Here is a 72,089-nt window from a genome sequence, read left to right as displayed (position 1 = left end):
ATATTATAGGACATTCTTACACAGATTGACTGAGGCCCACGGTAAGCTCAAGAAGGCTTGTGTTGTGGGTACTCAGACAACGATATATATAATATATAAATACTTATATACATAGAAAACATCCATGACTCAGGAACAAATATCTGTGCTCATCACACAAATAAATGCCCTTACCGGGATTCGAACCCAGGACCGCGGCTTAGCAGGCAGGGTCACTACGCGCTAGGCCAGACCGGTCGTCAAACGACCGAGTATCAGTTGTCAGCTGCTAAGATTCCTGACAATAAAAACCATTATACTACAAGACACGACTAGGTACCTGAATATAGTCCAAGTATAAATACCAAGTACGCAGATACTCGCCCTCTCCAATCCTTCCGCCAGCCGCAATCTTATCCGCATCTGCTTATTACTTCTTAAGGAACTGCGGAGTACTGGAAAAAATACCTTTGAGTACTTTTTGCCTTGAGTGTGCTGGGTTAGATTTCCGTTTTCGAGTCACTTGTTACTCTTGTTAGGGTGAGGATTCTTTTGCTTGTGGTAGACATTCTACATACTTACAACATGTTATTTTATTTATTTTTTATGTTGAATACGACACATCCTTAGGTTCATTAACAGAAGCTACATGGTTTATAATCATATTTAATAAAGAAATTAATTGTTGTGACATACATAACTTAGAGAACGAATGAAAGTTGGTGTTAAGTATCGCACATAACAAAATAAATAATACATAACTATACGATTTTTTTTGTGTTTTTAATGTCAGTATCAATTGATAATTAAAATATATTCATCTTTATAAAAAAAAAAAACAAACCAGAAGTTCTAAATAATATTGTTTGTTACTTATTGTCTAATTGATAGGAAATACAAGTTAGACTTTTATAACACTAACGGCATAAAGTAAAACTAATTATAAGAAAGTAATAAAATTCACGATACACTTATTCAGCCACTTTTTTAATAATTCAAAAAACAGTAATAATTGAGACAAGAGTTTCTTTGTTACTGTAATTTGAGCTACAAGCCCAAGGACGTTATAAATAATATAATATCCATTAGATAACTTAATATTAGCACTGGTAGCCTAACGGTAAGTACGTGCGACTTTCTATTGTTCAATTAGATTTCTACTATCCATACTACTATCTATATGATACTTTCGTTCCGGAGGTCGCGGGTTCGAACCCCGGCTCGCTCGCACCAATGAGTTTTTCGGAATGTATGTGCGAAATGTCATTTGATATTTGCCAGTCGCTTTTCGGTGAAGGAAAACATCGTGAGGAAACCGGACTAATTCCAATAAGGTCTAGTTTACCCTTCGGGTTGGAAGGTCAGATGGCAGTCGCTTTCGTAAAACTAGTGCCTACGCCAAATCTTGGGATTAGTTGTCGAAGCGGACCCCAGACTCCCATGAGCCGTGGCAAATGCCGGGATAACGCAAGGAGGATGATGATGAACTTAATATTAATGGATGATTATACTTCACTGCCAACATGTAAGTGTGTCCTTGACTGCACGCAGACATAACTGACATAAGCAGCTTTTAAAACAGTTGCCTCGACCGGTCCTTGAGACAACGGAGCTACCCTTATGAAAGACTTAAGTGGTCAGCCAGCCGCTTTCGCTTTCTCATTTCTTTTACCTCGTATTTTTAATAGTTACGATATTGTAATTTAGTCGTTAAGTTGTATAAAGTAAAATTTAGAATGGTGAAGTGGTATTGGCTGGAGATATGAGGATGGAAAACTAAAAATTCAGCAATTATTTGTGATTTGTCTTAAGGTTATAAGGATTTTAAATAAGAAAAAGGTTCGTGTTTGAAAATAATATTAACATTTCAGTTTAATCTTTAATAGCTATTGATATCGAGCTCTGGTTTATTTTCTATAATTACTGCTCTTGATTAGATTTTTTTTTTATTCTTTATTCTCTTTTATTTTTGCATTCACGTCACATATAAGAGGAAAACCCTGAGTCAAAATACTAGGTATTTAATCCTAAACAAAATACCGTGCAAAAACAAAAGTTGTACTAGAAGTAAATGAATACCCTGATCCTTCCTAACTTGATATAAAAGTTTAGTGTACCCTACGCTACGAGGCGCTAGAGGGCGCTACGAGTCCTTGTATAGATTACTCATCGGAGAGATATAAGTAATTTCGACCTCAGCAGCTGTAATCTGAGGTGGCCGAGCGGAAACAGGCATCTGCCGCGATTGCAGAGTACGTTGGTTCGTTTCCAGCCTCAGGCACTGGAAGCCTTGGTCACTTTTTCTTTCATATGTGTAATTTATTTCGGTTTTAACTGTTATCTCTTGTATCATGAGATAAAATCCCCTTTCCGAATAGGTCATGTGAAAAAGTATTAAGTTCTAAAAGTCATGATTAAAACAGCACGATAATTTCATGCATTATAATAAACGACACATGGGGCAAAATAATACAATACTTTTACTACACTTTGCTAAACTTATATTATTTTTAATGCAGAAACGTCTGCGAGCGATACTACATATTTTCACAACTCCAGCAAAACTCCGTGGCTCAGTTAGAGCGGCTAGACCGGCAAATCACTGGTCGCAGGTTCGAGTCCTGTCGGAGGTGAGGATTTCTTTTTTTTTTGCCAATATTTTTTTTTATTGTTTTAGGGAATTTTAGGTCAATTGTACTCAGAATCACGAGTAGGTACTTTCAATCTCACTGGGAGACAAAAAGTATCCCAGAATTTCCATATATTTTTGTTACTTTCCTCTTTTGTTACCCCATACAAAATGTACGGAAAATGGTAACAAAATAAGAAAAAATCGTATGGGACAATTTTTTTAACTACTAGAATTGAAAAGGCTAGTAATTCTGAGTAGAAATAGCATATTTTTTTTCAAAAATATCACACTTCATAAAAGTGGCAAAAAAAAAGAAAAGCTCAGGTGTGAATTTTTACATTTTTCCTTTATTTTAAAAATATGTACACTTAGCTAATTCTCTAATTTGCGTGTATAAACCAATATAAAGCTGCACTAGGTGCAGATTGACGTGAGCTGTCAGTATAAGCAAGCTGTCAATATTAGTTAGCGTAATGGAGATGCCGCGCCCGCACTCTATCGCCGGGAAGTTTCTCATTACGGTGCTATTCGTTTGGTCAAGAAACTCTTTATATCAATGGTAGCTCCATTTCTCTTCGATAGCTCGAAATAGTCGTAATCACATGAGTTGATTTAGGAGGTTGAACCATCGGTTCTACCTCAAAGATGGCAAAGGCGGCCACGAGCCTTCGGTAATTAATTGTGGCATATTATGCTTACTTGAAAATGTCAGCCCTTGCCACCGTGCCCAAATGGCCCAGTAGTAGTTCAGGCATCCATGGTTAAAACGGAGGACGGTCGTTCAATCCAGCAGGACCTCCAAGTGTCCTTGACACGTGGAGGCCTTGGTATTTTTTTTATGACATTTATTTCAGTTTATGGTCAAGAAATGTCCACAAGATCTGCCAAGAAGACAAATGCCAATTAATGCATGATTAGAGTAATAAAAAACCCTAAAAAGATGTTCGCGATTGGGGATGACGATGTGTGCGATTCGATATAAGTATAGTGACCGCACACTTACATTCATAAATGGGTTGATAAAATCCAATATCATGATGACATGTAGATAAACATTCAATGGCGTCAGAATGTAGTTTCTCGTACATGGATTTGTTATAAATTATAATTGTCTCTATTAATGGTTTCTCGAGGAAAGTAAAAGTGACCAGAGCTTGGACAAAAAAAACTATTTTAGAAAAAGGAGGAACCGAGAACAACCCTAAGTCGCGTGTCGATACCTACTTTAACTAGACGTCAAAACAGGAACTTTTTCACGCCCTGCAATGTAACGTATATTGAATCGTCTAATAATAAAGAAAGTCCAATAAAAGACCATCCAATAAGTACGGTCAACATTAATAAGGAAAATAATTTGACGGGGGCTGAGTAAAATCCTCGATGTCGATTTTTGAAAGAAGTAAAAATTAATATAAGTAAGTATGCAAAGGTAACCTAATAATTACAGTTTCGGGTTATTAATATTGTCTCACTGACGCGTTAAAAGTATGTAATCTATAGTAAAACTGCGTTTAGACCGTATTACAATATGATTAATGTGCAGTAAGTTGGTTAATAAATAAGTAAAATTAAAGACTGGATTTAAGGTTATTAAAAAATATTCGACACTCGGAAATAATTTAATCAAATCAATTTATCTACTTCATCTAACAATTCAGGAGCGATATCAAAACGTATGTACACAAAAGAGGAAAAACAAAACCATCGATAACCCGAGCGTAAACAAAACGCATCTGTCAAATTAAAAAGAAAACACATGCCAGCAATACACTTAAAACATTCGCACGCCACGTATTTGAAAAAAGAAAAAATGCTTTCTTAAAAAAATTCGTTCCCTCGCATTGAAAGCCATTCTGGATACAATGGCGGTTTTGTATAGAGGTTACGTGTGTCACAATGTATGCACTCAGTGAATTGTTTTTGTTTTCTCTCCGTTTTTCCTTTATTTCGTTTCCTCGATTATTCATGTTTGAGAGTATAATTTTACGGCGAGCTTTCTTGAGACTGCACTGAACTATGTGTTCAAGGGGCGTATAAAATAGGATGGCGGTTGGATTTTTAGCTTGGATTTTATTTTCTAGATGTCGGCGTAGAATTTTATTGTTGAAGTAAAGTCTTAGAGGAAATTTATAGTTAGAAAAGTGTTACAAAAATATAGTGCAATATGTTATGTAACTACCTGCTAAAATATTGTTTGAGATATTATTGATTTTTAGTTCTTGCTTTGTGTAAATGATTATTCTCTTGATATTTAAAATGATATCTAATTGTACAATAGAATTTAGGTTACTCGTGTTTATATTGAAAATGAATACCCATATATTATGGGACTTTACTCATGATAACTAATCAATATTCTGACTTTTTATTTTGCGCAGACAAGTCAGTTAAGTACTGATAATGACGTCATCAAGGTCCTACATATATTCTCAACTATTTGGTTTACACCAATCAGCGGTCACTGAGATCCATTTAATTAGTGAAATAAACTCATTAGCAGACTGAGGGCATCATTACATGCTAAAATTACTCATTAAGCCGTGCCGATGAGGTGTGATTGCAATCAGTCTGATTTAATGATGTTTGCAATCATGTGTCTTGTTAGATACATCCGTAATGAACGTGTGATAGTCGAGTGTGTCATTACGGGTTCTGTTGATGGCACACACGGGAATTTTTACATGTTGGCGTCACAGTTGTGACTTTTTTTCATTTATGAAATATGTGTTAGCGGCTTTCAATGGTATTAAACCCCTATCGGTAAAAAGTAACAACAGGCAAGTATGGTCGCGTGATAAACTTCCGTCTTTTTCACACACAAGTGCGAATAGGACAACCTGACGTTTTATCGTTTATCGCGCGACCATGCTATCGGTGCAGGTGTCTAAAGTTTAAGCGTTTAACGCCATGATTTCTTTATCACTTCTATAAAATCCTATTACCTACCACATTTTTCAAAGTATTGTATGAACTTTCATATTATGCGGTATGAAACATTTTATGGGATGCACAATTGCACATAGTAGTAGTAGTAGCCCTGGGACACACCTGCCCGCAGCCTATTTCAGACTTTAAAAATCATGACTGTTCCGAGTTTATACATAATATAAATTATGAAAGTACTTCGTAAAAATCTTGATCAATTTAGAATGCGTGGCCCTAACTACCGAAATGGAAGTAATTTCCTAACAGACACAGACTTAAAAATCTGAACAATATGTGTGGCACATAACATTGGTCCGAGACTATATAATCGTTTGCCCAATAATCTTAAATCTACTGAACTTACATATAATATTTTTATCAATAATCTCAAGGAATATTGATTAAATGAAGCTTTCTATTCAATAGAAGAATTGTTGAATAAAAATAATTGTATATGATTAATTGATTATTATAAAATTGTTATACCTATAGTTAGATGGACATAATTGTAATTTTTGTAAATATGTATTGACATGTAACTTTTGTTATGAAGAAATAAATTGAAATTGAAATATGTTAGGTACTTATTCAATTTTGAATTTTCTGGTGGTGTACGGCAGAATGGAATAGATATTAAAATTCCAACACTGTCATCCCTTTCATATAAATATTTATGGATGAAAACAGTACACTACTACATATTAATTTCTCCTCTTTTCTGCCAGATTGTAATAACCAAATGAACAACCTAACATGCGGACCTCCGTTCTACTACATCACATTCTAAAGCAATGCAAAATTGAATATATTTCTCAACTAGCTAATAGGTATATGGCATCCAGATAAAGGTAGCCAGCCAGCGTTCGCTGCACAGATTCAATCAGGGACCGGCCCGCTATCCCTTATACGGGGTTTTGTATGGGTATTTCGTTAGGCTTAACTTACCCTACCCTTTTGACGCGATACCCTTTCATTTTGCTTTTAAAGCCCTAACGAAAGCGCTTACCTAAAATAGCCCAATACCCTTTCAAAACCCTTATCATCGGCTCAGCCTAACGCCATAAGGGTGAGCCTTATATTGGGTTTTATTTGCTTTCCCTTATAGATCATATCGTGCGAGTTTAAATCCTGTACCTCGCTCATAAAGCACACATTACTCCGAACGAAATAACATACGATCGTTACCTATGGCGGCACTGTGTGTGATATTTGCGCGTTTCTGTTTAATGGAAACGGCTGTAGATAAAATAAGGTTCAATTTTCAATACCAAATACTTATAGTTATGATAGGCTCCTGCTTTGCTCAGGTGTAACACAGGCAAACGCTGCTTTTTAGGGTTCCGTAGTCAACTAGGAACCCTTATAGTTTCGCCATGTCTGTCTGTCCGTCCGTCCGTCCGCGGATAATCTCAGTAACCGTTAGCACTAGAAAGCTGAAATTTGGTCCCAATATGTATATCAAATCAATCACGCCAACAAAGTTCAAAAATAAAAAATGGCAAAAATGTTTTATTAGGGTACCCCCCCATGTAAAGTGGGGGCTGATTTTTTTTTTATTCCAACCACAACGTGTGATATATTGTTGGATAGGTATTTAAAAATGAATAGTGCAATTCCCGTTAAGTTTGTACATTTGGATCACGTCTCCGATTCGGATAAAAATTGGTAGGCTGATAGAGTCCAACAGTAGGCTGTAGGCAGTAGGCTGATAGAGTGTAACAACACAGGCAAACGCTGTTTTCGTCATCGGACTTGTCTTGATGAGTACTCGAGTGAGCAGTACCCGAAGTCCAGCTGATGCTGAACCCTGGCTGTACCTAGGGGAACTCGGGTTTAGTGTAACCCAGGCAAACGCTGTTTTCGTCATCGGACTTGTCTTGATGAGTACTCGAGCGAGCAGTACCCAAAGTCCAGCTGATGCTGAACTCTGGCTGCACCTATGGGAACTCGGGTTTAGTGTAACACAGGCAAACGCTGTTTTCGTCATCGGACTTGTCTTGATGAGTACTCGAGTAAGCAGTACCCGAAGTCCAGCTGATGCTGAACCCTGGCTGCATCTAGGAGAACTCGGGTTTAGTGTAACACAGGCAAACGCTGTTTTCGTCATCGGACTTGTCTTGATGAGTACTCGAGTGAGCAGTACCCAAAGTCCAGCTGATGCAGAACCCTGGCTGCACCTATGGGAACTCGGGTTTAGTGTAACACAGGCAAAAGCTGTTTTCGTCATCGGACTTGTCTTGATGAGTACTCGAGTGAGCAGTACCCGAAGTGCAGTTGATGCTGAACCCTGGCTGCACCTAGGGGAACTCGGGTTTAGTGTTACACAGGCAAACGCTGTTTTCGTCATCGGACTAGTCTTGATGAGTACTCGAGTGAGCAGTACCCGAAATCCAGCTGATGCTAAACCCTGGCTGCAGCTAGGGGAACTCGGGTTTAGTGTAACCCAGGCAAACGCTGTTTTCGTCATCGGACTTGTCTTGATGAGTACTCGAGCGAGCAGTACCAAAAGTCCAGCTGATGCTGAACTCTGGCTGCACCTATGGGAACTCGGGTTTAGTGTAACACAGGCAAACGCTGTTTTCGTCATCGGACTTGTCTTGATGAGTACTCGAGTGAGCAGTACCCGAAGTCCAGCTGATGCTGAACCCTGGCTGCATCTAGGAGAACTCGGGTTTAGTGTAACACAGGCAAATGCTGTTTTCGTCATCGGACTTGTCTTGATGAGTACTCGAGTGAGCAGTACCCGAAGTCCAGCTGATGCTGAACCCTGGCTGTACCTAGGGGAACTCGGGTTTAGTGTAACCTAGGCAAACTCTGTTTTCGTCATCGGACTTGTCTTGATGAGAACTCGAGCGAGCAGTACCCAAAGTCCAGCTGATGCTGAACTCTGGCTGCACCTATGGGAACTCGGGTTTAGTGTAATACAGGCAAACGCTGTTTTCGTCATCGGACTCGTCTTGATGAGTACTCGAGTAAGCAGTACCCGAAGTCCAGCTGATGCTGAACCCTGGCTACATCTAGGAGAACTCGGGTTTAGTGTAACACAGGCAAACGCTGTTTTCGTCATCGGACTTGTCTTGATGAGTACTCGAGTGAGCAGTACCCAAAGTCCAGCTGATGCAGAACCCTGGCTGCACCTATGGGAACTCGGGTTTAGTGTAACACAGGCAAAAGCTGTTTTCGTCATCGGACTTGTCTTGATGAGTACTCGAGTGAGCAGTACCCGAAGTGCAGTTGATGCTGAACCCTGGCTGCACCTAGGGGAACTCGGGTTTAGTGTTACACAGGCAAACGCTGTTTTCGTCATCGGACTTGTCTTGATGAGTACTCGAGTGAGCAGTACCCGAAATCCAGCTGATGCTAAACCCTGGCTGCAGCTAGGGGAACTCGGGTTTAGTGTAACCCAGGCAAATGCTGTTTTCGTCATCGGACTTGTCTTGATGAGTACTCGAGCGAGCAGTACCCAAAGTCCAGCTGATGCTGAACTCTGGCTGCACCTATGGGAACTCGGGTTTAGTGTAACACAGGCAAACGCTGTTTTCGTCATCGGACTTGTCTTGATGAGTACTCGAGTGAGCAGTACCCGAAGTCCAGCTGATGCTGAACCCTGGCTGCATCTAGGAGAACTCGGGTTTAGTGTAACACAGGCAAACGCTGTTTTCGTCATCGGACTTGTCTTGATGAGTACTCAAGTGAGCAGTACCCGAAATCCAGCTGAAGCTAAACCCTGGCTGCAGCTAGGGGAACTCGGGTTTAGTGTAACCCAGGCAAACGCTGTTTTCGTCATCGGACTTGTCTTGATGAGTACTCGAGTGAGCAGTACCCGAAGTCCAGCTGATGCTGAACCCTGGCTGCATCTAGGAGAACTCGGGTTTAGTGTAACACAGGCAAACGCTGTTTTCGTCATCGGACTTGTCTTGATGAGTACTCGAGTGAGCAGTACCCAAAGTCCAGCTGATGCAGAACCCTGGCTGCACCTATGGGAACTCGAGTTTAGTGTAACACAGGCAAACGCTGTTTTCGTCATCGGACTTGTCTTGATGAGTCCTCAAGTGAGCAGTACCCGAAGTGCAGTTGATGCTGAACCCTGGCTGCACCTAGGGGAACTCGGGTTTAGTGTTACACAGGCAAACGCTGTTTTCGTCATCGGACTTGTCTTGATGAGTACTCGAGTGAGCAGTACCCGAAATCGAGCTGATGCTAAACCCTGGCTGCAGCTAGGGGAACTCGGGCTTAGTGTAACCAAGGCAAACGCTGTTTTCGTCATCGGACTTGTCTTGATGAGTACTCGAGCAAGCAGTACCCAAAGTCCAGCTGATGCTGAACTCTGGCTGCACCTAGGGGAACTCGGGTTTAGTGTAACACAGGCAAACGCTGTTTTCGTTATCGGACTTGTCTTGATGAGGACTCAAGTGAGCAGTACCCGAAGTCCAGCTGATGCTGAACCCTGGCTGCATCTAGAGGAGCTCGGGTTTAGTGTAACACAGGCAAACGCTGTTTTCGTCATCGGACTTGTCTTGATGAGTACTCGAGTGAGCAGTACCCAAAGTCCAGCTGATGCTGAACTCTGGCTGCACCTAGTTGAACTCGGGTTTAGTGTAACACAACACAGGCAAACGCTGTTTTCGTCATCGGACTTGTCTTGAGTACTCGAGTGAGCAGTACCCAAAGTCCAGCTGATGCTGAACTCTATTTGCTCCTAGGGGAACTCGGGTTTAGTGTAACACAGGCAAACGCGGTTTTCGTCATCGGACTTGTCTTAATGAGTATTTGGGTGAGCTGTACCCAAGACAGAGCTGATGCTGAAACCTAGCTGTACCTAGGGGAACTCGGGTTTGGTGTAACATAGGCAAACGCTGTTTGCGTCATCGGACATGTCTTGACGAGGACTTGGGTGCGCAGTAGCCAAGACAGCGCTGTAGCTGAGCCCTGGCGGTATCTAGGGCAACTCTGGTTTCGGTACATTATAATATAGAAATATTTCATGCAATCTCAAGTTAGGCATAAAAACATAATATTAACTGAACAAAAATCTTACCAGAAGTGAATATTAACATCAAGTAGTTAGAACACATTTATTAATTTGCCATACATGAAACACTTTATTTGTGTCTAAAAAAATACGTATGTATATCCATTTGAATATCAAAATTAAGTACAGTCGATTTCACTAATAGTAACACAGGGAATAAAGAGAATACTGGAGTTCCAAGCGTCCATAGACTGCAGTAACTACTTACTATCAGACGCGCTGTATGCTTGATTTCCACCAGAAAAGTATTTCTGTTTCAAACGATCTCCATAGAATTCACAACAATCAACAGAAATAGTTTGACAGATTCTATGGTACTACTCAACTCAACCAAGTACCAGTCATAAAGACGAGTCTCAGATATTTCGAGATGACAAAAACAGCGGTTACCTATGTTTCACGAAACCCGAGTTCCTCTAGGAATAGCCCGAGTTCAGCATCAGCTCTACCTTGGTTACTGCTCACTCAAGTACTCATCAATACAAGTCCGATGACAAAACAGCGTTTGCATATGTTGCACGAAACCCAAGTTCCCTTAGGAATAGCCAGAGTTCAGCATCAGCTCTCTACCTTGGTTACTGCTCACTCAAGTACTCATCAATACAAATCCGATGACGAAAACAGCGTTTGACTATGTTGCACGAAACCCGAGTTCCCCTAGGAATAGCCAGGGTTCAGCATCAGCTCTGCCCTGGTTACTGCTCACTCAAGTACTCACCAAAACAAGTCCGATGATGAAAACAGCGCTTGCCTATGTTACACCAAACCCGCGTTCCCCTGGGAAAAGCCAGGGTTCAGCATCAGCTCTACCTTGGTTACTGCTCACTCAAGTACTCATCAAGACAAGTCCGATGACGAAAACAGCGTTTGCCTATGTTGCACGAAACCCGAGTTCCCTTAGGAATAGCCAGGGTTCAGCATCAGCTCTACCTTGGTTACTGCTCACACAAGTACTCATCAAGACAAGTCCGATGGCGAAAACAGCGCTTGCCTATGTTACTCCAAACCCGCGTTCCCCTGGGAAAAGCCAGGGTTCAGCATCAGCTCTACCTTGGTTACTGCTCACACAAGTACTCATCAAGACAAGTCCGATGACGAAAACAGCGCTTGCCTATGTTACTCCAAACCCGCGTTCCCCTGGGAAAAGCCAGGGTTCAGCTACAGCTCTACCTTGGTTACTGCTCACTCAAGTACTCATCAAGACAAGTCCGATGACGAAAACAGCGTTTGCCTATGTTGCACGAAACCCGAGTTCCCTTAGGAATAGCCAGGGTTCAGCATCAGCTCTACCTTGGTTACTGCTCACTCAAGTACTAATCAATACAAATCCGATGACGAAAACAGCGTTTGCCTATGTTGCACGAAACCCGAGTTCCCCTAGGAATAGCCAGGGTTCAGCATCAGCTCTGCCCTGGTTACTCCTCACTCAAGTACTTACCAAAACAAGTCCGATGACGAAAACAGCGCTTGCCTATGTTACTCCAAACCCGCGTTCCCCTAGGAATAGCCAGGGTTCAGGATCAGCTCTACCTTGGTTACTGCTCACACAAGTACTCATCAAGACAAGTCCGATGACGAAAATAGCGCTTGCCTATGTTACTCCAAACCCGCGTTCCCCTGGGAAAAGCCAGGGTTCAGCATCAGCTCTACCTTGGTTACTGCTGCTCACTCAAGTACTCATCAATACAAGTCCGATGACGAAAACAGCGTTTGCCTATGTTGCACGAAACCCGAGTTCCCCTAGAAATAGCCAGGGTTCAGCATCAGCTCTACCTTGGTTACTGCTCACTCAAGTATTCATCAAAACAAGTCCGATGACGAAAATAGCGCTTGCCTATGTTAAACCAAACCCGCGTTCCCCTGGGAAAAGCCAGGGTTCAGCATCAGCTCTATCTTAGAAACTGCTCACCCAATTAACTCATCAAGGCGAGTTGGATGACGAAAACGGCTTATTTTTATGTTGGCAATTAACGTTTTCAATGTGTAATGATAATGGTTAAGTATATTGATTTTCGGCCAACACTGTATATTTACATGCATACATACATATTTACATATTTATAATATTTATATATATATATATATTTTTTTTTAATAGCCTATATTGTTTCCCACTGCTGGGCAAAGGCCTCCCCTGTTTTCCGCCACTCGTCACGGTTCTTTGCATGCTCCCGCCAATCGCCACAAAATGAGTCCAGGTCTTTCCGCCATCTCATTTTTGGCCTACCTCGGCCTCGGGTAAATTGTGGTGCCCATTCGGTCGCTATTTTGGTCCATCTGTCTGGAGGCATCCGACATATGTGTCCTGCCCAATCCCACTTGAGCTTGGGATATATATATATATATATATATATCCACATATATAAATATTATACGTACGAACATACATACTGATCTATGGGCGACGATGATCATTTACCATCAGGCGATCCATCAGTCCCTTGTCTCCCAGTTCATTAATAGGTATTTGTTATACAAGGGGGCAAAGTTGTATTTTAACGCCGAGTGTGGAATTGAAAAACGAGCAAGTGAAAGGATTCTATAGTTGAACCACGAGCGAAGCGAGTGGTTCGAGAATAGAATCCTGAACTTGCGAGTTTTTTAACACACATACATACATACATACATACAATCACGCCTGTATCCCATATAGGGGTAGGCAGAACACGTGAAACTACTAAAGTTTTAACACACGAGAAGTAAAATACATTTGCACCCGAGTGTGACACAAAACTTTTCCCCTCACTATAGCGAGGAAACTACAACGCAAAAAATGCGTTTATCACTGCTTCCAGTAGTTCCATAGGTGGTAAATCATCTTTATTACTAGATTCACCTACTTTTAGCAATTTTAAAGCAGTTAATTTGACTTTATTCAAGGTCAAATTACTTTACCCACTAGTGGATAAAATGCGTTTTTACCCGCTGGTATTAAAGGACAAAACACATGTTTCCGAGCTAGTGAGGGGAAAAAATAATTTCTAGCCGTGTTCTACTTCTATCCAACGAAAACATGTTTCGTTGCAAAATTAAAAATGGGACGCATAGTGCGGAGTGGCAACAGCGCATTTTCCTTCCTGTTCTTACACTAGCTTAGATTCATAATCCTGTCTCTTTCACGCAAGGCTCGACTACGCTTCAACAAAAGGGAAAGCCTTATAAATAGCGCTTAAAATAAGGGTAACCCTTATTAAAGGCTTGCAAGCCGTATCGGATAGCGGTAAGCCAATGCACAGGGCTAGCTTTATTGTTTTGCTAAGTTTTTTGTAAGGGCTAGTCAAATGAATGGGCTTGCAGTTCGAAAGGGAGAGTCTCTCGATTGGGTCGTCCTTACGTTAGGGATTCCCAATGAAAGGCTTGTAGCGCGGAAGGGGTTGTCCGGTCCCTGGATTCAATTATCGAAAACAAATTACAATCGAGTTTAAACGACTCGATTCCATCGCACGAAGGGAACTCTCGGTTTCTATAATTCGATTTCAAAATCGGTGACTAATTAGAGTGATTCAGGGTTTTGTAGTTACTTAAATATTGCCTTGTGTACCTAAAAAGTTTGATAATAGTATTAAGTATATTGAAATTTTGGAAAAAATCGAAACTAAAAAAATATTTTTATTTGGAACATCTTGGTCTATGCGATGATACACATAGATACATACATCCACTTCTAAAGATCAATAATGCTGTACTTTAATTTGTGTCAATAAGCACATTTACATAAGCAAGAAATTGTTTTTGCTTCTGACTTAAAAAGTAAGTTGTCATGAAGACCCCGTCTCTTCACGTTTATAATTATGCACCTTTTTCTGACTAAGTTGTAATGGCACTTATTATGGCAAACATTTTTTCTTCACATTTATGGCAACTAAAATCTAACTGGCCAGCAAAGGTCACGGGCGTGGTTCGATTGAGAGATTATGATTGAATTCATTTGAAAATAGAATCGTGTTTCAAAATTGAAACAGCAGGTATCGCTACCCGAAGACATCTCTAAGGCCATCTGTGTTTGTCCTACATTCTAAATTTAATCAAAAATTGCGTAAGTTTTCGTACTGACACTACTGACATATTATAATAATAACAAACAATTTTGACTGAATAACCTAAACTTAAGCGTTCTTAAATAAGGCGTAATGTCCGAGGAGAAAATGTAGAAATTAAAGAGTGACATCATTATTAGTATAGTTCGTCCGGCGGTGTAAGAGCCAAAAGCCATAAAGATAAGCTAATTATTCATCTATTGTTAACCATTGTATGCCATTGTAACAAGTTTTATGGCTTTTAGCTCTTAAACCGTCGGACAGACTATATCTTCGTCCCGTTTTCTACATAATATAATATACTTATTTGATAGTGTGACGATACTGCAGTATTCCTCTATTTAATTTTAAAAAAAATTGAGCGATTTTAGGTACCTATGTGTAATATGCAACATCAACAATATTTTAATGAAAATCAATCCTCTATAATAGTAATAAGACACTGGCCGCTAATAATGTTCCAAAATTAACAACCCGTAAATTTTTGCCTCACCAAGCATTTCCGAAAACTGGCAACACAGAACGTTCCATTTTCAAATTTCAACCATCACGTGACCCGACTAGACAGGGGTCGTCGCCGCAGACGTTCGAAATTCGAAAATTTGAAATGCAAGGGTGTGACCGCGTGGAATACAATACGGCAAATTTAACAAGGTCTCTCGATACGTCATTATAACCTAGGTAGCCATATTAGATATGTAATATAAGGGGTATATTTTAATTGGTTAAGGAGGTAGTCTTTAAACTGATGATAGGTTTTGAAGTGCATGCCTGCATGCTCATTTGGGCGTTAATAATTGATTGTTAAGTATGTGTCTTTGAAATGGCTTGAGTTGAAGAGTTTAATTTGCAATTTTAAGTTCACTTGTGAATAGGTAAGAGGTTTTCTACTACAAGAAGTTGAATTTAATTATTACTTGGGACATAAATTGTAAATGTACATGTCTTTCGCAATGAAAAGTCAACAGTTGATCAACTTTAGACAGTAAAATAATTCTGTATGTTTTTAACAAAGTTAAAATGGATATATTAACGCTAATCCGTACCCCTATATTCATCATCAATTGCAAGACTGTAGCAAACTTTTTTGCAACTACCAACATCTTCGTAAGTTATGAAATAAATCAAAGCTAACAAAAACCTGTAAGCAAAAGTATTAAAATTAAACGCTACTAAACCTAAGCAAAAAAAAAATGCGCGTGACTACCAGTTAGGAAACCAACTTATTCTACAATTACTATAACCGTAATAGAAAGAGAATAAAGTTTTTAATAGCACGATTGAGTGCATAGTTAAGTTGGTAAGTGTATCATTATAATTGTATGCAGGATGATTCATTAGGGCGTCTCCACACGCTTTCAGCACATAATGAAACGCTCGCGTGCGGCGAGTGTGAGCTTTGCTAGGATAGTGTGGACATTCCATTATTTTTAGTCATTTAGATTTCGTAGTGGTAAAACTTGTAAGTTTGAAATAATACGATAGTATACAATATACCTGTATGTATTTGTATAAACGTTTCTGGCCCCGTAGCCGAATGGCATTTCTCCGACGCCAAACGAAAACGAAACGTAGTCCGGCTCTGTCGCGCCAATACGCAAGAGCGATAGGGATAGATATCTACTAGCGTTTCGTTTCGTGAGCATTTCGTGAGCGTTTGTGCCATTCGGCTACGCACCCAGATTTAGTGGCCGAGATGTGTATGTTATTTTTACCGCACAGGGAAAAAGGAAAAAAAAATATTCATTTTTTTTTCGAATAATAACAAAAACCATACAAATAATTCCGAAGACACAGGGGTAGCAGGTTTTATATTTCTAATATTTTCTAGCTACTTAAGAAAAAGTAAACAAAGATACTTAAAACAAACCATTTTTTTTAGTCATAGGCAGCAATCCAGCAGACATGACTGAGCGGAAGTACTTAGCCATCGCCGCCCATGGACAGCAACAACATCAGAGGTGTCACTTATTCGTTGACCACCTTTGAGAACCCCAGATACTTGCTTAAACAAACCACTATCATAACGCAATGGAAATACTTCAAGCTCATTTTAATATGACGACCGGTCTGGCTCAGCCGGTAGTGACCCTGCCTGCTAAGCCGCGGTCCTGGGTTCGAATCCCGGTAAGGGCATTTATTTGTGTGATGAGCACAGATATTTGTTCCTGAGTGATGGATGTTTTTTATGTATATAAGTATGTATTTATCTATTTAAGTATGTATATCGTCGCTTAGAACCCATAGTACAAGCTTTGCTTATAGTTTGGGGCTAAGTTGATCTGTGTAAGGTGTCCCCAATATAAACAAAAAAAAATCTTCTAATAAATATTATATTGTAAGGCAGGTCCCTTATATTCTTACGTGATATGACGGATGAGCCTGGCCGGTCATTCGTTTCTCTTGTACGACACTTATAGTACTCACGCTCCACACGGGAGCACACTTATTGTTGCACTCTTTATTTATTTATTCAGCCTTTAGTGGACAAAAGAAACAAAATCTTATGGATGTGTACTTTAAACATTTACTGTAGAAAAACTCATATATTTCTTACCTACTACTCACATAGTACCTAGTCTGTTTATCCATACTAATATTATAAATGAGAAAGTGTGTGTGTCTGTTTGTTTGTCCGTCTTTCACGGCCAAACGGAGTGACGAATTGACGTGATTTTTTAAGTGGAGATAGTTGAAGGGATGGAGAGTGACATAGGCTACTTTTTGTCTCTTTCTAACGCGAGCGAAGCCGCGCTCAAAAGCTAGTATGTAATAAAGAGAGGTGGCCGGCGGGAGTGCGCTATTTTCATATTAATTTGACATAATTTGACATGTCTGACGTCATAAAGACTGTATCGTTAAGTATGAAGACAACTTTGAGTAGCCAAATTTATTTGCTATTATATTTTTTTCTTATAACAAGACATGGGCTCAATAAGTCACATAATATGGTACACATTTTGTCCTAGAATTTTGACGTAAAGCATATGGTTTGGACACTATTGACTTAATTTTCCCTAGTACCAATTACGATTTCGGACAAATGCTACTAGAAAATTCACAAACTGCGTACAAGACAGCTCTCGTCTACGCCACAATTTAACCCATATCCCACAGTCGCCTTCTACGACACCCACGGGAAGAAAGAGGGTGGTGAAATTCTTAACCCGTCACCACACGGGCATATAAATTAAAACTGACACAAAATAAATTAAAACACCACAAAATAAAACTATATCATTGTTACTTAAACCGGTAGTCCACTACGTAGCCTAACAAATACACATATGACGAGCTGATTTATACGTGGCTTTACCCTAATCCCCGGCCGGTCGGTGCACAGCACGCGCATTTACCCTGTACGCGCACGCTTAGACTGCGTATGGGGGTATATTATGGGGCAGTTTGTGAGACTTCATTTATTTTAAAACTGAAGGATATCTCACGTTAAACAGATACTTCATTATTTGTATTATAACTGAAGGATATCTCACGTTAAACAGATACTTCATTATTTGTATTATAACTGAAGGATATCTCACGTTAAGCAAGACATTATCTATGACAGATGACAGGTGTAGTGATGCTTTACATAGAAAACAAAGCTCTGAAAGCTTCGGCCTGGCCTTGTCAAACAGAAATCATTTTTTATTCATTAAATTTCGATTATTTAGCTCTTGGGCTCAATTTTATTATTTTGCAATTTAACTCATCCATTTTTTAAACGTTTTTGTTAAACTAATTTTATTGATGCTCATTGTGATATTTTATGTGTGAACCGTTTGTAAATTGTATGATCCCAGTTGGTCGAAATAAAGTAATTTAATTTAATTTAAAGCGCATTCTTTTTAAGTCGCGGTTTGGCGGCAAAATTATTTAGATTGATACCGGCTCAACACACTAACAAATCAGAGGATAGAGGACTCGGTAACGCGCCTGTATTGTCCTTTGAGTTGCAGCGTATAGACCCTTATATAGGGCTTCTCTTTGACTAAATCTGTATCTAAAGTAATGTGTGCTTTTAAACGAGCCTTTTTTCATTAAGTATTCGTAGTCTACAATAGTACCTACGTTAATGACTGTATCATCCACAGGCATTTTCATCGTTTTACCTCATTATCAAAAGCAGGGGTCGCACACGGCATCACTAAAACAACAAGAACAAAAATTTGGTTAAGCGGTACACAGACCTCACCGAAACGTTTGGATTGCCCTCCAGCTACGAGTTGGCTAATGGAGGCACGAAACCAGCGATTTTTAACTTATTATTTATTATAACCTTAAAATCGTAGCCTAATATTTTAAATATTATTTGAGTAACTCATTATTTCTACCCATTTACTAAGCAAAGTAAGGCAAAGTCTTGGGCCATGAAACGCACGCTTTGAGTGTTGACGCTTGTCGCTGGCGCCCACTGCCATAGGTACATTTTTTAAGAAATAAAAGTGGTCGTCGAGCATCCTAGGGATTGAGTTGGTACTGTTTACTTTCTGAGGACACCAAAGTTTATAAAAAGATTATAATAACATATTACATTGAAAGAAAGAAAGAAAACGTTTATTTGGTGTACCTATTAAAAAGTTAAAACTAACATCTTAGGGCCAATTTCATCAACCACTTTTTATAGACACATCATCGTCACGCAGCAGACGTCTATGGAACTTCCCGCACAATAAAATTTAACTAACGCTTTAACGGTGACAGACGGTTTTATGCAACCGGCCCTTAACGCTTTATACACCAAAATGGTTGCCACAAGTTTGCCACTCAGCATAATATATGCCGATGACTATTTTAGCCATGGCGCTGGTTTTTTTTTTGGATACAGTACACCTATCTATAGATAATATTAATAAGATAATATTAATAAGGTTTCAATTACGAATAATTAAAATCTCAAAAAATAACGTTGTGTTACCTGTCTTATAACTGTTATAATGTAACCTTTACCTACTTATATTTTCTAGAAATTAGGAATATATTAGAATAATCAGCGTGATGTTTTCCGCTACTCTCGTGGCCTCACTCTAACAAGCGATACGACTGAAGCAATCCTTTTTTTCCCTCCTTTACTGGGAAATGACTTTCTGACTCTTAATCTCTCGCGATCTCATTAAAAATTCATAACTCAAAATTGCGAAAAAATGAAAAATCGCTAGACTCCGCCTAATGCGGACTTGGTTTACTGTAATAGTTTATCTTTAAATTTGTGGGCGGTATTGTGGCATACCAAGGGCTGTTCCGTACAATAGGCTAGTTTCCTATACTTAAAATAAAATATTTTTCCCCTCACTAGCTCGGAAACACGTGTTTTGTCCTTTAATACCAGCGGGTAAAAACGTATTTTATCCACTAGTGGGTAAAGTAACTTGACCTTGAATAAAGTCAAATTAACTGCTTTAAAATTGATAAAAGTAGGTGAATATAGTAATAAAGATGAATTTACCACCTATGGAACTACTGGAAGCAGTGGTAAACGCATTTTTTGCGTTGTAGTTTCCTCGCTATAGTGAGGGGAAAAGTTTTGTGTTACACACTCGGCTGGACATGTATTTTACTTCTCGTGTGTTAAAAAACTCGCAAGTCCAGGATTATATTCTCGAACCGCTCGCTTCGCTCGTGGTTCAACTATAGAATCCTTTCACTTGCTCGTTTTTCAATTCCACACTCGGCGTTAAAATACAACTTTGCCCCCTTGCATAAAAAATAACTATTATGCAGTGCACGAAATAAAGAGCCACATAATTAGAAGAAAAATATAGACAGTTACTTCATATTTAAGTAGCAGATCGTTTTAACAGTTCTGGCCCCGTAGCCGAATGGCATTTCTCCGACGCCAAACGAAAACGAAACGTAGTCCGGCTCTGTCGCGCCAATACGCAAGAGCGATAGGGATAGATATCTACTAGCGTTTCGTTTCGTGAGCGTTTGTGCCATTCGGCTACGCACCCTGGCCCCGTAGCCGAATGGCATTTCTCCGACGCCAAACGAAAGCGATACGCCGCTGGCTCTGTCGCGCCAATACGCAAGCGCGATAGAGATAGATATCTACTAGCGCTTCTTTCGTGAGCGTTTCGTGAGCGATTGTGCCATTCGGCTAGCCACCCTGATCCTGATTTGATTAATAGGCAACTAGCCTAATGTATTTTTGTTTATTAATTTAAAGGTCGAGAATTTACCGATTCGAATTTTAGTTATTCCATCTGTTAGTATCCAAAAGTGACTCAGACAGATTATTGTCATATAAGAAACCGATGAAATATATTATGTAATCCAAAGTATTGATCGGGCATCAGTATATCTCTAGATTCTCTAGATTTGGAGATAAAACTTGATTGCTCAGTAAAAATTATACAAAAAGATAATCTAATACAAGAAGGAATTGTATTATCCTAACCTTAGATTAAGTTATTGATGCTGAATGCTTTATAATAAATAAGAGTATTCCAATTCTGCTACAATTTCTAGAATAACCACTTAAATCCGCAATTCAAATCCCGTCGTTTATAATAACGGCCATTATAAATGGCCCGCACGCGCTCGATATTGCAATGTGTTGCATTATTGCAATGTAATCCGCGCACACATCACGCGCTGCGCCCACGCATGGGACTGCCACAGACATATACCGCGATAGTTCACTCAACTACGTCATAGACTAACATGGTGCTTTGAACTGCCTATATTGCAATGTGTTGCGTTATTGCAATGTAATCCGCGCGCACATCACGCGCTGCGCCCACGCATGGGCCTGCCACAGACAGGTACCAAAATAGAACACTTAAACGAGGCTTTAGCCTTATATCTACTCAGCGTCGAGCTAAGGCTACTTTGATCTGAGGCTGCGGAAGTAGGCTTCCTTCGGTCGTGTTATAATTTATCGCCACTCGTTTAGAACTTCCTCTTTTTCGCTTTTTTATCGTAATGTACAGCCAGCGGCAGAGAAAAGTAGACCCCCTTGCATACAAATTTGTTTGGCAGGGGGTCTCCTTTTCCCTGCAGCTGACTGTACTATAAGTGTAGTAGTGCAGACCTTAAGGCTCAGTTCGCTTTATATCATTTCGAGGTCATAAAATAATTGGCATATTTGAAGTTAGTGCAAATCGACTATACCTATTTTGCCTAGATGCGTTGTCTATTTGGGTATATTTCTGTGAGATGCGAAAATGCGTTTCAGAAAAGGTCCTAACGTCCATTAAGTTCCTAATTTGAATAGGCGTTTTTGTGTACAAAGTGTCGAAATAAAGGTGATGCACCAGTAAAATGCTTACGGTTTCAGATAATTTCTAAATATAGCCTCGTTTGGCTTTTCCGTTGGTCAATTCCTAACAACAAATAAAATTATGAAAATAATTTCAATTTGCGTTCGATTATCCTATTTATTTCACAAAAAAAAGAACAATTATGCTAGCTAAAGACATGAACATGATAGTAGAAGGTGCTAAAAAATGGTTCAATTTAACTAGGTAGTAGGTACCTACTAACATTAAATTAAAATCATTTTTTGACTTAAAAACACGATTTGAAATACTACTACTACTACCTAATAAAATTAAATTAAAATATTTTTTTGCATAATATTGTCTTCGGTTACCGCGATAGTTACTCATGAAATAAAACTATGGAAACGGATTAAATCGCGTATAATGAATTTAAAATGCATCCCGACGTTTCCAGTCACCCGTTGACCACGAACGCTGTAAAGAGTTCGAAACGTCGGGATGTATTTTAAATTCATTATACGCGATTTAATTAATCCGTTTCCATAGTTTTATTTCATATTTTTTTGGCTTAAAAACATGATTCATAAAACGGGACGATCCGCGGCAAGAGTAACATGAGTCACGATTTTATGGCATGTTCCAGTTATTCACGACGCAAGTTCAAGTGAAAATCTATCTCTAAATAAGTGTTAACAATCAATCAATCAATCAAATTTCCATTCCCGATATATCCTTTCATTTGCTGCTGTAGTTCAACTAAACGCTCATTGAAGTCGTTACTCACGTTACTTTTACGTGGATTCACCCAAGCACAGTTTACACTATGTAAGTGTACACTGTACACCACAAAATTAATCTGATGGACATAAGAAACTAACCAAAAAATTAAAATTTTGAAAAAACCCCCGACCGCGACATAGTAGACCGACAAAAAAAACTAAATCTAAATTAGTTCATCTGTTCGGGAGCTACGATGCCACAGACAGACACACACACAGACAGACAGACAGACACGTCAAACATATAACAACCTGCGTCGAGGGTTAAAAATGTTTTCCCATACAAACTTTGGACCCCCATAACATCCTCTTAGGAGGTGAATTTTGAAAAATCCTTTCTTAGTGCTCCTCTACAACTTGTAAGGAACCTACGGTGTGTCAAATTTGGAATCTCTAGGACCAGCGGTTTTGGCTGTGTGTCCTATAATATTCATTTAGATAAATAAATAAATATTATAGGACAATGACTGAGTGCCACGGTAAGCTCAAGATGGCTTGTGTTAAGATGGCAGGTACTCAGACATAAATAATAAATACAAATATTTATAATATATATAGAAAAAAAATGCTTTAGATATATCTCGAAACAATACACACTCGCACAAGCCTTAAGCATGCACATGCTAATGCAATTTAAACAAATGGCCGCGACAGTGTGTGAGAAATCTCAGATAGGATATCGGACGTACCTGGTTTATTATTTAAGATTTTGTAACTAATGGATGAAGTTCGATGAACCAGTGAGTCATCATCATCATCCTCCTTGCGTTATCCCGGCATTTGCCACGGCTCATGGGAGCCTGGGGTCCGCTTTGACAACTAATCCCAAGATTTGGCGTAGGCACTAGTTTTTACGAAAGCGACTGCCATCTGACCTTCCAACCCGACGGGTAACTAGGCCTTATTGGAATTAGTCCGGTTTCCTCACGATGTTTTCCTTCACCGAATAGCGACTGGCAAATATCAAATGACATTTCGCACATAAGTTTCGAAAAACTCATTGGTACGAGCCGGGGTTCGAACCCGCGACCTCCGGATCGTAAGTCGCACGCTCTTACCGCTAGGCCACCAGCGCTTCGAACCAGTGAGTAAAGGATGGTCTTAGTTCGACGTGTATTTTAGTGTCCGTGTGGTGACGGGTTAAGAATTTCACCACCCCCTTTCTTCCCGTGGGTGTCGTAGAAGTCGACTGTGGGATATGGGTTAAAGTGTGGTGTCGGAGCTGGTAATCATGTACAGCTCAGCTGAGGGGTTTACTCTCCAAGAAAACTCCTGCTTCAAGATACTTATTTTAATTACTTATTTAATACAATTATTTAGGTACAAAAGTAGGTACGTATGAGGCGCTAGCCGAGAGTCGTGTGTGTCGTATGTGCCGGTTGGTGCTCCCCGCGCCGGTGACGTCATGCCCCCGCAGGCCTCACTTCTCCGGGACTGGTTTGACCGCCGATGGCGCGTTAACAACCTGCCCCCCTTGAAAGCTGCTGCTTTCAAGATCCTTCATGCAGGGTAGAGGGCACACTCGGTTGAGTGCTCTTCTAACGACGCCCTTCTGTGTGGTGAAGTCTGCGACCCTGCAGACTCCGTCAGCGCCTGGATAGAGTGTCAGGACTCTCCCAAGCCTCCATTTAAGTGGTGTGGTGTTCTCCTCCTTGAACACCACCAGGTCTCCAACCTTGAGCTCCTTCTGCCTCTGGCGCCATTTGGTACGTTGCTGCAGCTCGGCCAAGTACTCGTTCCGCCATCTTTGCCAGAAATGCTGGCGCAGCTGCTCGATACGCTGGTACCTATCAGGGTTTTTAAGACAAACGGGGGTGACGGCAGTGAAGTCATGGGCCGTCCCACCAGAAAGTGCCCTGGAGTCAGAGGGGAAAGATCAGTAGGGTCTGACGAGAAAGGAGTAAGGGGTCTACTATTCAGGATAGACTCAATTTGGGAAAATAACGTGCTCAACTCCTCAAACGTCAGACTAGCATTACCCATAATTCGCTTTAAGTGGAATTTGGCTGATTTGACAGCTGCTTCCCAAATCCCACCGAAAGTAGGTGAGTAGGGGGGGGAGAAAATGAATTTAATGTTTTCTTCATTGCCAAACTCATAAACTGACTTTTGAGCGGACCTTAGCATTCTACCTAATTCGTTATTCGCCCCTACAAAGTTAGTGCCATTGTCGCAATAAATTGTATGCGGTCTAGACCTTCGAGCCACAAACCGACGTAAGCTTAAGATGAAGGCGTTAGTGCTAAGATCGCTGACTGCTTCCAGGTGTACGGCCTTGGTCGCAAAGCAGACAAAAATGTTTAAATAGCATTTTGTTATGCGATTACCTTTTCCCTTTTACTGGAAATCATGAAGGGTCCCGCAAAATCAAGACCGCACACCTGGAAGGGGTAAAACGAAGTGACCCTATCCGCAGGTAGGTTGCCCATCAATGGCTTCATAGCTTCACCTCGCAGTCGTACGCATGTGATGCATTTATGAACGACGCTGCGAGCTAAAGTCCGCCCGCCTACTGGCCAGAACTCTGCGCGTATGGAGCTAAGAAGCAACTGAGGGCCAGCATGCAGTAGACGTAGGTGTTCGCCTTCCATCAAGAGCCGCGTAAAGTGATGTTTGCCATCCAATAGGATGGGGTGCTTTTGTTCATAATTGCAATCGGCATTTTGTAGGCGACCACCTACTCTAATCACACTGTCGCCATCAACAAAGACAGCTAATTGCAATAAGTAGGATTTAGTTTTAAGCTTTTTTCCCTGTAAAAGTGCAGTTAATTCTATAGCATAAGATTGTTTTTGTGATAGTTTTACTAAGTAGGTTAAGGCATTATCAATTTCATCTAATTTTAAGGTTCCTTTTGTTTTCATGTTAGGGTTTTTACAGTTGTGAATAAAGCGAAAAATATATGCTACAATCCTTTTTAATTTATTGGCCTTAGAATAATTTTCAAATATTATCAAGGGTGATTGCTCAATATTAATCAAGGCAAATATTGGGCAATCGCTCTTCCTTTCAGGTAAGTTGGTATCTATAGACCCTATATTTTGCGGCCAGTTATTCTCATCCTGCAATAGGAAGGATGGGCCATGCCACCATAAACTAAGTTCCGGTAACTGGCCAGGTTCGACTCCTCGCGAAGCCAAGTCTGCAGGGTTCAAGGCAGTCGGCACATGTCGCCAGGAATCTCTTGTAGTCAATTCATGTATGTCATTAACACGATTTGATACAAAAGCTTTAAATAGTTTAGGTTTGTTTCGTATCCAGCCCAACGCCACCGAACTGTCAGTCCAGAAAACCTTGCGCTCCACAGAACAGCGCAACGCACTGGTGACCTTTGCAGCTAATCGCGCGCCTAATAACGCCCCCGACAACTCAAGCTTCGGGATCGTTAATAAAGTACGTAATGGGGCCACGCGCGTTTTGGCACATAATAGATTAATAGCTACATTGCCAGCGCCATCTGTGGACCGCAAGTAGATACACGCAGCATAAGCGGCTTGTGAAGCGTCCACAAAACAGTGCATCTCAACTGAAGTTGGGCTGGAACACAAAACGTGTCGAGGAACCTTTAAGCCTGCCAGAACATGCACATTCGACAAACATTTTAACCATATTTTCTTGACATCACTTGGTACTGCATCGTCCCAAGATAATTTAAGCGTCCATAAATTCTGAAGCAGTATTTTTAATTTGATTGTGCATGCACTGAGCAAACCCAGTGGGTCAAATATTTTGCAAGTATTGGACAAAATTACCCGCTTTGTAATGGCAGAAGTATTTTTGTCCAATTTCACTGAAAATTGTAGGTTATCATGATCAGGAAACCAAATTAAACCTAATACGCTGGCCTGTTTATTTAAGTCTAATGACTGTGTTGACGTACAGTCATCTTCGAATATTTGTGGGCAGTTAGTTCTAAACTTGTGAATGGGAAAGCAAGCTGAGGCGAGCGTTTTTTTAACGAGCTCGTATATGTGCCTTAATTTGCTTTCACTTTCAGCGCCGCTCAGGAAATCATCGTAATAAAAATCATGCTTCATTATCTCGGAAACTGTTTTGTCGGGACATTCATTTGCCAACTGTACAAGGCACCTAGCACTTAAGAAAGGCGCTGAGCTGGTTCCGTAAGTCACCGTATTGAGCCGAAGTATATCAAGCGGCCCCGTTTTATCGTCTCTCCAAAGAATTAATTGTAGATGGCGCTGCGATTCATCCAAGAGAATCTGCCGGTACATTTTTTGTATGTCTCCGGACAAAACGAATTCATGCTGCCGGAACCTAATGAGGATATCAAATAATTCATCCTGTATAACGGGTCCGATATATTGCAAATCATTTAATGATTTTTTGGAGGTAGATTTAGCACTGCAGTCAAAAACTACCCTCAATTTCGTAGTTTCACTGTCACGAATAATTGCGTGATGCGGCGCGTAGTAACCAAAGTCGGGTTTATCAATTTTATTCAAGTGACCTAGTTCTTCGTACTCCTTAATAAAGTCGCAGTACTGTTTTTTAAGAACTGGATTTTTATCCAATCGAGTTTCTAAATTCAAGAACCGTTTTTTTGCCACATTAAAACTATCGCCAAGCGCGTTTTCAGGATTTTCACGTAACGGCATTTTAACTAAAAATCGACCGTCGTCTAAACGTCGCGTGTTATCTACAAAGTGTTTTTCGCAAATATTTTCCTCATCGATTTTCGCGGCGTTAGGTAATGAGATTTCTTCAAGTTCCCAAAACCGAGTGAGATCTTGTGAGATTTGTTTCGTGAAGCAACATTGTACAATCTCGTCATCGTCGTCGTCAGAGTCAAGGTCACCGAGGGGTCCCGCGACCAACCAACCTAATTTTGAAGATTGAAGAACAGGTTTATTTGGTCCGAGCTCGATTTTCTCCGACGTCGTGATATTGAAGAAAAATTCAGCACTAAGTAGAAGATCAATTTGAGATGGACGATAGAAACCAGGATCCGCTAGCTGCATATCCTCAGGTATGTTCAAGTCTGAGGTATCTACATAATTATTAGGTAAACAGTCTACGAGATCATCCACCACAAAACAACGAATATCAATTTTATAAGGGCTCGTTAACGAACTTAAAGTGAGCTTGCACCGGTCAGAGACATTAAACGATAAATTATTTAAGACGTTTATACAAGCCGGCTTTCTACTATTAGAAAATCCCAATTTATTTCTCATGCGTTCAGTTAAAAAACATCTCTGTGAACCAGGGTCTAACATTGCCCTAACAATTTGAGATTTATTATTTTGAATGTTTGTTATTTTAACTAAAGCTGTGCATAACAATACCTCCCGGTCAGCTGTCTCATTCGCGGCGCACGCGCTGGCCGCGCTAATGACGGGCGTCGGCCCAGCTGTTTTGTTATCTGCCTGTAAGGATAATGATTGACTATATTTATGTAATAATGTGTTATGTCTTTCCTTACAGACTTGACACGAACCTACTAGACGGCATTGCTCGACGTTATGACCACGCCTCAAGCAGTTCAAGCAAAGATTTAACTTCAAGACCTCGCTTGACCTACTTTCAACGTTCATGGCCTTGAACTTGACACACTCCGAGATCCTATGCGCGCCGTGACATACTGGGCATGTCGGCGGCGACTTAGTACTCTTATTAGAGTGCGTTTCTTGTTTTTGAGATGTACTTGCAGCAGCGACAAACGCCTTAGTAGTTTTAGGCTGTAGGTATTTATTTTCGGCTGGTTTATCGCTCCTGCAAGCTACCATTGTCTCAAGTACATCGGCCCGACTGCGTAAAAACTTCAAGAACTCAGGTAATGTAGGCATATCTGTTAAATCGGCCTTATATTCTTCCCACTTTCTAGACGTAGTGGGGTCCAATTTACTAGCGACCAAGTATATGATTACGTCATCCCATGACTCAGTCGGGCGGCCTAAAGATTTAAGGGCGCTTAGGTTTTTAGTAACGTGATCAATAAGATACCGAATTGACCGATGTGACTCACGAGTCTGCTGATCTATGTTAAATAATGCCTTCATGTGATTATTTATAAGCAGATTTTTATTATCATATCGCTCGCACAGTAATTCCCATGCCATTTTATAATTCTTAGCCGTAAACTCAAGCGATTTTATTACGACACTGGCACTGCCCTCTAAAGAGGAGCGTAAATAATGATATTTATTTATGTCAGGGATGGATTCGTTCACATGGATCATGGCTTCGAAGGTGTCGCGAAATTCCAACCATTTTAAGTAGTTTCCATCAAAAGACGGGAGAGAAATGGTTGGTAAACGTATTTTACTGACAGAGCCCGTTTCGAGACTCGATTGGGCTGTTCGGGCAACCTCGGAACCATGGTCACTATTACTCGGATGGGAATCAATTATTTCTTGGGTGGCTGAGATGAGAGAAATGAACTGCGTTTCCATGTTGTCCCTTTCTTCCATCTGTTCTTCTAACTTACTACTTTTCATTTCAATTTGTGTTTGAACGGAATCAAATTCTGAAAATAATGTTTGTAATCTAGCCAAACGAAGACTTAACTCTTTAATTTGTACTAAAGTTATGTTTGAACGGTCAATTTGTTGTATAACGGAAAGGTAATCCTTATATTTCGTCACACGACCCTTATAGGTACCTCTTTGACGTACTAATTCTTTTATAGCTTCCTCTGACATTTTAAGCTACCTATTTAATCAAAACACACTAATTCAATCAAGGGCGAATAAAAAATTAGGTAAAATAACTTGTGCACTCAAACCCAATTAAATGTCTCGGCAGTAGGTCCAATGGCACGTTGAATGGCAGCGAAGTAGGTACACCGTGCACGGGAAACACCCAGCTTGGCACAGGAATGCGCGCAGATATCTCGATTAGTTATCACTGGAATGCACGGTTAGCACCATATCAATTTAAAGACACACTAATTTGTTGCTAATTTGGGGAATAATCTAAAATTTTAATCGAAATTCCTAACGTGCTTGTTATTCTACTTTTAACGTACTGAGAAGTTTAAAAAGCTGTAATGCGTAATTATTTTATTACCTAAATAGAATACAGGCCATAGCAAATTATAAAGTGAGGAAGAAATATTAGATTTTGTAAGAATTATGCGAAAGAAATGCAGTTGCTATGCAAAGATAATGATACAGCACAAAATGGACGCTCGCTTATCGCACTGAGTAGGTACACCTTTAAGCTAGCAAATTACGTAGTTCATGAATGCAAGTAGGCTTCTCTTAATTTAATGCACAGTAACGAATAAGCAGCGATTTTAATAGTTATAGCACTGATTATTTATTATTTTATCACAAATTATGAGCACTTCAAGATCTAGACGGAGCTGAGGGCTAAGCACTATACTCACACAAATTAAGGGGATAATGGATCACAGGTGTTAAGGAAAATGTAGGATGGGCTACTTTCCTGTTTAATTGCGATGACGATCACTAATGCAGGTGCAATCCGTAGGTATGGAATATTCCGCTTGCCCGTCGATGTCCCGTTAGATTGGAATGTGGACTTTGGTACAGTCCTGTCGTACGGTCGCCAATTGTCGGAGCTGGTAATCATGTACAGCTCAGCTGAGGGGTTTACTCTCCAAGAAAACTCCTGCTTCAAGATACTTATTTTAATTACTTATTTAATACAATTATTTAGGTACAAAAGTAGGTACGTATGAGGCGCTAGCCGAGAGTCGTGTGTGTCGTATGTGCCGGTTGGTGCTCCCCGCGCCGGTGACGTCATGCCCCCGCAGGCCTCACTTCTCCGGGACTGGTTTGACCGCCGATGGCGCGTTAACATGTGGCGTAGGCGAGAGACACAGGCAACCTGTGACTGCAATGTCACAATTTGGATTTCTTTCAACCCCTTTTTGACAAGAGTGGCGCTCTCCCTATCCCTACATAGGATACAGGCGTGATTATATGTATGTATTTATATGTATTTTAGTTATTACTTGTCCATGTGAGAAAAATGTGTAGCCAAATACCCGTCTTGCTAGAAAATGGACGACTGTCTATCATTTTAACTTTTTGACAAGAAAAAACGTCTACGTCCTCGTTATACTCTCACTCAATAGTTTGTATAATAATACGTGTAAAATTAAAATTTTGAAAAAAAAACCACACATAGTGAACCGATTTTCATGAAACTTTGCTAAGAACACTGCCGACTATCTTATCTTATCTTAAATCTGCGGGGGCCCTTACGGATACACTTCGACCCATCGGGATCTTTTGTGCAATTACCCCCTACGATCCTAAGATCCTTCAGCTATTCAGGAGCTTCTCGACCATCTCCACGTATCGGATGATGAGGCTCATGGGTAGCTCTCTGAAGTCCTTCGGTGCCAGGTAGCCTGCTCCAAAGTTCTTCATTCTTTGTCTGGCGAGGGCGTGACATTCACACATTAAATGTCTGACGGTCTCTTCCTCTTCGCCACACATGCGACAATCAGTGTTGTCGGCGTGTCCCATCTTGGCCAAAATTCCTTTGACCCCGTAATGGCCTGTGAACACCCCCGTTATAATTTGGAGTTGTCCTTTGCCTAGCTTCCCTAGCTTTTTGCTCCATCCAGAGTCTACCCTCTGCATAAAGAGCTTTGAATGCTTCAGACCAACCAGGGCATCCCACTCTTTTTGGTGACTAGCCTTTGTTTGGTCTTTCATAGCCATTCTGATGGTTCCTTGTGAAAGGCCCACATAAGGTTCCGGACCTATGAAGTTGTCTTCAGATCCGGCCTTGGCAAGTTCATCAGCGTTTTCATTGCCAATGAGGCCTTCGTGCCCCGGTATCCATACCAGTTGCACCTTGTTTTGCCTTCCAAGCTTGTTAAGAGCTTGGATGCCGTTTAATACGAGTCTAGAGGTAACTCTGGGCGATGTGAAGGCTTTGAGTGCCGCTTGACTGTCGCTGAGTATATAGATAGTCTTACCTTGGATTTGTCTAACTATATTCTCATGTACACAGGCAATTATTGCATATGTCTCGGCTTGGAAGACCGTGGCATAATTGCCCATGCTGATACTACCACTGTAGTCATTTGCATAAATGCCTGCGCCCGTACCAGATGCCATCTTGGACCCGTCTGTATACCAGATGATGGTGTTGTCATCAGGGGTGGGTGTCTCCAGACCCTCCTTCCATTCGGCTCTAGTATGGACTTTGGTTTTGAAGTTTTTGTGGAAGATGAATTTCGGTTGCATTTTGTCGCAGCCCATACTCATCAGCCTTCCCATAGAATTGTTGTATTCCATGCTTGTGTGTTTAGTCTTCGGCATGCTATCGCTCCAGAGGCCTGTTAAAGCCAGCCGGTGTAGCGATTTCAGTGCCTCAGACTGTATCACTAGATGTAGCGGCGGGAGATCCAATAGTACCTCCAATGCTGCTGTTGGCGTCGTTCTGAACGCACCCGTTATAGCCATGCATGCTGTCCTTTGTACCTTCATGAGGACATCCTTGCATGTGCTCAGTAATGTCCTTGGCCACCAGGCCAGGCTTCCGTACAGGATTATAGGTCTCACCATCATGGTGTAGATCCACCTTAGTACCTTTGGGTTTAAACCCCATGTTTTGCCGTAAGCTGACCTACACATTCCAAACACTCTAAGTGCCTTGGCTGTGGTCAGTTCGACACTGCCGACTAACTCAGCTTTCAAACAAAAAAAAACACTAAATTTAAATCGGTTCTTCCGTTCGGGAGCTACGATGCCACAGACAGACACACACACAGACAGACACGTCAAACTAATAATACCCCGTCGCGTCGTTTTTGCGTCGGGGGTTAAAAATACGAGTATATTCAAAGAGCGGAAATTATCTTCATATTAAAACTAACAAGACCGACGCTCATAAGTATGTAAGATTTATAAAATTTACACACGCATCAGAAATGAGACATTAATACTTAGAATCATGGCACCCCTGGGATTATTTAAATCAGGATTAGAATACGTTGGAATAGGAATCAAAGGATATGTTAGACATAAAATTACATATTGACATTGGTTAATGTGAACCATGTTGGTTGTAAAACTGCCATGCCTGCCATTAGTAGGAGGTAGGGCATAGCGAATGATATTCCGCTTTGTGTGGTAGGGCACAGCACAGCGGATATCGTCTCGCTCGAATCTAGAGCAGAGCCCAACTGGGGTAGTACCTCCGCCTTACAGAAGACCGCAGCCAAATAGCACTAGACCCTACTCATAGTGTTGTGTTCCTGTCGGTGAGTAAGGCTGCCAGAGCTCAACGAGGGTGCGGTGTGCTGATGACGGGAGGACTTACGGAACTAACTTGTTCCGTTTATTGTCCTTTGAGTCGTCGGCAACCCGAACCCTCCTTGGAACTTGTACACTCCTTTTTGCTGTGTACTTAACACAGCAAAAAGGAATGTACAAGTTTCTAATGGGGTGGCAACGCGCATGTGACACTGTTTGAGTTGCAGGCGTCCATAGGTTACGGTGACCGCTTTACATCAGGCGGGCCGTATACTTGTTTGCCACCGACGTAGTATAAAAAAAATAAAAAAAAATGTTTATAGAAAATGATTAGTAAAATGCATAGTTTAAGTGACTAAAATATATCTTGGTAACTAAGTAAGCAAATCGAAATGAGATTTGTTAAAAATAATTTGATTTGTTCCCATAGTTGCGTAAGTAAGCAAAGTTAGACACTCAACTCTCTACTTCCCTTAATTTGGCAGTGTATAACAGGCCCCGTAGCCGAATGGCATTTCTCCGACGCCAAACGAAAGCGATACGCCGCTGGCTCTGTCGCGCCAATACGCAAGCGCGATAGAGATAGATATCTACTAGCGCTTCGTTTCGTGAGCGTTTCGTGAGCGATTGTGCCATTCGGCTAGCCACCCAGGGCGATGATAATAAGCGCTGGTAGCCTAGCGGTAGGTACGTGCGACTTTCGTTCCGGAGGTCGCGGTTTCGAACCCCAGCTCGCACCAATAAGTAGCAGCAGCTAAACTGTGGAATGAATTGTCGCCTGCGGTATTTCCGGACCGATACGACCTTCAAATCTTCAAGAAAAGAGCGTACACCCATCTTAAAGGCCGGCAACGCACCTCCAACACCTCTGGTGTTTCGGGTGTCCATGGGCGGCGGTGATCGCTTATCATCAGGCGACCTGTCTGCTCGTTTGCCTCCTATCCCATAAAAAAAAAAGTTTTCCGGAATTAATGTGCGTAATGTCATTTGATATTTTACCAGTCGTTTTCGGTAAAGGAAAACATTGTGAGCAAACCGGACTAATTCCCATGAGGTCTAGTTTACCCTTCGGGTTAGAAGGTCAGATGGCAGTCGCTTTCGTAAAAAACTAGTGCCTACGCCAAATATTGGGATTAGTTGTCAAAGTGGACCCCAGGCTCCCATGAGCCGTGTCAAATGCCGGGATAACGCAAGGAGGATGATGATGACAGGGCGATGATGGGGGACAGGGTATGTTCGATTCTCTTTTTATATTTATATTGCTGATAAAATTTTGTAACTAGTTATTTAGTAGCGCAGAGGCTTAAACTTACACCCCACCCCACTTTTTTTGTAACATGGGTATTTTTTACGCGATCCATCGAGAGGTCATTCGATCCTGATAAGAGAAAAAATGTCCCCAGATTTCCATACATTTTTCAAATCTTCCATTCCGTTACCGCCATACAAAATGTATAAAAAAATGGTAACGGAACGGGAAATTACCTTGGGATATTTTTTTTCTCCAATTAGGATTGAAAGAGCTCGCGATTCTGAGTGGAAACCACATAAAAACTTTGAATGAAAATGGCCCATTAAATTTGTGAAAAAAAATAATACATTACATCAGAGGCCGGGAAAATGAGGATTTCCGGCCAAGTGGGTATATACGGCCGAGCGAGCGTGCGAGCGAGGCCGGATAGGGATAAAAAAAATGAAATAAAAAAAAATGCTCTAAAGGACAATATTTTATAAAAAAAAAGTTACTTTGCAGGCCTAGGCCTAAAAAATAATATGAAATCCCTTTACAGTCCTCTCGAGTCGTTGCGCCCAAAAAGCGATACTTCCCAGCCCATTTTAAGGAACGTAAAGACAATATTTCATTGCATGTTTGAGAAAAGGGTTATTAAAATAATTTTTAAGAAAAAAAAAACCGTCGCCTTTTGGGTTCTGGTAAAAGCTACTTGCGAATGTTGGATTATGTAGAAATGTGTAAGTATTTTTTAAAACTGCTTTTAATGCTTTTATTATTAGATGGCAACACAAATGAATATACGTATAACGTTAAGGTTTGAGGAGTTTCCTCAATTCCTCATGAATCCGATTATATTATAAGAAATCGAAGCTTGACAAACTTTGACTTCAAAACTTATGCTTAACAAACATAACTAAATAAATGTCACTGTTCTGAACTTAAATGCATGCTTTTCTTACAAAAATACCAAAGTCACTATGAGTGTGCCGTTCAGGTTTGAGGAGTTTGGTTCTGGCCATCATCAGCAGTTCCACTGCACCAAATGTCACTGTTCTGGACGAAAGTGCATGCTGTTCTTATAAAAATACCAAAGTCACTATAAGCGTGCCGTTCAGATTTGAGGAGTTCGGTTCTGACCATCATCAGAAATTCCACTGCACCAAATGTCACTGTTCTGGACGAAAGTGCATGCTGTTCTTATAAAAATGGCAAAGTCACTATAAGCGTGCCTTTCAGATTTGAGGAGTTTGGTTCTGGCCATCATCAGCAGTTCCACTGCACCAAATGTCACTGTTCTGGACGAAAGTGCATGCTGTTCTTATAAAAATACCAAAGTCACTATAAGCGTGCCGTTCAGATTTGAGGAGTTCGGTTCTGACCATCATCAGAAATTCCACTGCACCAAATGTCACTGTTCTGGATGAAAGTGCATGCTGTTCGTATAAAAATACCAAAGTCACTGTAAGCGTGCCGTTCAGATTTGAAGAGTTCCGTTCTGGCCATCATCAGCAGTTCCACTGCACCAAATGTAACTGATCCGTACCTAAATGCATGCTGTTCCTTTAAAAACACAAAAATCACCATATGTATGCCTTTCAGATTTGAGGAGTTCCCTCGATTTCTCCAGGATCCCATCATCAGAACTGGGTTCTGAGAAAAATGGGACCAATCTGTATGCATATATATTCAATCAAAAAAAAAATTTTCAAAATCGGTCAAGTAACGACGGAGATATCGAGGAACAAACAAAAAAAAAAAAAAAAAAAAAAAAAACATACAGACGACTTGATAACCGTCCTTCTTAAGATATGAGGCGACGGTTAATAAATACATTTAATTCTGTATTTAAAAAAAACACTGCAAAAATACGGCTAGGCTACAAAATACATTGTCATACCAGCCTAGGAATGCTACACCCACGCGGACTAAACATTAGTTTGACGTAGGTGCATGTAATGTCTAATTTATGACATATATTCGCACTAATGTGACATTACTGTGAGCTAGAAATATGTCCACCATTGGGACATGGAAATAGGTCTTAAATTACGAATTGTGAACGCTAATGGACAAAATGTTTGTGAAATATCTAGCAGTTTAGTTATTACAGTTACCTCTTTACCGGTGACTTAGGTACCAAGTTTAGGTCTAAAGTTTAGTTTTAACAATCATCATCATTTTAATAATAAAACTACCGTGTTCACTGACATATTAAACATGTAAAATCGGGTAACTCACGTAAAATTGTCAAAGGTTGCTCGACATGTTACGCTCCGTAACGAGGATCATTTTAATTGAGCACGCGCGATGCCGATGGTATCCCGACGCAGATTGCGGGCCGTTAATCATCATCATTTCACGAAGACCAACTCAAAGGGCAGCGGGTATATTAAATAAAAATGAACACATTAGTTTAGCAAACACAGTATGGAAGGATTGAAAAAAAAACATATTATAAATATTTCAAACAGAGAACGGGTGGTACAGTTTGTTGTCAGTATCCTGCCGCAAAGGATTTGATGGTTTGTCCAAACTCAGGTGAGGTTTGAACCTTTTGATCTCCTTTTATATTCAAGTAGGCTATTTGAAGCTTGCTTTACAATTATGAGCAATGCGTGAAAAGGTGTATTAACTAATGTTATATCAACTAGGTAGGTGATGTAATTTTTTTTGTATTATATATCATTTCATGAAATGTCATAATTTTGATTTCTTTCAACCCCTTTTTGCCAAGAGTGGCTCTGAAACAATAGTTCATTGCTCTACCTACCCCTTTATTGGATACAGGCGTGATTAATATACCTCTGTATGTATGTAATTGTAGATACATTTTCATCCTAACGAAATATCGAATCAGAATCCATAATATATTAGTCCAATCAACGTGTCTATTAAGTCCAGTCAATCGAGCTCCCGATAATTAAGCAAGGCCGACCAGATGAGTGGGAGTGTTCCTTTAATGGGACAATCGGATACGCGTGGATCGAGCGCTTAATATGGTCGTGGATAGTACAGTCCACTAAGTCCGCTTATAAACGACTTAAAAAAGAGGATAAAAAAAAAACATAGTTAATCTTAGTGTAACTTAGTGACAACTGCTAATGTATTTATCTACGCGAAGAGTCTACCTACCTAATGAAAATACACCAACGTTGGTAGATATAATCTTTCTTTTTTTAGTTCTATAGTCAAACTCGATAGTACTTACCTCTAAGGTGTTTGATTTTTCTAGTCCTTGAGTACTGCATTGAACCTGTGCAACAGAGCTAGTAAAGATCCTAACACAAACCTCGAGGCTCTGCGTTCTTTACATGGCGACCCTGTCCTGCTTCGCTTAGCCGGCTTAACTATGGTCACAAACGTTTCTACAACAACGAACTTGTGTGTTTAAGAGTGATAGATTTGAGTACAATAGTGACCTAATTGACAGTTTGTTTCGATTCTTACGGGGTGTGATCAGGGTACGTAGTCAAATGCACAAACGCTCATGATAATATCTGTTTCGTAGCTATCGATATCTATCGATCTTGCGTATTGGCGCGACAGAGCCAGACTGCATTTCTGTCGGCGTCTGGCGTCGACGATTGCCATTCGGCTAGGCCAGCGGGCCTCTTTTCTATGGGCCCTGCATTATTGAAGCTGTCTGTACTTAATTCAGAACGCCAGGATAAGCGCATACAACTTAATTGCGCCCGCGCATGGTTTGACGAATCGCGACTCCCGTACAGTCGAGACAGGCTTTTGGATGGAAATCTGAATTTTATATATACAGGCTTTAATGATAGGTATATGGAACAGATCCAAGATACAGTTGATATGGTCTATCGTTTCAAGTAGTGATAAATTTACTACAAGTATTGATCATCTTATGGCACATTTTATGTTCATTGTAGATTAAAAGATAGGTTCCAATTGTAGCTTTATTCAGAAATTGACAATTTTATTTTTTCACCCAAATCTAAATATTGTTGTTAATTGACCGACTAAATCAATTGTTATGTAAACTTATACGGACAAAAACATACTTATATACAAAGATATATTCTGTCAAACAAGTCTGTCAGTAAATGAGAACTAAGAAAACTATAGGTAACCTTTTCTCTAGCACCCTAAAGAAAAGGATGCATATAGTTTTCTTTGTTCTTATTTACTGACAGACTTGGTTGACAGAGTATAGGTTTTAAATTAAACTCGCGGGTATCTAAATATAATTATTTAAAATGCACTTCCCTTTTTTCATTACAATAAAGTTATTGTTTAAGAGCTAAAATAGCGAATCGCTTCATATCGATGTTATATTTGAAAGTTCTATCTGGAAACAGAACAAGTAGGTAGAACAACTACAACTACTATCCCAGTACTCAAATCCAGACCAAATACAAACATATAACAGATTAACGATTTAATCCAATCAGTACTACACAAAACTTCTCCAACTAGACTACCAGCATACACAACTAGTCCACAGATTATAATGGCGCCTCTACACTGTACATGCAACTTCGCCGTACGGACGGACGAACTTGGCACGCGGACGGCACATCTCACGTATTTGATCGGAATATACCCACCAATATGATATGTGATTGAGTTTAGAGAAATTATAGAGAGCTGATAACACCCCTTTTATATCTGAATTCGCATAATTATTTATTATTTTTAATATGGCATGAATTACTTCGAGGTGAGAAAAGTGATTTTCACAGCTAAATAGTTGTTGCACTTTACTGGTTGTAATGACATGAAATATGGCGAACGTTACTTATTTTACAAAGAAAGTAAAATAAGTAACGTTCGCCATATTTTGCGTTCGCGTATAGATTCAATTTGTTACTAAGTAGTTTTATCTATCCATCTCTTGAGGAAATACATCGTAATCCATCAACAATCCAAGACAGACTTTCCAGGCGCGTACGACAGTAAATCCCAATGTGTGAATGCCACATACACAAAATGAAGGCCGAGAAAAGGACGATCTGGAACACAAGGAAAGAAAAGCGCTACTTCTTGACCTCCATTAATCGACACATGGAAGTAGTCAAAAATGATTTTGACTACTGATATACAATTTGAATCCCGATAGGTCTATTAGTATTTATCATCAAGAACCCCGAATTAAGGTTATACTTACTTATACCATGAGTGATTTAAAACTGGACTGACAAAGCCCATGCAAAATGCGTACCCGTGAAATGTATGGGCCTTTTAGGCTTAAAACTAGATGGCGCTGTTCGCAGCCTGGAAGTGGCCAAAATCATATTTTCCCCAAATATTTTTGCGTGACTTTATGTTTTATAAGAACCAATGATATATTTCTTTTTTTTAAATCATGATATCACGTCAATACACGACGAAATAAATTTGTAGTCATCATCAGTGTAGTTATGATCGTATTTATTAGGTGGCGCTAAAAAAACGTGGTACGATTCTTAGTATGAAGTATCTAAATCCTATTTAAATAATCCTTGCGTATACTTACTAAATTTAAGCAGAGCACACAGGGAAGAAGAAGAAAGAATCGGTATTATCATCTCTATACAATTACATTCTCAACCACGATGTGTTCAAATCAAATAGGCTTGTGCTCAGCAATGAGCAATTTGAAGATGTTTGCGTCTCGGCTTTGTCTGTTTGTGCGATCGTCTTATGTCTCTCCGGCTCTCGTCTACTCTTAGATAGTGCACATCATTGGCAAAAGTTCTGCCGTTTTAATTATTTTTAAACATATTTATTATACTCCTTTTTGCTGTGTACTTAACACAGCAAAGGGGAATGTACAAGTTTCTAATGGGGTGGCAACGCGCATGTGACACTGTTTGTGTTGCAGGCGTCCATAGGTTACGGTGACCGCTTTACATCAGGCGGGCTGTAATATGCTTGTTTGCCACCGACGTAGTATAAAAAAAAACTAAGACTAAACTTAAAACCTAGCTAATGTCTAAAATAGGCCCCTGAGGCATTGTACCAAGGATATTGGCGATATTTCCTCGCTGTATCGCAATGCTGATACGTTGTGCTAGGAAGTCGCCAGCTCTTCGGTCACCAGTGACCTCAACCAGACGCTTCGCGATTTTTGTGAACAACTTGTTCGCACTGGGACCCCATGGACCTAGAGTTTCTACGCCAGTTTAATTATTACAATTGTGCAACACATTGTGATCCAGGCTTTCCGCTATGGCGTATAAACCTGGAGTTTTCTTGGAAAGCATGATACAATTAACCCATATGTGCCCAACACATTTTTTTCCTATTTTTTGAGGTGATAACCTCATTCTCCTACTTATCATAATGAGTAGTACTTTAGCGTGTGTTCAACAGTGGGCCGAAAACGACCCTATGGGCATATATGGGTTAAAAGCTTTTAAGAAAGGTTCTACCATCATCAGGCCTCGCCTTCATATAATGGCAAAACTAAATCTTATTGAAATCAATCCGGTTTCTTGATACTCATGTCCCAAGAAATACACCTACTGATTGTTTGTCTTTTTTATTTTAAAATGACCTTCTGATTGGAGGTTGCAGGTTTTTACTATTAAGATGTTTATTAAACTTATGTATGCGTGTTATTTTCCTACGCATTCACGTATACCTCAATATAGAATTATCTCTGAACCCATCGTATGCTCTGGCACGGATCCGTGCGTAAAATTAGGTCATCTTTTGGCATTTTTTTCCGGAACGATTTTTTTTGCTCTGCATGGCATGGCCGAGGTGGAGGTGGAACCCACGATTTTTTTATGCACACGCACACGAGTGGTTACTTTGCATAAAGAATAACGCTGTCATAACGCAAATACTTAGGTTCCAATTTATGCAAAATTACCGTTACACTTCTTTAAGCGAAATCTAAAAGATGTAATCTGTGTGTGTCCCTCTTGGCTCAGATATTCGATTGTTATGTAGCCTCGGACCTAGGAATCTAGGAACCCTGTTTGTGCCTAGTAATAGTCTTGCAGATTGATAGGGGCCGAATGTGTATGTTTGGGTAATAGAAGATTGTCAAGTAATTTATTATTTCTTAAATATGAACTTGCTTGAAAGAGTTAGTCCAACGATAGGAAAGGTGACATTTTTTTTTTTTACCAAAATAGGGATACACCCTCACAATACATGGGCAAACATATCACTAGATCATCGCGCGCACGACTAACGCCGTGTCGCGCGACCGTCGCCGTCGCGTCTCATCGCATCGTCTACTTCCATATCGATATGCGTCGCATCGCCGTCGCGCGACCATCGCGCCACCGTCGCCCACGCAAGCCACGGAGTAATAATTGTCGTGGAAATCAATACACTGGAGTCCCTTAAACAAGTTTTTCAGCTTATAATTCTCATAATATATCTTTTCATGTACGACACTTAAATTCCAATCTCACATACGCCACTGAAGTGCCCTGCGATTTGATGTACATATGTCATACAACTTACACCTGTTGGCAAACCTAAATAAATAAACTAAGAAACGCAATGCGCCACCAAGTTGTCAATATTTTCGTCCAATTGAAAGTCATTCTGCCTACTAGGGGAGACCGTGGCTAGTTGACTATTAGGGTAGGTTGACTAACTATTAAAAAAATTAGTTAAAAATTAAATTTGAGCCAACCAGTGATACGATATGAAGTACGAGAGGCTCACCGGTGACTGAGCGGGGGGAGGTGACGGACAACGGACTTTCGTACCTCACTGGTTGGCTCAAGTTTGATTTTTGTCTCAATTTTTTAATATTCAACCCCGGTCTCCCCTATCATGTCTTGCTTTTAATTTAATTGTTTCCCACATACCTACCTAATATGTAGTATCATTTATTTAAATTCTATGTTCAATTACCTATATCTATCATAAAATAAGTAAGCATGTATTTAATAGTCTATAACATTCTAAATTCCACGCACTTTTTCATCTACCTCAGATTTATTTTCGCGCCACAAACTTGAGCAAATTTCCGGCCGTGCCGATTAATAATCGGATCCGTATCGGCTCCAACACACATTTAATTCACATTAGTCGCCACGACGCGATATTTTGTCGGAAATTGAATCTAACAATAATCTTACACGAGTGTTGGAACAAGGGAGCTGTGGAGCCGGTGAGTTAAAATGTTTTTGTCTTATTTTTTATTTTGTTGACACTTAAATAAATACAATGTGGCCTCAACGTAACTTATGAATAATCTGTGCTTCAACATCACTTCACGCACTTAGTAAACTAAGTACTGTTTTTACTAAAATCGACGAAACTGAGTAATAATGAAATTGTGCTTCATACAGTACTGTTGTTATTCAGTTATAAAAATGTTTTATTGTTATTTAAACATGGATTAACTTACCTCGTTATGACAGTTTTGTAATGCAAGTCATTTTAGAATTCATTTTTAGGGTTCCGTAGTCAACTAGGAACCCTTATAGTTTCGCCATGTCTGTCTGTCTGTCCGTCCGTCCGTCCGTCCGTCCGTCCGTGGGCATTTCTATTTAAACTTGTACCATGACTCATTTGAGAAGTTGAAAATAAAATTGGCATTATTTGGTATTTTGTCGTGTTATTCTGTTAGAAAATATATTCTAGTTTACGAAACACTGAAGAGAATCGCAATATTTTTAGGATAAACTAGTTAAAATGAATTTTTATTATGATGGGAGAGGTTTTTTGTGGTCCGTTTGGTTACAAATGTTTTTTAGTGTAGGAAATAAAAGACATACTTGAACCAAAGGTTTTAATGTTTAATAGATAATAATTCGTATTAAACAAAGAAAAAACAATCATCATTTAATAATACTAATGAAACTTTTTTTATAAAACCGTATTTTAGGTGGTTTGGTTACGGCATGGTCCCAAACCGTACCTTATTTTTAGTTTTATTAAGTAACTACGGGCATTATTGACATATAATGAATAACAACCAATAGAATTAACGAAACTTGTAATTATTAGCATTAAAACATAAGATTTATAGCTTCTATACTTTAATTAAACAATAAAAAACACTTTTTTAACAAGGGGACAATTTCCAAATGGACACCTATGTAACTTAACGGACAAAGTAAGGACGAGATCACAATAAGCAAACATTTCACTCAAATGCTTGCTCAGTAAAAAAACACAGTACGTAGGTACTTGAAATATCAGAACTTATAATATCAATACTTATTAAAAATATATATCACTATTATAATGGCTTTTTATGAAATATACCTAATATCTAATCTCACTTTGGGTAGAGTTTAGTTCTACTAAACATCTGTGGTATCAAATGCGTATTAATCACAGTTAGAAATAATAATATTAAAATTAATATTTCTTATCAAAATGAATTTAAGTAATAGTATATTTTAGTCTTAACTCTCTTAGTAAGTAGAAAACACATTAAACGGAGTATTTTCTTAAGTAATGGGAAATATCTTCTATTTAGTAACAAAAATTATCTTATTATTATATAAGGTCATATTTTGTGTCCATGAGATCTGCAAACTAGTATGAATATTACCAAAAAAATAAGCATGGACAAAGTCACGGCAAAAAACTAGCTATTCTCAATGTGCACGCAACTTTACCGTGTCAGTTTGGTTACATTTGACTGTCCGGCAATATGTTACGCTGCAAATTGTTTCCAAACGGACGTAACGATTTGTCTAGACCAGAATTAAATCGATTGAAAATAATACAAAACTAACAGCAATATTTAACTTATTTACTTGAGAAATAACTGTATGAGGCATTGATTCATTTAACATCAACAGTTCTTTACTTACCTAACAGTTTAGTTACGTAAAAATTAGAACAAAACGGACCAAACATAGTGGTAAACTTACCTGTCACATGCCAGCACTCCTTGTCGGTCGCGGTTTGGCTGTTTTATTAACCAAAGTGAAGTTAGACAAGGTTTGTCTATGGTCACAGGTTTGCCAGGATTAAAATAAATCTTAAATGTTGGTAAAAAATATTTTGCTACTTAGTTAAAACTGCGTAACCAAACGGACGATCTCGAAACTGGACATTTCGAGGGGACAACGTTTTTATCGAAATTATACCCTGTTACTGTTGATTTTAAAGTTCTTTTTCGTCAAAAATACGTTTTCTACTACTTAAACTATGGTAGAAATGCATTACTTAATGTTACTATCATAGAAAAAAATTGTGTAAAAGTCCAACAAAACTTCGAATCGTGGAAGGGGACAGTACTACAGTCACATTTTACCATATTTTAAAACTTAATTGTAAGTATAAAAAATTGATTTATTATGCATTTTACTTGATAAATGATGCGTCTACTTAATATATTTCAATAAAAACCAACATTTACTCAGTTAAAACTTCAATCTTAAGAGTAAATCGCAAAAAATGTAAGGGGACATGCGAAAACTCGGGGGTACAACTTTAAATAGAAATGCCCCCGTCCGTCCGTCCGCGGATAATCTCAGTAACCGTAAGCACTAGAAAGCTGAAATTTGGTACCGATATGTATATCAATCACGCCAACAAAGTGCAAAAATAAAAAATGGAAAAAAATGTTTTATTAGGGTACCCCCCCCTACATGTAAAGTGGGGGCGGATATTTTTTTTCATTCCAACCCCCAACGTGTGACATATTGTTGGATAGGTATTTAAAAATGAAGAAGGGTTTACTAAGATCATTTTTTAATAATATTAATATTTTCGGAAATAATCGCTTCTAAAGGAAAAAAAGTGTATCCCCCCCCTCTAACTTTTGAACCCTATGTTCAAAAATTATGAAAAAAATCACAATAGTAGATCTTTATAAAAACTTTCTAGGAAAATTGTTTTGAACTTGATAGGTTCAGTAGTTTTTGAGAAAAATACGGAAAACTACGGAACCCTACACTGAGCGTGGCCCGACACGCTCTTGGCCGGTTTTTGTTATGTGCATCCGGTTATAAATACGGTTCTCTCTACCTAATGTAACTTTAGATATCTAACACAATTTATTTGTTAATTTTATTTTCGAAGCGACTCCACCCCTCTCGTATCCGCTCCCCACATAACGAGTTACCCATATCGATATTAATTCGGATACGGACGGCGGGCTTCCCTATCTGATACTCGATATATCGACTGTCTCATCACTACCCAATATAGCTTCGGTTCTCGCCTGCAGCTTTTTCCTTTTTTGTGTTTTTTGCATTAGGATTATGTTACTAAGCTTGTTATGGCATATTGGTTTTTGGTTTAATCATTATGATTAGTTGGTATTCAATATAGGAGTGCCGTGCGGTAACGGGAATGTTTTTTATGTTTTAGTTTTCCGTACCAAAAGGTACAAAAGGAACCCTTATGGTGCGACTCTGTCCGTCTGTCTGTCCGTCTGTCACATTACTAAATGTCTCGAGACAACGCTAATGCGACAATGGTAATGCTATCAACTTGAAAATTGGAATAGTTGTGAACATTGTATACCTCCACAAATAGAAAGTATAATATTTAAAAAAATATTAATTTTAATAGTAGAAAATGGCCAAAATGAAAGGGGGGCAAACTGTAAATTTCAAGTTACTAGGTCAAGTGGGGTATCGTTAGAAAGAGCTCAAATTGAACGTAAATATTTTTTATAATTTTTTTGTTGTAAAAAAAAAAAGAATTTTGAAGGAAAATGTAAAAAAAAATACCGTCCCCAACGGTTATTGCATTGAAACTTACTTACACATAAATACCTTTACAAAAATAATTGGTTCAGCGGTCGTCACCTTAGTTACATGTGCCAATACCCAATTTCTGATAATGAAATACTCACGAGAAAACATGAAAGTACCTATCCTAAAAATAAGCTACACATCCAATGCAATTCGAATAACAATGTATAACATTCAGCAAAAATTATGCAATTTAAGACATGAAATTATTTAAAACTTACACCCAAATGCATACATGAAATTCTAAAGCAACACTTATACAGGAAATAAATGAATTTCAAACATATATTATGTATTCGGACATATGTTTATCGGTCACCCACATCCGTAGTCAAGCAAAAGGCAACGAACCATGTACACTGAAGAGCTGTGAAAATAGGTAACAATGTTAGAGATTTCCTTGCAAAGAAGTCAATTTTGATTGTACGTGAGTGTATTCTGATTTTTATTGAAATGTATGTAGAGTGGATATAGGAATGTATCCGATGGTGTAGGTTAGTAACAGGAATTTACTAAATTGACAAATGGTGGTGGTGATGTTCGATATTTTAAGTTTTGCTTGACGTTGACACTCCGCCAAAATCCACTTCCATACAATTGAAGTGTCATTTTAAAGTAACAGTAGGTAAGTTAAAGCAGAGATTATGGATTTAGTAGATATGTCCACCCCATACAAAAAAATGCGACCGCCTAAAAGCACGGCAAATCTAGATGGCGTTACTACAAATTTCTTGTTGCCTTGAGATCACTGTTAGATGGCGTTAAGTGTCACTTTTGAGACATAAATCTTTAAAACAATATAATGAATTTTAGGACTCGTAACGCCATGCATGTACTAGATTGAAAGTTAGTTAATATTTCGCCACCATTTCTATCGCTTAAATAGCTCAGTTATAGTAGCGTAAGACGATGGACGCGGCCCTGACGTCGTGGGTTCGATCCTCGGTAGTGAAAATCTTTTTTTTTTTTTTTTTTTTTTAATATTTTATACCCTTTTCAACCATCTCCTTTTAAATAGTGATTTTTTTAAATATTAGATTCACAACCCATTTCATTGAAATTTTGTTAGACACATGTAATGCAATAAGTTTAAAAATTGTCTTTCAGTATTAGTATTGATGGAAGGTAACCTAAGGTTCAACATCGTACCCATCGTACCTACTAACAGCAATACTCTGTCTTAACTAACCATAGACGTTATGCTCTTGTAATAAGGATTACAAATGTACAGTGACAGTTGTCCAGTTGCATGTACCACATTGAAAGTTAGTCTAGATATATTAATATCGACAATTACAAACCGTCAGCAGATGTTGCTTTATAATATAATTAATAAATAAAGATTTTTTTTGAGTGTAGGTGGATATTGTCGATTTTGGTTTCGCTCAAGAACCTTTGCGAATACGTTACAGACTAAGGTGTAAATTATCTACGCATTTTGTTATGAAAAACGATACAATATACGGCTTAAACAAAACGCGGAATATAAATACATAACAAAAATTGCCTTGTGTTGCTTAATTCCGTGATTCAATACATGTATGTATTTACAAAAGCTTTGCCGCCATCCACGTCTTACTCAGCTTTAACATAAGACTGAAAATCACTTAAACATTAGTCTTTAGAGTCAAAATCTTTTTACTATTTTTACAATGAATGAATGACAAGTCTAGCTAGGAGGTTTTCCACGAACACCAGAGTTTGCGCTATGTGGCTATATATGTCACTCTATATGCCTGGATAGGAGTAAAAGAGAAAGATGTCCGCAATGTGTTAACCCAGGTGACAGCAGTAAGCCCTCAGTACTAGTACTGTCACTGGCTGTCATGGCCAACCTACTGCGTTTCGATACTGGTAAAATATCGAAGTATCATTCATTATGTTCTTTTTGTATCTAGGTTATTAATTATATACGAATATCAAAATATCAAAATAATGATAATTGATGAATATCAAGATGATTTTTAGTTTAAAGCAAGAAGATAAAAATATTTTCAGAAATATGTACCTACTCTTTTTATATAACAAAACGCATCCATCAGTCAAGCGCCGTATAGCCATCATCTTCTATTTCTGAATTGATTTTTAATAATAATTTACTAAGGTCTAAATCAGTTTACGACCAAACTAGAGTTATGCGACGTTGCAGTCAGCAGTCTGGCAACGTTGCATTTTGAAGTAACAAAACATTTAATATTCATTCAATTTGTCGTGAAAAGTCTTCATGACTTACTACTCATATTATACCTATAAGTTACCTAATTTCGTCACTCTGATTAAGTAGAAGTTTGGTGTGGCGGTCAAAGATACTGCTTTTTAGCTGCGATAACTTGAGCAGCAGACGAGGTTCGAATCTCACCGGGGAGACCTTGCTTTTTTGTGAATCTTTTTTTATTTTTTTATTTAATACTTTGTGTTTGATTTATTTTTATTCATTATATTTGATGGGAAAATAAGTACTAATATTTCATATTTCATATCTCAGGTTTGACATGTTTTTACACCCCGAACTACCAATATTCCATGTTTTATCAATCTGGACCAACACTTAGTATGGTAATGAAAAAACTTTTCAAAGAATTTGGTGAATAAAATTGGCCTATTAATATAATTATTGTTTTATTCCCCAATAATATACAATATCTATCATTTTGACAACTTTAGTCTCATTCTGATCATAGTGCCGTCTGACTCTGTCGTGCTGAAATTATGTAGTTGTTTGTGGTAAAACATTTTTATACTACTAAAAATGAAATAATCAGAAAGTAATACTTCCGTCTTAGTGCGTTACACAGATCAATACAACAAGATGGCCCTTACAGGGCGACTCGCGGTCACCAAGCATACGACAAATCAGGTTTATAAAAGTTTGAACGCGTGCGACACCGATCAGTAGCGCCCAAGTATACGACCCGCTAACAGTGTCCGTGTCCGCTCGGGAAAAAATCTTAAATAATCAATTTTGGTTGCAAACAATGGTCTCTTACAGCATAAAGTGGTGTGGCAAGTCTTCTAACACTTCTACATGTAAAAAAGATGGAACAACATTCCACAGTTAAGTCAAATTAATTATTTTGTTGAATATTGTTTATTGTCCGCGGAGTTCATTTATACTGGTCAATATGGTTGTGCTGAGCGGCGCCGAGGCGCGTCCATCCCTCTTTACCGAGTTAACAATGTGATATGCTATCCCTTTTACGTAAACGACTAGGCATGGGGCCATGTTAGTTTATGTCTGTTGCGGGAACTTCGTACTGCCGTTCGTACCATGTGCTACCATTTTATGAAATATAAAAGAAAGCAGATTTGTAATAGTGAATAATTATCTAATTTAGTTGGTTATTTAACTTAGTAAACGTAAGTAAAAATGCACAGTTTAGTTATTAGTTACTTACTAGAATGATTTTTATTGAGATGCTATCACAATTATCATCCTCCTTGCGTTATCCCGGCATCGGCATTCGCCACGGCTCATGGGAGCCTGGGGTCCGCTTTGGAAACTACTACCAAGATTTGGCGTAGGCACTAGTTTTATGAAAGCGACTGCCATCTGACCTTCCAACCCGAAGGGTAACTAGGCCTTATTATAATTTAATTATAATACATATTATAATTTGTTGCAAAACAAATTCACCACAGTACTGGTACCGGTACCATTGTCTATAATAGACATGTCCCATTCCCATCCCTACTGCTAATCATAAAGGCGCGCCATTATTTGAAACGACCAATGGCAGCACCGTGCGCGCCCGCCTCACCCCGCAAGGATTGGTGATTTGCGTCTCGAACAATATCGCTTGCATTTGGCTTCTAGTGGGGTGTTCTGTGGTGCGTTATCACATTATCCGATCCGGTATCAGATGTAGGACCGATATCGATATCCAATATATTTAAGCCGCTATCTTTGATTTTTGCCTTTAAAATTCTTCCTTCATCCGATATCGCGGATAGGATAATGTGAAAACGCACTTAGAGTTGTAATATTTTACCTAGCATATTTTGGTTTTACTGGAATGTACGTTCAAGTTTATATGTAAAGAGGCTTGTTCAGATATTTGCGAATACCTTGCCCGCTCCCATATATATCTGATTACTGTACAATTAAGTAATAATTCAGAATTATCGTTAAAACTTATGCAAAAAAAATCAAAAACTATAAAATTAAAATAAAACACAAAAAAACTGTTATCTTCACTTTGTGTCTCTCCGCCGGGATTCGAACCCGTGATCTCTGGATTGAAAACCAAACCAACTTCAACCGTGACCATAACGTGTCTTGACAATTGGCCCGAAATTCGCCATCATCTAGCTTTCACTAATGTGTCAGGCGTTTCGATGTTCCTGCTGAAAAGTAAATACTTAAGTTAGTAAGTTGCACCTGTCAAATGATTGAAGAGAAAAACGTGAGACGGATGTATGGGATGACAAGTCTGTACTGTATTGGAAAGGTGCAGGGTGCAAAGCGGGTGGAGGGGGTAACTAAAAGGATCACAGCCAGCGCTCACTATGGCCAAAATTAACATTCCTGTCACTGACTTACGCTGTCAAATCCATATTGCAGTAAACATTTTCGAGATAAATTTAATATGGGCCTAGTAAAATTTGTTATGGTGAATTGTAATAACACCAAGAAAAATAGCGACTAAATTCTAGCTATTTCCAAGACTGTGGTGGAAACGAAACCACCGTTTAAGTGGATAATTGCCGTAAGAAGAAAAGTGTCATCTAACCTCTGATTATTTAAAGTGCATAATCATTTGTTACAAGTATTGAATTTACGGTAAATTTATAATGCAAACTTTATTGGAGGTAGAAAAGCCGATGTGGAAGCCAATCCCAGTTACGAGTATGTTCCAAAATCATTTGAGTTGTTCCCTCATGTCTGCTCCTGTGTACAAATCGAAACAGATTGACAAAAATGCGTAAACATCGAAGTTTCAATGGGATGAAGGAGCACGAAAACAAGAAAAGCAGAAGCAGGCCATCCACTAAAGGCTTATCACATTTTAAATAAATTTCCTGAGAACTTATTTCATCGCATTGATGACTATATATTTGTTGTGATATGGTAAACCTCTAATATTTTCAAGTAAATGAAACAAGTTTTTGTAACGTATATTATAATTAAAAGTTATTATAGCTAGTTTCTTTTTATTTTACTATAAACCCTGTACCCTGTCCCTGAATGATATACAATAGTACCTACAGTTAGCCTATGAAAATGACATATCAACAATTTCAAAAACCAATGATTTATTTATACTTTATTGCACATAAGTTCAAATGGTGGAATAATGTCTTCAATCTCTAGAAAATTCCCAGATAGAACCAATTTCTTGCCTTTATTCATTGACCGATATCGCATATATTATGTTTAAGTCGCCATCTTTGATTTTCGCCTTTGAAATCCTTCCTACATCCGATATCGCGGATCGGGTATAATGTGAAAACGCACTTAAGGTTATAATATTTTGCCTATTCTGGAATGTACGTTCAAAATAATTAAGAATTATCGTGAAAACTTACGCAAAAAAAATCTAAACAAATAAAAAACCATAAAATAATAATAAAACCCAAAAAACTGGATATCTTTACGTGTGTCTCCGCCGAGGCTTGAACCAGTGACCTCTGGATTGAAAAGCGAACGAACTTCTGATGAGACCATAACGTGCCATGACAATTTGCCCGAAATTCGGTATCATCTAGCTTTCGCTACGTGTCAGGCATTTCGATGTTCCTGCATAAAAATAAATAGTTAGTCAGTTCCACCTGTCAAATTATTGAAGAGAAAAACCTGAGACGGATTTATCGGATGACAAGGCTTGCAAATTTATTAAATATAGATATGTGCCAAATGGGACTATGAGCGACATCTATCCATTTCCGCTGCAAACAATAGTTTCGTTTTGACAGTCGCATTTTGTGGTACGGGGTGGCATAGTCTGTATATATGTAGTTTGTGGTTAAAGTAAGTAGGTAGGTATACTTATCTTACGTAAGATATATATTAGTAAGTCTGATCAACTAGCTGTTGTTGTTGAACTGATTACTTCAAAAAACCATATGATAGGGATGCTGATACGCCATAATGTGTCATTCTACATACATTTTGCGATAAGATGTCAACTAAAAAATTTGTCGATTAAAGTTGACATTTTATTGCTAAATTCATGTGGAATAACACATTATTGCGTATCAGCATCCTGATAGGGCAGAAGTTCCGTGGGTACCCAAATAAAACTAAAAAAAAATTATTTGCTCTAATTTGTTTGATTGTCCCGTTAGGCAAGCAATAAGGCACAGCATCATGCCTTCTCTGAATAGGAACTTCGACAACAATATACAAAACGTTAATATCTACACAGAAAATGTGATCTGGTAACAAATATGAGTGTTCATCACAAATAAACTGAGATTCAGACTCAGGACCATCGCCTTCACAGTAATACAATAATTTGACAAACATTATACATATTCCACAAAACTAAAACCAACACATCCCGAACTCTAAAACCCCAAATTAGGAAGCACCTGGACCATATCGGCTCGTGTGATATGCAGATGTATGGTAATACATTCGCGACCCAAACGGGACAAGTTTGTATGGGTTTGACTATTAATGTGACCGTTGGAACTTTGGAAGATGTTTAATTTTCACTAATGTGGAGCTGACGAATTTACATCGGATCATAATTATTAATGTATGATCTGTGTTTATGCTGGTGAAATTTGCACACACAAATTCGCGTTTTTTACACAGTACATGCTAGTCATAGACTTCAGACCTTTAGAATAAACATTTATTCGTGAACACAGGCAAGACCAAATACACAAGACAGAAAGGAATGAAGTGCCACGAAATGGCCTCATCTCAGCGTGTTGCTGGTGACTTTCAGCGCTGATCTTCCGATGAGACCATCAAGTGTCTTTAGTGTCTTTTTTACAAACTCTTGCAGAAGGATTAAATTAAAAACCTGGTGAAATGCAGGGTTATTCTGAAGAAGCGCTTAGTTGAGGACTGCTTTCCATTTAAGCTGATAATATACAAATTCTTAATTTTTAACATAGAACATATTCATGGCTCAGTACAATATTTGTCAGAGGAAAAATGCATTTTTACCGGGAGTTGAAACAAGATGGGCTTTATAGGCCAAATCATCTACCGCTATATGGCCGGACTAATCCGAGTTAGAAAAGTGACGTTCGGATTCAGTAATGCAGCATAACTTACCATTCACAGCATATAGTCATACATGTTAGACATACGCCTTAAATGTCAAAATCGATGTTACTGTCCAGAATTTTGGGAAATTTTGGTAGCAGCACATGCGGCACAGTAATGCCGATACAGGTCCTAACGTCAACTAAGGTAAGTCCAGCTTATTTCATGTCTTTTCTGGACACGGTAATAAATTCAAAAATAAATTTGCACACGTCTCATAAAAGGTTAAAACGCAATAACCGCAATTATCGGAATATACGCTACCGTAAACAATACAGGGTGGGATAATTATCGATACAGATGTCGTCCAATTGGCCCCGGATTAATTCTAACGAGGGTTGCATTAATAATCACCTAGACGGACCCGTGTGTGGGTCAAGTTATAAGAAATTGTAGGAGGTAGCGCTTTGTGTGGTAGGGCACAGCACAGCGGAGTCGTCGGCAACCCAAACCCTCCTTGGAACTTGTTCACTCTTTTTTGCTGTGTACTTAACACAGCAAAAAGGAGTTTACAAGTTTCTAATGGGTTGGCAATGCGCACGTGACACTCCTTGAGTTGCAGGCGTCCATAGGTGACGGTGACCGCTTTTCATCAGGCGGGCCGTATGCTTGTTTGTCACTGACGTAGTATAAAAAAAATGTCGGGACATGTTGCCGGGAGATAAGTGTACCAAAATTTTACAGTGCACCGTGCAGACTAAAATACGCTGTCGCTCATAACTCGTTCTACCAATAAAGCGCATTATACACGTATCAACCACAGATCAGATCGGGTCCCAATAAGCACGGCACACACGGCGAGACCGTGTTAATCTCGCAAATATTAGCTCATCTATACATACCCAAAAGGTTGTAACACATTCAGAAGTTCTAGGCGCTTACGACCTTTTATCTACTAAGCGTAGTATAGGGTTACCAATTTATGCAGGGATCTGTCGAGACTCTTAAACAGTTGAGTTCGGGTTGGTTTTTGGTTGATGATCAAAGGGGATATGTTGGTTGGTTTGTAGTGTGATTTTGTACGTGCGTGAGGATTGTTTAGGCAAATCGGACAACGATGTAGCAAGAGTTAGGGGATTAGATAGGGATCGGGATCGGACATTTGTAATAAAAATAACATTAGGAGAAGTTTCAAAACTGTGTATTTTATATCATACATTAAAATGTTGTTTACTTGTGATTTTGAGAGCATACAACACTGACTCGTGGTAAGTGGCTAATATAGGAATTGATCGATGATTTTAAGAGTATATTCTGTAGGTACAATGTGTCCGATGATGATATGAAACGAACGCAAGTGAATGATGAGATAAAGGGCGATAGAGAGGTAGACATGCTATGCCGATCCCAAATAACTGGGATAAGGGCAAACGAATGATGATGACGATTATTATTGTTGTAGTCCTACAGGCACCCCAGAGAAGCAAAGGGCCTTTACCAACTCACGCCACGCCTTCCTATCTTTAGCGACTCTCGTGGCCTCGCTCCAGGTCGAACCAGCCGCTCGTAGCTCATTTTCGACGGACCGCTTCCATGAGTGAACCGGGCGCCCGGAGCCACGGCTTGCATTTTGCGGTTTCCAGCCAAAAGCGATTCTTGCGTTATTTCTTTAGATTCTTTACCCTCTCCGAACAGTGTGCCCAATCCATCTCTATTTCCGTCATGATGGCGATTGAGTAGCTACAATCCCTTAGCTGCTTTACCTAGGCCTCCTTTTCATCGACTTTTAAAATTAGGTACCTACTTAAAATTCTCGTGGCCTATAAACATTGCTTAAAGATGGAAATTTGTCATATTAAGAATACCTACATATCAACCACATAAATTAGCAGTCATCCGGAATAACCTTAAACAGAATGAGAATTTTAAAGTCAATATAGAATTACAATTATGAACCAGATAAAAATGTACAGAGAAGATGCTGCACAAAGAGCAACTGCCGTTCGCACTATTAAAATATTCCAAGTATCATCCACCGCTATAATTCCTCAAAAATACCAAGCTGACCATAATTTAAAGTATGCATTGTGAGCTCTCTAATAGTTTATAATAGGGAATGCCTTTGAAATTAGACACGTATCTTCTCGCCTTATCGGGGAGCGACAAAACATTATATCGCGCGTGTATAAACAATAGAATGGCTACGCTAAGAGCCGACAAGATTCGGTTGTGGTGTGAGTTGTAGCGATTGATGTGAAACGAAAAGAAGTTAATGATGAGATGACTGGTGATAGAGATGTATGAAAGACGAAGACATGCTGCGCCGACCCCAAGTTACTGGGATAAGGGCAAGATAATGATGATGAGTTCTAGCGAGTAAGATACAAATTTGAACATAAACTCTGAGTGTTGAAATATCTACGAGAGTAAAAGAACCTCCTGAACTTTTTACTTATAAGTCTTATAACTGACAGGCTGACATACCTATTTCGGCAAACATATTAATAGTCAGTGGGCGGATCAATGCAAGTTTTGGTGATTTATTGTAAAATATTGTATCTACTTATTTAAATCGATATTTTCAAAAGCCGTGGATGTCTCTTTAAAGACCTAAAAACACAATTCATCCATGATTTATTTCTACTACAGCAGTTGTCAATGCATTACAATATTTTTACCTTTTAATGCTGCAACAGGCTATCAAAACCTTATCAGTCAGAACCATCAACTGCTAAACAATTTTTAAGAATTCTATTATGCAATCTGTTAATAGATGTTTATGGGTACTGAATCCAAAACTTTGTTAGCTTATAAAGCAAAAAATTACATTTAGGTAACGAGCAATTTGATTAAGAGATTTGACTAAATATTTAAGGAATAAAACACCCGTTAACTACGAACTCTGTAGTTTTCTAAAGTAATTGTCACGTCTATCGAAGACTGATATTATTCATATTACTCAATATTTAAATAAAAGGTATATCAACATAGTTTTCTAACACGCTACCACTGGCGCCAGACCCGACTAAGAAGGCCAATTAATCACAGTGCTCGTAATGAGCGCATATTTCATTGTCCGGCTTCCACTGCGATAGTTGAGGGCTGCCAATTAGAGCTAACTTATGGATTTGTCGGAAAAACCGAGACGTCCTCTGCACCTTGCTTGCTTGATCATGTCTTCATCAACTCTTCTATCTGACTATAAATACTTGTATTTCTCCTTCGAGTATTCACTTTCACTATTGTAATGACTATGTGCACTTGCAAATGATCATACCTCCTTTTTATCTTTCTTTTTCTGACTTCCCAGTATTCAAGTACCTATAGGTTATACACAATGCTGTATAATTTCCGCGATTTAAGATGTGAAAATCCTCATATCTCTGTCCCGTCATGCTTCAAGTTGCAGTAAAAAGTGTAAAAACGAACTTCTGTTGGCAGGTTACATTTCAACGCATATTGCACCCGAAGCGTAAGGCCTCTAACCTTCTATTATGGAAAACCTTTTTTTTTTAATCATGTTAAACTAGCTACCTGTTCAGCACTCGAGTCAAGCACTAATGTTGCAAAAGTTGCTATAGTTGCTTTCTGAAGTATCTTCTCAGTCTTCTGGATCCAGCGATAATGTCTCATCCACTTAGCTTAGCTACTCAGTATTTGGCTGAAAACATGTTTAGTTTTCGGTCACCTCATTATTTATTTCGATCCGAAAACTTTCAGCCTCTATCATATCTCGATAATTCCGTTTGATGCTTCTCTCAGTTACTTTTATTTATCAACACACCTTCATATTTCATCTTCCTATGCTACTCCTTTTGTATTACTAGTATGTAATTGAGCTTTGTTCATTATTATAAATTTTGTGCAATTTCTCGCTTTGCACCTAGGACCGTAGCTACCCAACATATTTCCCCTATAACTTCATATTCTACAAATTACCCACATATCAGCTGCACAATCTGGCAACAATGCCCACATAACTTAGCATAACTAAGCAAGCCATTAAGTTTTCAATAAGGCCACATATCCCGGCGGGCCGGGACGGACGCTAGGCATTAACTTATCACTGGGGTTCGCATCTGCATATCTTAAGCATTTATGTTGGGACGGATTTGGAACTAATATTAGGGTAGTAATTATTACCAACTGGCTTCTGACCACGATTTTATACAATTTAAATCTCGAGAATTATCATTATCATCACCAATTCATAGAAAGTAGTTAAAGGATTATGAACAACATACTGATCAATAGTCTTAAAACCGATTTTATTATAAACTAACCTGTTATTGTCAATGTGCATAGATCCCTTAGGTCCCATTTGTAATTCATTCTATTTTGTAACTATTTTCGTCGTAATAAAACGAGTGTTTTTCAGTATTTTACAGTCAATCCCACACAGTTACCTATAATAAATCTACGAAGAATTAAATCTTGGTGTGTCATTTAAAAGAAAAGAGCCATTCATAATTTTAATAATTATTAAAAGACAATCAAGCAAAGACTCTCCTTATTCTACTAACCTCGCTCTTAGATTAAAGAAATACTTCAGTCAAGCTCTAATAAAGGTAAGAACCAGAATGCTCCAAGCGCGTCCAACTGTCCGGTTACAAAATTACCCCAAAACCCCAAGTCCGGGCCTGCGCCACCCCCGGACACGGGCACATATCTCAGCCGGGGATGCAAGAAATGCCCACTCCCCAATATGTAGATTCGTACCTCCTCACTGGTCATTATTCTACGACGGCCCGCTAGTTTTGATACTTACAAGAGGTCCAATTATATTAACCTACGTATGCTTACGTGCTTGAGGAGCTGCCAAAATTATTGAAGAGTTTCCGGAAAAAACAAGTATAAATTTAAATTTTAAAGGATGTAATGGTCCGTTTATTAATTTTATTTTATAAAGAATCTATTTCCAAATAAAAATAGCCAAAACGAAAATACAAAGGAAAAGAGAGTGCACATGTGTTATTCATTTGATGCAATCACAAAATAATGATGAAATGATACTTAACCATTTTGAAAAACCGACTAAGAAGGGAAACTATTTAGTTTGTTGTGACTTTTTAACAGATCTTGCGGGAGGGAAAATGGTATTTCGAAAATATAATATAGAGAGTTGTGATACTTGTGATTATCAGAGGGTGGAATTTTTTAAGCCAAAAATCAAATGTCATTAAAAAACTTATAACGTTGCTATGATAAATTCCGCACTTGTGATCGTAAATGTAACTTTTCCGCTTTGGATGAAATTACCAGTGCTCAAGAGACCGTCTTGTAAAGTATCAAGATGCTCCATCTTCTACCAAAACTCGTACCTACCCAATCAGCACGTCGCAGAGAATGTTTTGTCTGCCGGCAGTGCCGTGTGACACTGCCTTGGAACTCTGCTTATAACAGCGAGGACACTTGTCAAGTCCACGGAAAACTAGTGCTACGATGTCATGGCGTCATGCAGGGATCCTATTTAGCGTCCAATGTTTTATATACATATCTTCTTTTTAACCCCCGACGCAAAAACGACGGGGTGTTATAAGTTTGACGTGTCTGTCTGTTTGTCTGTTAGTGTGTCGGTCTGTAGCATCGTAGCTCCCGAACGGATGAACCGATTATTAGTTTTTTTTTTGTTTGAAAGCTGATTTAGTCGGGAGTGTTCTTAGCTATGTTTCATGAAAATCGGTGCACTATGTCGGAGTTTTTTTTATTTTATTTTTTTCTCTATCACGTTGTGGACGGTGCCCCGTTCTACCTCGTTTCGTTTTTTTCTAGCTTGTGTCATCCTCAGCTCACACAAAGAAACTTCTTGATATAATTGGGCGTTTCAAGGAATATAAAATTATAAATGTATTCACATAGAAAACGAGTTACCGATCCATTTTTATTATCCTTTCTATAAAATTTAATATCACTAAGAAAATGTAATATAGAGCACAATCTCAAGAAGCCTAAAATTTTATTTTATATTCAAAACGATTTTACCACGAGCCAAAACAAACGAAATGATTCGAGCAAAAATTTCTGCAATGCATATAAAAATAACAAAACGTTAATAAATCTCTAAAATAATTGAAAATTTAATAAATCAATGAATATATTATGCAAGTAAACCTTCTGTTTTATAAACTGTTGTGATGGTGCCTTGCCGGCATATGGCTCGAATATCCTTCATTGCGGGCGACATGTTTCGATTGAGACAACCCTTCTAGGCCGGGAGCTCTTCTAAGCAGAGTTTCAAAGCGGGTTATTAAAAATAAACGTATATTTTATTTATGCCACTACCAAGATGCCCTTGGATTAAACTTACATGTACCTATCCTTAAACGTTGAATTTAAACACAAAAAGGCTTTTAAAGCGTCTTGTACCTGTTTCGTGTTTACATAAACATCATTATCATGTTTGTAATATCAATTGTAATTAACTCGAACAAAGCTAATATGGTTCATACAGAGTTTATATAAAACATTTAGGCTTTCTTCAATATTTTAAGCTAATTTAGTATATTATCAGGAGCGTCAATATTTTCGTAATAATCAATGTGCTCTCTTGTAGATTAAACATAGTCTGAAAAGCTAACTTTGCTAGCAAAATTAAAAATCGATTTTTTGTGCTTATAATTGTTAAGTTACGGGTTTATTATACTCAACGGTTAGTACAAGTTCCACTCCCAAATATTCTATTGAGAAAGAAAACAAACAAAATGATCACCAAAAATCCACCCCAGCTCCCAGCCAACCACGTCCCAAGACGTTCCAAGGGTTGTCCAAAGCAGACTCCAATATAATAATACTGCGATTGTCGTATGTGTGTCTGAGGGAATTATTAACGCTGCCTACACCCGCACACCCGTCGTTATTTAAATACGGTCCGTGTATTAGTTTCTGCTTTTGATTATGGCTATTGGGTGGGTTAGGCGAGTTTATAGTTTGTAAATAAAACTATTATAATGGTAATGGAATAGCTTACGTAATAATAGGAGTGATAAGATAGGGCGAAATAGGCGAAGCTGACTGCGAATCTTCACTAGTTGGAGAGGGCCTTGAAGAAGCAGAAGGTGTGGTGATGGATTTGTTACCACAAGATTTAGATACTATAACCGAAGACAGGTGCTACATTGGTACAAGCAAGGTTTGATGGAATATGTCAAAGTAAAAGTTTCGCGGTTTTTGAAGAGAATAAGCCATTGCAAAAAATAATTGAAAACAATTATCAGGATTTTTAGTGCTCTTTGAAACTTTTGCGAGATGCATCATATTTGAAAGTTAAGCTGTTTAACGCAGCACACATATTACTATGTCAAGTTTTAGTATGTATGCAAGAGAGCTCAACGATCATCGGATTAAAAACATAATCCCATCATCACCATCCTTCTTCAGCATATTTGGCAGTAGCGACTCCATTTACAATATATTTTCAGATAGTACAATGCTGTTCGCATATCCAAACTTTGTTTTGAAGATGTGATCACACATAATACACCGCGCAACGGAGTTTCCGATCAAGTTGCATGAATGTGTGCCAGATGACTTATTCGTCTTTTGGATAAAATGGTTGCGTTCCATTCCAACCGAGATGTGTCCAATCCCAATCCACCAATCAGCTTAGTTGAACCCGATCTCTGTGTACTATGTGGACCAATGAACAAGATTGTTAGATCAAACACATGAACGCTCATCTCTGGTGAAAATGTACCCAAATACTTGGCACCAATGTCTTCTAGACGCTGCAATTCAAACTGACATACTTTCATAACACTAGAACGTCACATTCATATACTACGTGACGCATATTTCATGAGCCTGTTCAGTCAGTAGGCCAGCATTGGACGCGGAAGGAGCGACATGTTGAGACATGGCGCGTGAGCATGGACATCATTTCTACGCCCTTTGTGCCGTAAATATGGTCCTGGGGCCTAAGGCTGGGGATATGGTAGTAGTTAATTAGACGATTTATTGATTAGATACACTCTAATCATGAAAAGTTAATATTGCAGCCACTGTAGCAGTCACATAGGAGGTCCATATTTGATCTAATCTTTGTAAATATGATGTTAAAATTGTCATTCACAAAATCATGTGCAGGCTCAGACACATTCAGAAAAAAATATTTTAGGTACAATCACAACACTTGGACGCTACAAAAGAGACTCTAGAGAGTTTTACAGGATAGACAATCTTTGGCTCAAACCTTAGAGACTTGTGACAGTATTTTTTTTTGAGTTTCCTTTTGTTTTCCGAGTTCAGAATGGCGCCATAAGGTATGATAATTTTTTGGAAGATGCTCGACTTGAAAATCTTGATCAAAAATTCCTTCAACGGCAGTCATTTCTGGTACAGGATGCATATAACAACCTAGAGCAGCTTTATTTTGAATGCGTTCGGATACTTAAAATTCACTTCGATTGTGATAGTCAAACTCATTCTTATCGGAGAAAATTGTAAAAAATTGCCTTTACCTGGTACTACAACGTGCAGGAATCGTGTATAAATTTTCCTAGCATAAAGTTTTACACTCTCAAAAGCGATTCGCTTCTCCTAACCACCAAATCCTCACCACATCACATAGATACTCCGACGTAGGCGTCGCGTGGGTGAGCACTTCCATACTTATTACTTTCCACCCGATAGCGAATCACCCAACCACCCTATCCTGATCCCCCAACATCCAACAAACAAACTTCTCAAACCTAAACCAAGCACGAAGCAAGGATGTCGACGGTTCTTCTTAAACTGGTGATGGAGCTGATTCAATTCGATATGGTTTCTGTGGAGTTAGCCAGATTAATGATGATATAGATGTGTGTGAAAGTTGTATTGTTATTTTGCGAAATTTGTTGAGTAACGGGTTGGCTGTTTATTTTGGTTATTAGCATAATAAAATTAATTATGTCCTCTTACTTCCCACCTACTTAATTTAGTGCAAATCGTTATATGAGTAGCAGTGTCTTTGTTTAGTTAATTTAGGAAAATTCGCGTTCGAATGTTTTTCAAAACTAAATATTATTAAGGAGTTCATCGAAAAGAAGACGACTTAGACGCATTCCTCCCAAAATGGTGGGAAAACGCCGATGACAAGGTCATGTAGAAAAATCGAGATAAGGCTGAAAATAAACACAATTTGTAACAATTAAAAAAATATTAAAAAACTTGCCTACTAAATTATTTAAAAAGCTAAAAATATTGCTAACATAGATAGTAGATATAAACCAAGACATAGACCAAACTTCAACCTTTTCGTGCCTCCTGCATGCACTCCATCACAATCAATTATCAATACAACTCAAACAATCCTAAAACACCGTACATAACATAACCAACTGTACTCCAAACTGACATTAAGACAAAGCAAGGGTCCAAGTACTCCTTTCGCAATTAGACTGACAAATGTTGGGTATTAGGAACACATGTGACCGAGGGACATATGGACGTCTTAAGATCTGTAATTGGACTTGAGAAATGGATTTCGGACATGGATGGGTTTGGGATAATGACCAGGGTTTGAGGTAAACTTCGATGGGTATTGAGTTTTGGGTGCTGTGTCAAATTTTGTTGTTCTACGTAGTTTAAAACTCGGAGAACCCTATCTTCAGTTATCCGTGACCACGAGCGTAGCATGAGTCATGTAATTGCTTCCAAATATCGGGAGCTCGATAGAAGACGAAAAGGTCATCAGTGTATTCACAAGTATATTTAAGTACTCGTACAATAATATAATTGTAGTCAATCTGTGTAAGAATGTCCTATAATATTTATTTATTCCGGTCAACTTTATTTTCTGCGCTGCGTGCAAAGGTACCTATTATGTTTAGGAACTAACTTTTCCCTGCAGCTTCGCCCGCGTAGTAAACTATGTTCTCTCCAGTCTCTAGGAGGTGAGTTTTGAAAAATCCTTTCTTAATGCTCCTCTACACCTTTTAAGGAACCTGCGTGCCTCTGGAATCTCTGGACCAGCGGTTTCTGCTGTGCGTTGATATGTCTCTCAGTCAGTCAGTTTCTTCTTTTATATATTTAGAAGAAGAAGTTAGCAGATTACATAAGTACCTACCTAGATAGTGAAAAAAGAAATGTCTCAGATATGATCTGGGTGGCTAGCCGAATGGCACAATCGCTCACGAAACGCTCACGAAACGAAGCGCTAGTAGATATCTATCTCTATCGCGCTTGCGTATTGGCGCGACAGAGCCAGCGGCGTATCGCTTTCGTTTGGCGTCGGAGAAATGCCATTCGGCTACGGGGCCAGAGGCTTCCTTATGGCAAAGGTGTGTATGCTATCTGTTCGACGGAGCCGGGAAGCAGTAAATTCGTTTAACGCAGCAGCCTTGACGCTTTCCGGCCGGACGACAGAAAAGTTTATTCGAAAAACTTAAAGGTCATATAGGGTTAGAAAAATATACTTTGATTGGGACAAGAGAACCATTTTGAAAAAAATCCCATAAGGGAACTCTTGCCCCAACATGTATCTTACCATTCTTACCTCATTAAACCTCATCTACGCATGTTATACCTCTATAATCATATGATTATAAACCGTGCCCGTGTCGTGACGGGTTAAGAATTTCACCACCCCCTTTCTTCCCGTGGGTGTCGTAGAAGGCGACTGTGGGATATGGGTTAAATTGTGGCGTAGGCGAGAGGCTGGCAACCTGGCACTGCAATGTCACAGTTTCGTTTTCTTTCAACCCCTTATTTGCCAAGAGTGGCACTGAAACCTGAGTAGTTTCGTTTGCTCTGCCTACCCCTTCATGGGACACAGGCGTGATTGTATGTATGTATGATTATAAAATCAACGTGGCATATAGGTACTAGTAAGCTTCCATACCCTTGTTTAACCCGCATATCCGACAACACACACAATTAATAACACGGAACACAGCGAAGCGGTAAATTTAAATAAAATCAATGCACAAAACAACGTTGAAACGTTATTTGCAGAGCGTTAGCAAAAATGCTGAGTCCGGGGCAAATTGCAGTACTCAGTTGCACCGTCGGCATACATTGTTTGTACATGAAAGGATTTTTAGGAATACCTCGGCATTTTATTGATGGAAAAAATAACCGAGGTAACAAAACCAGACATTATCACTTTAGGAGTAAGTAGGTCGATGATTATGTAGGTAATTCAAGGATTAACTTGCACCTTTCATCCGAGTGAAACACTTTATACTACTATCAAATTCAAGAAATCAAACAAACCAAGACTATCTTTGCAATCGTATACTTTATGTGTGAAGAAATTGTAACTCCTAGAAAAAAAAAATATGCTAATATCAAGACAAAGTGTGTTACCATTTTTCAAACACTTTGTGCAAAAGTGGAAAAAATGCAAAATAATAGAAAATTTTGGGACCATTTTTTTGCCCCTTGTTTTTCGTCCTAGATCGAAAGAGCTCGTGAGATTATGAGTAGGAAAAACATACCTACCGTAGAAAACATATTTTTCTTATCTCTTCTCGCGAAAATGTCCAGAAATGGTAAAAGCTCGGCCACTCATGCGCGTATTGAGAGCGTAGGTGGAGCGTTAGCGGAGCGTTATGATAGCGGTGCGCCGGACGAACGCTGGCGTTGCGCCCAGCGGACGCCGGCGGGAACTAACGAGTGCGGATTGCGAGCGGAATGCATTTTGATAGAGTAGCGGAAAACGCTTTATGTGTGGCGGAGGCTAGTCTATTGAGAATATAACTGCACGGAACCCTTTCCAAGCCTTCCAACATCTCCTTGTTTGAATGTTTGTGGAGTAATTGGTCGTACATTCGAGATCGTGTGAGCACACGAGTGGGGCGAATCACGGTCATTTTGGTACAATTTGTTTGTTTATCGGAGAGCTAAGCCGGAATGTGGTGTATGGGAAAATTGCTTAACTTTAACTACCTACATACATAGGCAGTTAAAAGTGAGTTAAAACGTAATTACTAATCAGATTTTCAAATTAAATACGATCTGATGCTAGAGTTAGAATTTGCAATTGACTTATCTACAAACATTTAATTTTCCAAAGTAAACAAGAAAAAACTAAAAATGACCTATTTGATTACATTTACCTAAACAACATACCTACGTAACGCCAGCACAGCGATATACATCCACACTGTTCTATATCGAACATAACCAATCAAATGACAATGGCCGCCATAAATCCAAAATGGCCGTGGGCTGTGATGACACGTTACGCGGCGCGTGCGTCGAAATTATACCTAATTATACGAATTATACTAAACACGTGTTATTTGATTGAATCTGTTGATGGATAATCTTGGGGTTGGACGGATCACGGATCATTGTAGTTTTCGCTGTCGAATGTCGATATCGAAAATGAATGGCGGGATTAGAAATATTTTTGGTATATCAAAACGGTTTGTATTATTGCTGGTTCCTATTTGAACGTTATAACATTATAACTTTTTAAATAAAAAAAATACAGAATCTTCAGCAAGATTAGACTGTTTAAGTCCAAGTTGAAGTTTATTTTGTACAACGGGAAAAAAGTAAAGTACCTACTAAAGTATTTATTTTTTAAACTTTCACGATTATTACACATCATTATTTTTAAAATCGGGACTTAATCGCGTATAACTACATATTAAACTGACCTCCAACGTTTCAAGGACGGCGTGTCCCCGTGGTCTCGGAGAAGACTGGCTTGAAATGACATCAACACCTTCTGACAGCCGCGCGAGTTTTTCGAACTACCCGCACTTGAACTCGCGCGGCTGTCAGAAGGTGTTGATGTCATTTCAAGCCAGTCTTCTCCGAGACCACGGGGACAACGCCGTCCTTGAAACGTTGGAGGTCAGTTTAATATGTAGTTATACGCGATTAAGTCGCGATTTTAAAAATAATGATATTTATTTTTTATTGTCATGAGTACATAAAAGGTGACCTTTAACCGATTATATGATATGATATGAGAGGGGCGTGGAGGGGAGGGGGGGCTAGCCAAGATGCTAATCATTCATCGCCAAAAACTACGTACCTACTAATCAAATTTACTAATGTTACAAAAATTAAGTTACTATTTTTTATACATAACCTACTTAGGAAATAATTGGCAATTCCTATCAATGATTATAACTTGGTTAGGCGCATAGTTCGATAGCGAACATGGCACCCGTTAACCCCCTAATGCCGGCACGCGAGCGATGGTAACTTGATTGTGACCATCGTCATTATAACGATACAAAAGGTACCGGTACTATGGTTAATGTATGTAATGATTTCATTTCCTATAAGTTTCTTACTATTCACTATCATCTTTGGCTATAAAACGCATCAGTGATAGGATACATTACTCGTTTTATATCGCTCATATACTGATAGCAATTCTGTGATGCGTTTTGTAGTCTTTTGGTAGTCTTTCAAAGATTCGATACAAAAGAGAGTTTTGCACGAATACTAAAGTGACACAAATGTACTAGTTCAGTCTTGGTACATCTAGTACATTAGTACATTTAGACAAACTGTGCGTATGGAATGACAGTAAAGTTGTATGCCATCTTGCTCATTCTCGCAGCACGCTTTCGATCGATTCTACTTCGGTCAAAGTCGGGTCAATAGGTGAAAAGCTTCACTGTCTTTGGCTCCTAAAATATACTAAAGAGCGGAGTCATTCGGGAATAGTTCGGTCTAGTACAGATGAGGGAATCGTGCCTTTGGACTATTAGTGTACTACACAATCATACCAAATTCTCTATGGTATATATGATACTTCAGTTGATAAATGCAAATACAATATTACGTCGCTGCTTGCACACTGCCGGGTGTACCGGCATATATCGCCACAATGATATGTCACACCTAACTCGGCGTTGCCCTATTGTAGCACAAAGGGTTATGAATTCGATTCCCGGATAGTTCACCGTATTTGGCATGTGTTAGGCTGCATTGAGAATTGAAAATCCATGGTTATTCAGTTTCAATTCACTTTAATTGAACGTAAAAATACGCAATTAATTATAATGGGTTAGCACGGATTGACAAGCATGTTTATCTATTTACGGATTAGCAAAGTAATCAAGTTTGAGTTTTTTAATAAAATTTGAGACGCAACTGTAGGTAAGAGTGAGTGGCAAATATCTGAAATTCTTTCTTGGATATACTTCTGTTTCAAAACTTGCAGCAATGACTTGCACGTCTAAACTCAGCTTTAACTAATGTCTTCTTCTTCAAAGTAATGGAGAATGCGTTTTAATCACGAGCTATACCAAATGTACAATGAGCCTAACGTCATTAAGACCATAAAGATTGGACGCCTGCGATGAGCAGGACACGTGTCGTTATACGAATGAAAGAGGTCAGAGTACCCAAACGCCTTTTAGATGGCCGACCAGAGGGCAGAGGTAAAGGTAAATCCAAGTTCAGATAGCTAGACGTCGTATACCAGCACATCAGGATTTTAGGAGTTAAAAGTTGGAGAAAGAAGGCCACAAATAGATCGGAATGGAGAGAGCTGCTTGACCAGGCTAAGGCCCACCCGCGGCTGTAATGCCACAGATGATGATGATGATGATGAAAGTAATCTTCTAGATTTTGATTATCATGGATTATTTAGTTACATTTTAGTTATAGTTTTGTGTAAGAAAATAATATTGTACGTCTGGCGTCCGTGATGGATAAACTGTTGGTTCTTAAACTGTAGTGTTGTAAACATATTTGTACACATACATACATACATACATACAATCACGCCTGTTTCCCAGAGGGGTAGGCAGAGATCACGGATTTCCATTTACTACGATCCTGACAAACCACTTTCGCTTCACACACTTTCATAACATTTCTCATACACGCTCGTCGGTTTCGAGTACTTCTGACCTGGCCTCTTTGCAATATTTCCCCGATTTGATCAAGAAAAGCACACACACAGCACAGTTATACAATAAATCATATCTTATCTTATCTTTTCACAATGTAACGCCTGATATCATCGATTACGTTACTAATTTGTTTCCGCTAATATGATTTATAGCTCAATAGCTTACACTTCAATAAGTAGTAATAGTTTATACTTCAATAAGTAGTTGAACACACACAAGTAATGTAAACAGTTTAGTTTAAACCCTTTTTGGAAATACAGGAGTGACTTTACGTATGTATGTAAACGCACGCAATCAATTTAATTTTAATGTTAATTTGATTCATTTCAGAATAAAGTCTCCACAATAGTTTCACTGCATTTGGCACTACTTATTTGATAGCGTCTATAATGCATGCATAACTCACTTTAATCTCCACTCATAATCATATGTGACGATTGTGACATTTTAGGTCCTCTTATAGACTAAATAACGGTCAAGTACGGGACACATTATACAGTACAAAAGAACAAACAAGTAAAATACTGTACATTTTGGCAGATTTTTCGATACGCACGTACTTCTTTGGAAATTAACGATATTAAAAGTCATCCTCTCCATTCTACTCTAACTGTACTTACTAGGACCCTGCACCAACTTGATCTTTCGGTTAAGACCATAGGTGACTGATAGAGAATGTCACCTGGTATTAAGCCCGCCGTTTGTACTTTTTTATGTATTTAAGTCAATTCCATATCTATGTCTTATATCAGGATGTAGGTATCTTCAGTGACTAGATAGATCTATTTTAACGCTTTTATACTAGGTACCTATACTTATAGATCATAATACATTTTGATCTAGATCAATAATCCCAATCCATCAAATTTCTAAGAACTCCAAAACTTCTCTCTTCCACATGCTGATTCTGAAATCAATAGTTTAATTGTTTCCCGTTGGCTTGAGACAGTCGATCGTATCTCGTATCGTTAATAGGATCGACTCATTTGGCCGTGACTTGCGGAATAAGGCTGTATGTGGGGTCTTCAATGCTTTGTTATGGTGATCCGATGAAAAATAGACTTAGAAGTATAAGGGTTAAGTTCAGTTTTGTGCAGCAGTTAGAATAGTTTACGTACGTGTGATTTTTTTGTAGGATCGTTGAAGGGCTCTTAGTCAGAAAGGTTATGTGAAATTATCTTGGTAGGTAATTTTGTTGATTGGGGAAAATGGAAAGAAAAGAGACATTGAGGTAAGAGGAACTATTGTAAGTACATATATGTGACTGAATAACTAAGTTGACTTTAGGGACCTTTGAATAAACTAAAATGTTTTAATATTTCAATATCAAGTGTATTTGAAAAACTAAGAAACGTATAAAATGTGTAGGTACCTATTACTTACTTAATAACCAACTTACACACTTTCATGACGTCTTGAAACATATAATTCTGTCGGTGTAGCACACAAATCTGACTAAACAAAACCTCTCAAAACAAACATGGCGTCCAAATTTCAAACGTCAATAAAACAATGCCTATCCAACAAATTAGCAAGCCCCAATCACATATCATTTAACGGTCGTGATCCCCGCTAATTGACTCCAACCGACGGACGGAGTCACGACGCCGCATCATACACATTAATCATAAACATATTGATAAACAATTGCCCTACCTTAAATGAGGGGTCAACTGGGCCTGCTGAACTAACGTACACTACGCTACCTTCCCTATCAACCCACTCAATATCCACCCTCAACTTTTAGTTTTAAAACACAATTTTAATCGACGATGATGTTTCACTTACGTCATTTCACATCGTGAGGTGAAGCTCGATTTTTCCGCGTTGTTCTGACTCCGATTTACGGATCTATGGCTATAGTTGTAAGGTGAAAGATCGTTTGGTGGGTAAGAGAGTTATACTGATTCATATAGAGGTTCGTTGTCGGCGGCGCTTTGTCGCCGACCGACAAAGGCACGTGGGAACGTGCGCGCGCGTCGGTGCACTATCCTACTACTTACATAAAACGTATTAACTTACTACAAAATAGTATGGAGATAAGACCTTTTTGAAATGGATAAGGTATTGTAATATTTGTAATGTATGGTTCGTGCGTCGATCGATTGATTTTTGAAAATAGAGAAAGCAAGCAATTGAATGTATGAAAAAGGACGATTCGTAGGTGGCCTATTTCCAAAAGTATCACGCAGTAGTAAATCTAGATTATCAGCTATGTGATATATACAAAGGCTTATTATGTTCGTTTGATGCAGTAGAATAGAAATAATAAAATATAACTTACAAATTAAGGCTATTTGAGCGAAAAACGAAATGAAGAAGTCATGAACCCATGATCTTTTGTAACACCAACCCAACCAGTTCTACCAACTGAACTTCTGGAACTTTTTGACCATACTACATGTACCTACAAGTTTTAAAAATATTATTATTGTAAAAGAGGAACTTATTCCATTCGTATTCTTTGAATAGGTTATTTCCTACAATTTTTCAGTACGCCATCCGTTTTCACATTATCCGATCCGATATCGGATGGCAGAAGAAATCAAAAAATCCAAGATGGTGCCAGTAATGTATGGGATATCGGTCCGACATCCGATATCGGATCGGATAATGTGAAAACGCACTAAGCCTGTCTCAATTTGCATAGATTTTAATTGATCAAAGTGAGGTAGTGTCGTTATATTACAACGTAATCATTTTCTTAGAATTACAACCACGCCAACTTTATAATAACAGTATTCATTTCAATCGTATTTGTTAGCTTAAAGTTAAGGGTAAGGTGCATTGGAGTGATTTCGAATCACAAAAATGCTCGGGTAATTTCGAAATGGGAATCTTGATATGATGGAAATAATGTTGATTTTTATGTGACTTTCGAAATTACCCCAATGCATCCTAATTTTACCTTTAGGTACGTAGAGAATCGTCTTGTTTCGACAAAACTACTACTTATATAAAAATACATTAGAACAAAAGAGAGGCAATTTAGGGGTACTCAGATTGAAATAAACATTTCCAAAGCTAAGTACGCTTTCATATTCCTACTTATATTCGTCAAAATTTTACCTCAAAACTCCAAATTCACAAGCACCCTTTACAAATCATATCAAAATTGACAACACTAATTGGCCCGCAAAATAAATAAACTTTCACCTCGCATGCACTCAACTCAAAGTACCCATTAGCGCCATTCTATTTTCAACTTTTTTCAACCTTTTTCAACTTTCGAACACAACGATCGAAACTCCGGTATTCGGCTTCAAAATTTAAACAATACTTTTTCGATTGGTCGCTGCGACGCTATTAAAAAGTTTTGCGCGACGAGTATTTTTTTGTTTTGTGTTTTTTAATTTGACATCATAGTATGTATAGGTACTTATAGTTTGTACCTTTTAGTTGTTTGTCATGGTTAAAGTATTAATCCATACTAATATTATAATTGGGAAAGTGTGTGTCTGTTTGTTTGTCCGTCTTTCAAGGCAAAACATAGCCACGAATTGACGTGATTTTTTAAGTGGCTAGTTGAAGGGACGTAGAGTGACATAGGCTGTTTTTAACTCTTTCTAACCCCACACTTCCTAAAATGGTGGGTGGAAGTTTTTAAGGAGCAATCCGCAATTTTCGAATTTAACTCGAGCGAAGCCGCGGACAAAAGCTAGTATAGTATAATGATACATTTAGTTTTGCAAGCGCTGTAGGGCTAGTGGGAAGAGCGTGCAACATCCAGTCCAAAGATCGCGGGTTCAACTCGAACACCGGCTCGTACCAACGAGTTTTTCGGAACTTATTGTACAAAATGTCATTTGAAAGCCCGTCGCTTTTCGGCGAAGGAAAACATCATGAAGAAACCGGCCTAATCCCTGAGTAGTCTACCTTCTGGGTTTCTAACGTTCTGGGTTTCTGAAGTTCTGATCAGTCGCTTTCATAAAAAACTAGTTTCTATGCCAAATCATTGGATTAGTTGCCAAAGAGGATCTCAGAATCTCATGACCTGTGAAATGCCGGGATAACTATAGAAAAAGAGAAATGTAGCTGGTTTTGAATATATTGTATTAAATATGTTCGATGTTTACTATTTTTGTGCTCACTTGCAATAAACACTATTTTGTCAAACTCATCTCTCGACCCGACCTATTAAAGAAAACAACATTGTACCCGTATTCTAAGGCGTACAACAAAACGTATCTCTGGTCGCACGTGGGTGTCCAGTCCATATCGGCCTAATTCACTCGTAATAATTCGGTTTAATTCGCGACTAAATCCGATCGCGACAATGCCATAGTATCTCACGGTAATGTGTGTACTGACAACGCTGTGCGGTGCGCGAGCGCAAGCGGTCTTGATACTTTTCCGCAGATCCTTCCTGCCTTCGAAATGCCGTTCGATATCAAGGTCAGGTTGTCAGACTAAATGGAAAAACACAAAATTG

The 72,089-nt window shown here is 38.8% G+C and overlaps 1 protein-coding gene across 1 annotated transcript; it reads right to left on the bottom strand.

The window, feature by feature from the left end:
- Positions 1-24,417: 24,417 nt before the first annotated feature.
- Positions 24,418-29,269, bottom strand: LOC125231417. The gene is made up of 2 exons (XM_048136867.1): positions 27,914-29,269; positions 24,418-24,463 (listed from the first exon to the last, which is right to left on the bottom strand). Exons 1-2 carry the CDS (start codon positions 29,267-29,269, stop codon positions 24,437-24,439), a joined length of 1,383 nt encoding a protein of 460 aa, XP_047992824.1. The 3' UTR covers positions 24,418-24,436.
- Positions 29,270-72,089: the final 42,820 nt, after the last annotated feature.

This window comes from Leguminivora glycinivorella, chromosome 11 (assembly GCF_023078275.1).
Source record: "Leguminivora glycinivorella isolate SPB_JAAS2020 chromosome 11, LegGlyc_1.1, whole genome shotgun sequence".
Lineage (NCBI taxonomy): Eukaryota > Metazoa > Arthropoda > Insecta > Lepidoptera > Tortricidae > Leguminivora > Leguminivora glycinivorella.
The sequence above is the reverse complement of the archived record's forward strand: the minus strand, read 5'-3'. Positions and strand labels throughout refer to the sequence as shown.

Excerpts from the sequence above, each read along its gene's own strand:
- LOC125231417 (XM_048136867.1), bottom strand. The coding sequence starts at position 29,269 with ATGTCAGAGGAAGCTATAAAAGAATTAGTACGTCAAAGAGGTACCTAT. Across the intron at positions 24,464-27,913 it reads ATGAGACAGCTGACCGGGAG|GGCACTTTCTGGTGGGACGG; the intron begins GTATTGTTATGC and ends CTCTGACTCCAG.